At 37.8% G+C, this 59,312-nt stretch overlaps 2 protein-coding genes, 1 non-coding gene and 1 pseudogene across 3 annotated transcripts; 3 read left to right on the forward strand and 1 right to left on the reverse strand.

Moving 5' to 3' along the window:
• The first annotated feature begins 1,650 nt into the window (after positions 1-1,650).
• Positions 1,651-3,081, forward strand: LOC139191380 (disease resistance protein RPM1-like; annotated as a pseudogene).
• A 732-nt stretch (positions 3,082-3,813) lies between these two features.
• Positions 3,814-4,423, forward strand: LOC103407222 (blue copper protein-like). Its single transcript, XM_008346168.2, has 2 exons — positions 3,814-3,973; positions 4,224-4,423. The coding sequence occupies exons 1-2, from the start codon at positions 3,814-3,816 to the stop codon at positions 4,421-4,423; spliced, it is 360 nt and encodes a 119-aa protein (XP_008344390.2).
• Positions 4,424-22,437: 18,014 nt separating this feature from the next.
• On the reverse strand, positions 22,438-22,521 carry LOC114823819 (small nucleolar RNA R11/Z151). Its single transcript, XR_003771766.1, has one exon. It is a non-coding gene; the product is annotated as a small nucleolar RNA R11/Z151 (small nucleolar RNA).
• Positions 22,522-35,933: 13,412 nt separating this feature from the next.
• On the forward strand, positions 35,934-58,803 carry LOC103405802 (BEACH domain-containing protein C2). Its single transcript, XM_008344815.4, has 32 exons — positions 35,934-36,164; positions 37,103-39,184; positions 39,919-40,712; positions 41,542-42,246; positions 44,818-44,952; positions 45,211-45,315; positions 45,676-45,789; positions 46,728-46,804; positions 47,128-47,209; positions 47,488-47,814; positions 48,269-48,834; positions 49,331-49,415; positions 49,636-49,830; positions 50,098-50,643; positions 50,725-50,868; positions 51,082-51,558; positions 51,743-51,885; positions 51,985-52,054; positions 52,207-52,290; positions 52,831-52,887; positions 53,021-53,089; positions 53,174-53,260; positions 53,342-53,458; positions 54,432-54,581; positions 54,715-54,799; positions 54,891-55,011; positions 55,199-55,295; positions 55,389-55,502; positions 55,719-56,088; positions 56,861-57,621; positions 58,058-58,180; positions 58,296-58,803. Exons 2-32 carry the CDS (start codon positions 37,153-37,155, stop codon positions 58,371-58,373), a joined length of 8,910 nt encoding a protein of 2,969 aa, XP_008343037.3. The 5' UTR covers positions 35,934-36,164; positions 37,103-37,152; the 3' UTR covers positions 58,374-58,803.
• Positions 58,804-59,312: the final 509 nt, after the last annotated feature.

A 59,312-nucleotide genomic window follows, 5' to 3' on the forward strand; every position in this document is an offset into this window, starting at 1 on the left:
ATGTGGAAAAACGTTGAATATTATTTTGTTCTGATTTTGGATATAATTATAAAAGTTCCCGTATCCATCCCCAAATTTGACCGAGTAATATATATAATGCATAATATATTATATACATATATGTGTATTTATTATTCACTAAACCCATTGTGTGAGTTGCATTTTGTGAGAAGTAAAGTTTTGAATCAAAATCAATGAAAATTCAATGGTGCTTATGGGAGATATAAAAAAATTAGCCAACATCATCAATGTTTTAAATTCAATGTTTAATTTTTTATCTCCACAAGATCCATTCATTTTATCATTTTATACATCAAATATTTAATACCGAAATTAATATCTACTAAGTTATAATGCGTCAACTAAAGAAATATATTTTTTGTATTGACGAAGATGGATATAACTATTAATCGACGGGAATCTGTTACCCGGTGGGTATGGTTCTAAATAATTTATGATGGTTAATTTGAGGTATGAATATGGTTAATTAATGTGGTTATGTGGATGAATATAGGATTTCGGTCCCCAAACAGAATCGTTGCCACTTAATTGTTAAATTTCATCTCTTGATTCTTCCGTTGAATTATTCAGTCTAAATGCCAAAAATAGAGAAGAGCGTGTAGTAGAAAAAAATGAAGTGTGAAAGTCATTTCCGTTGAGTCCTTGACCTTTTGTGCCAGTTACACGCTGCATTGACACAAAATTTTTCTTCCAAGCTCTTTTTGGTAACCTTGTTGTTTTTAGTTTTGAGTTTTCATTTTTCGTTATAGATAGAGAGAAAATATGTGAGAGTATAAGAAGGGTATAAGAAGAAAGTGGAGATAAAACAAAACTCATCGAACAAAAATAACTCAAAATTGCTATTAGTTTTCATTTGGGAAGTAATTCCGCTCTTTTTTTTTTGGCATTCTACACTTGCTTACCTGCTTAATTATGCCTACTGTTTATTTTTTTTATTTGTTCAATCCAATGGTTAATAAAATGGGCGTTTTGTAATAATCGCCTCTTTCGATTCCAAGACAGCCACTTTCGAGCCGTTTTCCGGCCAAACCACGGCGAGTTAGCGGTCGAAAAAGGTACCATTCTCTTAGTCTCGTCGAGAAGTATGATTTTTGTTTTTGAATCACTGATTTCGTTGAGTATTGAAGAAGTTATGAACGTTTAAAGTTTACCCAGTTTCCGGTGAGTTTTCAAGTTTTCACTCGAACCAGTCAACTTTGATGCTATTTTTCGGAAATCGCCGGCAACCATTGGGCTTATAAATAGGTATAATCTTATTCTACTCTTTTCTATCTTCATTTTGATATATTATGGGTCGAATTTGGTTAAGAAACGATTGAGTTACGAAGTTTTAAAAATTGCCCAAACTTCCGGCCAAGAGCTCCGGGACACTTAACGGAGTTTTTAACAGAAGAACCAAAATGATGGATGGTGGACAATCTCAGGGACCACTTTTATCGATTTGGAATCTGAGGGACAAAAGTGATGAGTTATACAAATCTCAGGAACCATTTTGGCGATTTACCCAGGATTTTTTGAGGATGATGATAATGCAAAAGAGGTATGTGGATGTTTTGGATGATGTATGGAAAGTAGACGTTAGGGGGGCTATAGAACATGCTTTACCAGAAAAAAAAAGGTGGAAGAATAATGATCACTAGTAGGATTAAAGATGTTGCTGATTTTTACAAAGGTCTTGTTTTGTTCATGTTCATTGCTTGCAACTTCTGCCTCCAAACAAGGCATGCATCGGTTGTGGACTATTCGATTAGTTGCATAAGATTGATTTGGTTGTGGATCGCTGAAGGGTTGTAAAATCAAAGAAGGGCAACACATTAATGGAAGAGGTTGGAGAAGAATACTTGGCTGACCTAATCCATAGAAACCTGGTTCAAGTGTCGAAAGTTTACATTGATGGAAAAGCTAGAAGCTGTCGTGTTCATGATCTTTTGCATGAAGTCCTCCAAAGAAAGAGTGCCGGTTCAAGCTTCTATCAAGTGTTATCAGAAGATGAGTCAACTTTTGAACCTGTAACTCGATGTCTCTCGATAGACAGCAGTCCCTCTGAAGCCTTGAGAAGCATTACACAGTCTCATATCCGTTTCGTATTTACTTTCAACCAAGCAGAATGGCCCAAGTCTTTTCTCAACACATGGAGTGGAAACTTAAAACTTGTGAAAGTGTTGGATTTCACAGATGCTCCACTCAGTCATCTTCCGAAATACGTGGTGCATTTGTATCTCTTGAAGTACTTAAGCCTAAGGAATACGAAAGTGAAGTTGCTTCCGGAGTCCATTGGCAATCTGCAAAACTTAGAAAACCTGGATCTAAAACAGTCTCTGGTGTACGAAATACCAGCCGAGATTAAAAGGCTCGTTAAGTTGAGACATCTTTTTGGGATACTGCTATGACTACAACATAGAGTTTAGCCTTAAATCCGAACAAGGAGTGAAGATAGATGATGTTATTGGATGCGTTAAAGCTTTGCAGAAAGTTAAGGCAAATCATGGAGGGATCAACCTAATCAAAGCGCTTGGCAAGCTAAGGCAGCTGAGTAAGGCCTAAAAACTTGAAAAGTGAAGATGGAAGGGCCCTATGTGCTTCGATTGAAAAGACGAGCCACCTCGAATCTCTAGAATTAAGTACAATAAGTGAAGATGAAGTCCTGGATCTGCAATCCATTTCAAGTCCACCAGAATTTATTCAAATTCTCTACCTGAAAGGTGTCTACAGAAGTTGCCAAGTTGAATTCCAAAGCTTCAACACCTAGTCAAGCCAAATATTTTCTGGTCAAGGTTGAGAGACTCCCCACTAAAAGCCCTTCAAAACCTACCTAATGTGTTAGAGCTTGGACTCTCGTACAAGGCATATGGCGGCGTGGAGCTGCATTTCGAGTGAGGCTTTACGAAACTGGAGGTGCTACAACTCAGGGACTTGGAGGGGCTAAATTTATTGGTTATAGACAATGGGGCTATGCCTCTTCTCAGAGAGCTACAAATAGGACCTTCCCCACAACCCAAGGAGATGCCCTCTAGCATCCACCATCTCCCAAATCTAACAACTCTTCGCTTTGTTAATTGAAATTTTATAGTACAGTTTACTGCTTAAAGAGCATCTCATGTGGGGTAGGGAGGCTTGCCAAAATTTGGTTATAATGACATAAAATTAGTTACAGTTTACTGCTTTAATAAATGATTTTCACACCCACACTATTTTTCTCCCCCAACACACCCATGTTTATTTTTGCCAATTGAATTGAATGAATCAAAGAAATAAAAATGAACTTAAGTGCAGTGAACGAGAGAAATAATGGTGTGTGAAAATCATTTCCTTAATAATGATAGTGCAACAATACTCAAAGTCTATTTACGAGTATGTCTTGGGGAAATTTATATTAAATATGAGTTAAAAGTTAAAAATTTAGCTAGTGAGTTGGACATGCCTGAAGGAGGTGGAATGTATATATTTGAGCAAAATGAATTTAAGGTTTCCCATTTCCTCGGAACGGTTGTGATTCCTTAGTCCAAGATTGGACGTGGACATCTGATACTTACCAAGCTAAAAACATGAGTTGTATGTTTTAAAAAACATGAAAATGTTGCAGGCGACGTCGACAAACACGATGTCAATAAACTCCAACTGTATATGTATTTTCATATTATCATGTTGTTACCCAAGTATTATTTAATTTATAGTATATGTATCATGTGTGTATAGACATACGCTTGTGCCAAGTAGCCACATCCAGCCCTATATATACAAGTGATCGTTCAGTTCTTCGACCGGACAGACACGAATTCGAAGTAGCATAACATGGCACGAGTCACTTATCTTCTCGTGATCGCGCTTCTCGTTCTTCCTAGCGTGGTGTTCGCGACACGGTATGTCGTCGGAGATGACGAAGGCTGGAATTCAGGAGTTGATTACTATGCTTGGGTTGAGGGAAAAACATTCTATGTTGGAGATTCATTAGGTGATCACTTAGCACTTTCACATTGCTTCTCTATACTTTGATTAAAATCTCACTTTTTCCTCTGAACTTGTAATGCATGACTTTGCCCCCCATGCTTTTATTTTGTTTCTTAAGTTTCCATTAAATTGGTCAGAAAAATCGTTAACTTCATTGTTGTAGAACAACGAAAAGAAAATGCCAAGTATCGAAAAATACATTAGTTTCCTAACCGTTGCATTTATTCGTTGAATGTTGATTTTTTGTTTTCCAGCTTTCAATTACAATGCAGGTGCCCACAATGTGGTTGTAGTTGATACTAACGGGTATGATCAATGTCTTGCGTCTCCAAACAACGGTGCCTATAACAGCGGCCACGACGTACTGACGTTTAACGTTGCCGGGGACTACTATTTCATATGTGAATGGCACTGCAATCACACCGACCAGAAGCTTAAGGTCACCGTAAACTAGATTGATTCACTCAAATATGCCGGCATCTTCTTCACCAGCTTTAGCTTATTAACGGAGACCACTTGTACTTTGTTTTTCTCTTCCTTTTTTTCTTTTCAATAAACTTAAAGATGTTGGTAAATTGATGTATAACATGACCACCCAATGACCTGACCAAAAGAACAGAAGGATTACCGACGAGCGAGAAAAACTTCCTTATCACTGGTTGTATAGATGATGCAATTCATAAACTAAAACTGCGGGATTCATAATGGATTTGAATCCAAACGTATAGATCAAAATGTGTGGCAAGGGCATGTATACAGCTTTACTCAAATAATTATTGGTAATATAGCAATGGTGTGACCAAACCACTACTAAACCTATGAAACATACCCACCATGCTTATATTTCAGGTGGTGCTATCTACATTTTTTTTTTTATCTCTCACACATCCCTCTTAATTTTTGTCATTTGATATTTTTCAATTCATTTGATCCAATGGCTGAAAATTGAGAAGGATGTGTAAAAAAGATAAAAAGATGTGGGCGGATAGCACTGCTCTATAATTAAGATGATATCATGATTAAAGCTGACAATATAGGCAAGTGATTTCTTCCAAGGAACAAACATATATTATGGCAAGAGAGATCGTTCCTCTTTTTGTGACTGCGTTTATCATTGTTTTCCATGGCACTATATTGGGTGATATATTAGGTGATCATTACTTATAACTTATGTGTTGGTTTTCAAATTTTTGTAGATTGTTTTTCTTTCAATTTTTTTTAATAGTATACTACTGGTTTTATTTTGATGATTTTGACAGTGGGAAAAGATTTTCACACACGTTTTTTTTACCTTGTGCACATAATTGTTCACTTTTATCTCTTGATTCTCTATTGAATTATTCACTCCAAATGCCAAAAATAAAGAAAAATATTTCATGAAGAAATGAAGTGTGGAAATCGTTTTTTGTTCTAGATGGAGAGAAAATAAGCGAGAGTATAAGGAGAGACGAAGAAGGGTATAAAAAGAAAGTGAAGATAAAAGAAAACTCATGGAACAATTAACTCAAAATTGCTATTAGTTTTCATTTGGGAAGTAATTTTCGCACTTCTTTGGACATTCTACACTTATTTGCTGAATTATGCTTATTGATTATTATTTTTTATTTGTTTAATCTAATGGTTAATAAAAAGGGAGTGCTAGAGGTGACAAGGAGAGTGAAAAATTCACTCATCTTTTCATTTTGAAAAGAGCTATTCAAACACCCATTTTTACTTTTAATTTTTTGCCGTTGAATTTTTTTAATTCATTTAATCCGATAGCCGAAAATTGAGAAGGGTATATGAAAAATAAAAATGGATGTGTAGATATCCTTCCCCCCACTCCTCTCATCAGCCTTCATTCTCCCTTGATATATTTCTCCACAGCTGATTTTACACTTATTTTAGCTTTTTACACCACACTTTAATTTAGCCATCAACTTAAATAAATCAAACGGAAACAACAAATATGATTAAATATGAGTATTTAAGAGGCTAAAAAAGACATGTGATTATCATTTCTCGTTACCCCTCTATATCTAACAAAACGTAGTAATTAAACTAAAAATTAAAAACAAATACGTTACAAAACGAATTTTAAATTTTTTGTTTTCACATGTATGAATCTTTACTAAGTGAGTATACTGTGCTTTTTCTTTGCTGATTAGTTCATTACTTTGACTTAGTTGTGGGAGCATTCATAATTACTCCTTCATTTTGTTGTGTTCAATTACCACAATGTTATATAGTGATCTAGAAAAATGGCCCACCCACTGCTGCCTATTCTGATTTCATAATGCATTTTCAATTAGATTAATCTAAAAAATGTACATAGGTTCAACAACAACAACAACAAAGCCTTTTCCCACTAAGTGGGGTCGGCTATATGAATCCTAGAACGCCATTGCGCTCGGTTTTGTGTCATGTCCTCCATTAAATCCAAGTACTCTAAGTCTTTTCTTAGGGTCTCTTCCAAAGTTTTCCTAGGTCTTCCTCTACCCCTTCGACCCTGAACCTCTATCCCGTAGTCACATCTTCGAACTGGAGCGTCAGTAGGCCTGCTTTGCACATGTCAAAACCCATTTTGTGTACGTGTTGATGCTTCACCGCCCAACATTCTGTGCCATACAGCATCACCGCCCAACATTCTGTGCCATACAACATTATGTGCCACACAACACGCCGAATGCACTATTCCACTTCATCCATCCAGCTTGTATTCTATGGTTGAGATCTCCATCTAATTCTCCGTTCTTTTGCAAGATAGATCCTAGGTAGCGAAAACGGTCGCTCTTTGGTATTTCTTGATCTCCAATCCTCACCCCTAACTCATTTTGGCCTCCATTTGCACTGAACTTGCACTCCATATATTCTGTCTTTGATCGGCTTAGGCAAAGACCTTTAGATTCCAACACTTCTCTCCAAAGGTTAAGCTTCGCATTTACCCCTCCTGAGTTTCATCTATCAACACTATATCGTTTGCGAAAAGCATACACCAAGGAATATCATCTTGAATATGTTCTGTTAACTCATCCATTACCAGCGCAAAAAGATAAGGACTTAAGGATTGTTGATGCACAAAATCAGTGAGGACTTTGGTACAACAGAAAGTATTACGTTTGTGATCTTCGCTAGATTGCTCCGATCATTAGTGTGGATAAATATGTAAATGGATAGAGACAGGAAAGCAAACACAAGATGTACGTGGTTCACCCAGATTGGCTACGTCCATGGAGTAGAGGAGTTCTCATTAATTGTGAAGGGTTTACACAAGTACTTAGGTTCAAGCTCTCCTTTAGTGAGTACAAGTGAATGATTTAGTACAAATGACATTAGGAAATATTGTGGGAGAATGATCTCGTAATCACAAAACTTCTAAGTACCGAAGTGTGGTATCGTCTTCACTTGCCTTATCTGTCTCATTGGTAGATGTGGCATCTTCTCTGGAAGTACTCTTCCTCCATCCAGGGGTGGTATCTTTAACTGGTGGAGATGCACAAGGTAATGTATCAATTTCACTTGAAGCTTACTTGTAGTTTCAAGCTTGGTCAAGCGCGATACAAACCCTGTAGTAGGAGTCGCCCAAGTCGCCGAGCTAGGGGATCTGCTGAAAGAGGTGACAGACAAGGTAAGCAATTAGAGCTCCAAGCAATCAGTCCCAGATCAAAAGTTTGATTTTGAGTTCCGGCTGATTGTTCTCATTCTCCCTATCTTGCAGGCAGCATGAAGGATAAAGAGAAGAAAAAGGAGAATGGATGATATGAGATACTTTTGCTTTTGAAGAAGTAACTTTCCACAGGCTTATTCTTGAACTGGGCTGGAGGGTTTTCTGATTTCCTCCAGAGTATAAGGCCGACTGAAGAATTTGAGGGTCAAAACAAGTCCATCAAATCTAGAGTACGTTCGACCCTGCTGATATGGGAAACTTTTGCTGTTAACAAAGTAGTGGATGTATCGGCACGTGTTTTGTTACGCTTGTCTCCACATGCTTCCTTGTATCCTTCTCACTTTCCCTATCTGTTCCTCAAGCAGATGTGGTATCTTCTTTGGAAGCATAAGATGTTGAAGATGAGTACTCGAGAGCAATGCCAGGTAAGTAATCAGGTAAAGGGTTCCAGGCAGTCAGTTCCTGACTGGAAGCTTGATTCCAAGTGCGGACTGATTGCTCTCTTTCTCCTTGTCTTGCAGGTAAAAACAAAGCCAAAGGAAAATACAGGGAAAAAGCATGATATGGGATACTCTTACTTTTAACCCCGATGATATGAGATATTCTTGCTCTGGTGTAGCTTGTTTGTAGATGTATTATCGGGGGGGGGAAGAAAGCTGAGTATTTCGAAAGGCTTCGTTGGGAGTGCCCTCTCAGATATGAAGAAGGGTTGAGCATTTTTGCAGGTCTGTCTGTCTGTTGAGGATGGAGGTCGACATATATAAGAGTTTCCCTAACAACAAGTAGTAATGTTATTCCTTTACCCTACTTGGTCATAGCACAATAGTGGGAGCTGCCAGCTTCACGTGTGTCACAGTACTTTGAAAAAGTGGTCTGTGGTATCTGGAAAGCTGATGTTGCGTGTGAAGATTACAGACAAGCTTTATCCAAGGAGATCTGGCTCTCGAAGTTGAGAAAGCGGTGCCTCTTCGGTTTTTGAACAAGCAATGATGTCGGGGATCTGGCTCTCGAGATTCGAAGAACGGTGCCTTTTCGATTTTTGAGAAAGCAATCCTGCTGAGAGTCTGGCTCTCGAGATTCGGAGAGCGGTGTCTCTTCGATTTTTGAGAAAGTAATCATGTTGGGAGTCTGGCTCTCGAGATTCGAAGGGCGGTGCCTTTTCGATTTTGGAGCAAGCAATCTTGTTGGGAGTGTTTTCTCGAATGTGAGTAAAGATTGGGCATGTTTGCTAGTCTACCTTGCCACGGAGCACAGAGGTTGACACACAGGGACTTTCCAATTATCCAGCAGTGGTGCTGTTCCTTTACCCTTGTGGATAATAATATGGTAGCTAGACCTTTAAAATCTGTGTGTTTAAACTTTGTTAGTGCTGTTTCTTTGCTATTCTTTTACCCTTCTTGGTCATAACGATGTAGTGGGAGCTGCAAGCTTCACGTGTCTAAACTTTGTCAGAGATCTTTGGCAAAGTTATTTGTGGTACCCATGAGCTGATGGTGCGTGTGGAAAGTGGATGATTGAACAGTAAGATTTACGTGCTTTCTACTTCACCAGAAATCTTCAACAGAATGCCCGTAATTTCAGCAAAGCTGAGTGTGCATGTGACAGGTGCTGACAAGGATGAAAAAGCAAGTGCCTCTTCGATTTCTGAGATCGGCCCTCGTGGTCTCTAAGCAGCCCAGCTTCTGAGAAAGCAAGCGCCTCTTCGATTTCTGAGATAGGCATTCGTGGTCTTTGAGCAGCCCCGCTTTTGAGAAAGTAAATGCCTCTTCGATTTCTGAGATCGGCCCTCGTGGTCTCTGAGCAGCCTAGCTTTTGAGAAAGCAAATGCCTCTTCGATTTCTGGGCAGGCGCCTCTTCGATTTCTGAAGCTCCGTCGAGTGCAGATTTTTATAGAGGCTGGCATTAAGTTCCAAAGCACACTTGGATCTCCACCAGTAGAAACTCCCTTCTTGCACTTCTAAGATCTTGATTTGTCCGACCTCTTCTCTCTTCAACACCTTTGAAAATGTCTGGCCCCTCCAACCGTCGTTTTGAATTGAACCTTGTTGAAGAGGCAGCCACGCCTTCTCTAGACAACATATGGCGCCCATTCTTCTTATCCCTTACTGGTCCTCTTACCGTTGGGGATTCCGTGATGAAGAATGATATGACCGCTGCGGTGCTGGCCAGGAACCTTCTCACTCCCAAAGATAACAGACTACTTTCCAAACGGTCTGATGAGTTGGCGGTTAAGGATTTTCTGGCTCTGAGTGTTCAATGTGCAAGTTCTGTGTCTAATATGGCCTAACGCCTATTTGCTTGAACCCACCAAGTTGAGTCATTGGCGGCTGAAGTGATGAGTCTCAAATAGGAAATTAGAGGGCTCAAGCATGAGAATAAACAGTTGCACCAACTCGCACATGACTATGCTACAAACATGAAGATGAAGCTTAACCAGATGAAGGAATCTGATGGTCAGGTTTTACTTGATCATCGGCGGTTTGTGGGTTTGTTCCAAAGGCATTTATTGCATTCGTCTTCTAGGGTTGTACCGCGTAATGAAGCTCCAAATGATCAACCTCTGATGCCTCATCCTTCTAAGGTTCTGTCCAGTACTGAGGCTCTGAATGATCCCCCTCCGGTGCCTTCTCTTTCTGGGGCTCTACCAACTGCTGAGACTTCTCCTAAGCAACCTTTGTGAAAGCTCCATCTTGTTTGTTTATTTTGACTCATGTATATGTACATATTTGTAACTTATCGGTGATATCAATAAATAAGCTTTGCTTCATTCCAACGTATTGTGTTAAATATATCAAAACCTTCTTCACTAAGTTCTTTGATTTTTTTCTTTTGTTGAAGCTTGTATGTTGAAGCTTTGTGAGTGGAGCATGTAGGTTGAGGTAGTGTTCCCTTAATTTCCCGAGTGAGGAAGACTTCTCGGTTGGAGACTTGAAAAATCCAAGTCACTGAGTAGGGTCGGCTATATGAATCTTATAACGCCATTATGCTCGATCCTGTGTCATGTCCTCCGTTAGATCCAAGTACTCTAAGTATTTTCTTAGAATCTCTTCCAAAGTTTTCCTAGGTCTTCCTCTACCCCTTCGGCCCTGAATCTCTATCCCATAGTCGCATCTTCTAACCGGAGCGTCAGTAGGCCTTCTTTGCACATGTCCAAACCACCGTAACCGATTTTCTCTCAGCTTTCCTACAATTTCGGCTACTTCTACTTTACCTCGGATATCCTCATTTCTAATCTTATCATTTCTCGTGTGCCCACACATCCAACGAAGCATCCTCATCTCCGCTACACCCATTTTATGTACGTGTTGATGCTTCACCGCCTAACATTTTGTGCCATACAGCATCGCCGGCCTTATTGTCGTCCTATAAAATTTTCCTTTGAGCTTCAGTGGCATACGGCGATCACACAACACGCCAGATGCGCTCTTCCACTTCATCCATCCAGCTTGTATTCTATGGTTGAGATCTCCATCTAATTCTCCGTTCTTTTGCAAGATAGATCCTAAGTAGCGAAAACGATCACTCTTTGGTATTTCCTGATCTCCGATCCTCACCCCTAACTCATTTTGGCCTCCATTTGCACTGAACTTGCACTCCATATATTCTGTCTTTGATCGGCTTAGGCGAAGACCTTTAGATTCCAACACTTCTCTCCAAAGGTTAAGCTTCGCATTTACCCCTTCCTGAGTTTCATCTATCAATACTATATCGTCTGCGAAAAGCATACACCAAGGAATATCATCTTGAATATGTTCTGTTAACTCATCCATTACCAATGCAAAAAGGCAAGGACTTAAGGATGAGCCTTGATGTAATCCTACAGTTATGGGGAAGCTTTCGGTTTGTCCTTCATGAGTTCTTACGGCAGTCTTTGCTCCTTCATACATATCCTTTATAGCTTGGATATATGCTACTCGTACTCTTTTCTTCTCTAAAATCCTCCAAAGAATGTCTCTTGAGACCCTATCATACGCTTTTTCCAAATCTATAAAGACCATGTGTAAATCCTTTTTCCCATATCTATATCTTTCCATCAATCTTTGTAAGAGATAAATTACCTTCATGGTTGAGCGCCCTGGCATGAACCCGAATTGGTTGTCCGAAACCCGTGTCTCTTGCCTCAATTTATGCTCAATGACTCTCTCCCAAAGCTTCATTGTATGACTCATTAGCTTAATACCCCTATAGTTCATGCAATTTTGTACGTCGCCCTTATTCTTGTAGATAGGCACCAAAGTGCTCTTTCGCCACTCATTTGGCATCTTCTTCGTTTTCAAAATCCTATTGAAAAGGTCAGTGAGCCATGCTATACTTGTCTCTCCCAAGACTTTTCATACTTCGATCGGTATATCGTCTGGGCCCACTGCTTTTCTATGTTTCCTCTTCTTCAAATCTACAACCACTTCTTCCTTCATGATTCAACGATAAAATGAGTAGTTTCTACACTCTTCTGAGTTACTCAACTACCCTAAAGAAGTACTCCTTTCATGTCCTTTATTGAAAAGATTATGAAAATAACCTCTCCATCTGTCTTTGACCGCGTTATCTGTAGCAAGAACCTTTCCATCCTCATCCTTGATGCACCTCACTTGGTTTAGGTCCCTTGTCTTCTTTTCCCTTGCTCTAGCTAGTTTATAGATATCCAACTCTCATTCTTTAGTATCTAGTTGCTTATACATATCGTCATAAGCCGCTAACTTAGCTTCTCTCATAGCTTTCTTCGCCTCTTGCTTCGCTCTTCTATACCTTTCACCATTTTCATTGGTCATATCCTTATATAAGGCTTTACAACATTCCTTCTTAGCCTTCACATTTATTTGTACCTCCTCATTCCACCATCAAGATTCCTTTTGGTGTGGAGCAAAGCCCTTGGACTCTCCTAATACCTCTTTTGCTACTTTTCGGATACAACTAGCCATGGAATCCCACCTTTGGCTAGCTTCCCCCTCTCTATCCCACACACACTGGGTGATTACTTTCTCTTTGAAAATGGCTTGTTTTTCTCCTTTTAGATTCCACCATCTAGTCATTGGGCGCTTCCAAGTCTTGTTCTTTTTTCTCACTCTTTTGATATGTACATCCATCACCAACAAGCGATGTTGATTAGCCAAGCTCTTTCCCGGTATAACTTTGCAATCCTTACAAGTTATACGATCCCCTTTCCTCATTAGAAGCAAATCTATTTGTGTTTTTGACGACCCACTCTTGTAGGTGATCACATGTTCTTCTCTCTTCTTAAAGAAGGTGTTGGCTAAGAAGAGATCATATGCCATTGCAAAATCCAAGATGGCTTCCCCATCCTCGTTTCTCTCCCCAAAACCATGGCCACCATGAAAACCTCCATAGTTGCCTGTCTTCCTGCCCATGTGTCCATTTAAATCTCCTCCTATAAATAACTTCTCCGTCTGGGTAATTCCTTGCACCAAGTCTCCAAGGTCTTCCCAAAATTTCTCCTTCGAACTCATATCCAACCCTACTTGAGGTGCATACGCACTAATCATATTGATGAGTTCTTGTCCTATTACAATTTTGATTGCCATGATTATATCTCCTACCCTCTTGACATCTACAACATCTTGTGTCAAGGTCTTGTTCACGATGATGCCAACACCGTTTCTCGTTCTATTTGTGCCCGAATACCAAAGTTTAAACCCTGAGTTTTCTAGATCATTTTCCATAAGACCAACCCACTTAGTTTCTTGTAGGCACGTAATATTTATCCTTCTCCTCACCATAACTTCCACTACTTCCATAGATTTTCCCGTTAAGGTTCCTATATTCCACGTTCCTAAACGCATTCTACTCTTTTGAACTCTACCCTTCTGTCCTAGCTTCTTCACCCTCCCCCGTCCAATAGGATCAAAGTACTTCTTTTGTGTGTCCTGTGTAAAGTTGATAGGAGCATATGCTCCCAAACAACTTTGAGTGAAGTCGTTCAAAAAGAAGTTTCTATGGCCTCCTTGCTCATTTAACACTACATCCGGGTGCCGATGGAGATACAGCGACCCTTACTCATTTATCACTGTGCTCGGACCACACAGCGCGCCACTTACGGGTAACGCCCTAGCTTTAGCACGATTTCGTTCTGGATTCATTTTCATAAGGATTCGACGTAATCGAGGAGTGCCGGCTGTCGACTACCTGACGCCCTCCCCCTCCTCCTTTACCAGGGCTTGTGACCAGCAATGTAAGATAAACTTACACAGGCGGAGTTGTACATAGGTTTAACCAATTCCAAAAAAAAAAAAAAAAAAAAAACACAGACGAACACAAATAATTCAACATAATTTGAAAACCGAAGACCAAGGTACTAATATAGCAGAATTGGTATTTTAGCTTGCATTTAGATTTACTTTACATCAACAACCATGCATAATCAAAGGGGCATATTTTTGAAGTATGAAGGCAAGTAGCATGCACTTCACAAATACCTTTTCTATGCATGCAATATGACAAAATATATGTCCTGCAAGCTATGTTATCGTCATAGCGATTGCATAAAGATTATAAAAACACATTCTTAAAGTGTCTACAGTACGTAAATTTGGAATGGAATGCTAAAAAACTATACACATATTATATATGCACCAAGCCATCATTAAATCCTTGAGAGCTCATTTCCTCTGAGAATCAACATCGCTAGCACTAATAGAAATAGGAGACCATATCTCAATAACAGGTAAAGACACATATAGTATTTCAGCAACCGGCTAAACAATAATGGGTTGAAGTCGCGTAATATAAAAGAAAAATTAACCTTTGAGCTTTTGCAGTTCTAATTTAGTGAACAATGCCCTTTTCACACCTTTGCTTGAGGAAAGTGATTGGATTTCTTCAGTGCATGGCTCCAAAGGTGTAAAAGATATGGGATTGCATCAACAACAACTTGCTTCCCAACATTCACAGCAGGCGTGCATGGTTTAGCCGAGCCAATAGTTGCGCTAGGTGATGGTTGGTTCTTAAGTAATCCATAAACTACAAAGACCGTCTTGCCAAATTCCTTGTTTTAATTACCAAATCAAAGTTGGAATGTTTTTGTGGTGCCAACCAATCTTTGAAGATGTTGCGGCAACACAAAAGAATCATCATGCTCTTCTTCTATGACGAGACAGTGGCAAGATATGCCCAAAAAAATTTCAGTGTGCCTTCCTATCATCATAAGATTGAACTAATTTGTGTTGTCTTCCACAATAAAATTGATCTTGAATCTAAGTAACAAATGATAACATTGTTTAAATTATAGATATTGTGTGAAGAAATATAAACAATGTAAAAAATTTGGTGTGAGTGTTACCATGGTTCATGCAATTTTTTTAGCAACCCACGTTCAAAGCATTCAAATGTTGCAAATGTCTTCTTCATATCCTTGTGGCAAGATGGTCATGATTTGTACCACCATCCCTAGCTTAGATCATAACTGACAATGGTCACCTGACACATGAATTATAAGCAAAAGAGATGAAGCACAAAAAAAAACACAAGAGATGAATTAATCACACTAGAACTTTAAGCAAAATAGATTAAGCACAAAAAAAGCTGAACAAGATTGCTGAAGTTTTCGTAACCAAAATGCAAAAATGAAAAACAAATCAAACATATTAGATTGGAACAAAATTTAAAAGAGAAAACATTCTCTAAAATGATAAACCACTTAAAAGACATCAATATCATCGGAACTCAAGTAGAGACAACGATATGCATTTACCATGTTTTTGTGTTTAGACAAAAGAGAAAAACTAAGAGTGGTTGCAAAATACAATTCGCTAAAGAAGAAACATTTTTTTTAACTGTGCAAGGATGGTGCACTAACCTTGTTTAGTGCAGGATTGAGAAGTAGCTCTTCAATAGTCATCAACTTAGAATCAGCAGTAATATGGGGTTTTGCATACATTTTAGCTGAGCTGGGTAGCATCTCAATGGGTGATTTTAGGTATTGAAACCTAGTTCCTACATTTTTGTAGCAACAAGATAGTTCGTAAAATAATAAACGGTAAAGAAGAGTTGTTACCTTTGTTTATACTATGTAAGTTGTGGGACGTCGGGGTTAAAAAAACACACTATTGAGTCCGTGCTTCCCAAAACAAGTTGACCCGTAAATGTAAAGATAGCGATTAGTAAAATGCAATTTACAATGTGTGCATTTAAAGTTTAAACTATGGCAAGGAACAACCTTGGTATTGCTTTACTTTAAGGCAATCAAAGCAATAAACACAGGCCATGCCAGCGATTTTAGTGTCATCCTGAAAACCCATTGCACTTTATGCCCACAGGGTGACCTTTATTTGCTCTCCTCTGGAATAAGAAAATGCAGTAAGTATTTTCAATATCAAGTTTATATGGTCATGCATGTATAAATTTATAACAATTTAATAGAAACATTGCTAACTCAATATTTTGTGTTTGTAAGTTTTGTTTTTTTCGCAACCCTAATATTCTGCACAGTCACCTCCTTAGTTGGTTGTAAGACCATTAAACAACCAAAAACATCTATAAAGAGTATAGTAAAAAGAATGACGGTAAAGTCAATTATATTAAAACTGCTAATAATGAATTTAAGGGTTTACCAACATTTTGAAAACGTTATGGTTTACTTGTGAGCTCCACATCTCTGTTCACCTTTTTGTGAAACTGATCAAATTCAACCAAATTAAATCATTGTATCGGGATGAGTTGGTTGGTTCTTCAACAGGGACTATGGCCATTCTCCTGTTCAACTTAATCATTGCAGCATAAGGGACAATTTTGCTTGAGGTTTTATTGTTGACAACATGAAACTTATTAATCTCATAAGTACACTTGACATTAAGCTCTTAGAAAAGAATTGGATGTCCAAGGGGTTCATAGTTGCGTGGATCAAATTTCCCTTGTAGTGTAAAAACTAAACAATATGAGTCATGAAAGATAGTTTATAGCGTTTAATAAGTTTGTATAAAGTTTCAATTTTGTAAGCTATTCATCGATAAACACAGAGTCCAAACTTGCGGCTTGGGGATTAGCCCCAATAGTCTTCATGACCCAAATCTTGCATACTCTAATTTTAAGTTTGCTTGTTAGCCAGTACAGCACCAAAAACCAAATCGGTTAAGCTTCCATTAGTCTACAGAGAATCAAAATTTATAAGCAAATAACAAATGAAAACCGCAATACTAAGTTCATGAAACATAAGATAGATTAACATTTAGAAAAATAAAGGGCGAAAGAAAGAACTAAAATTGCTAAAACAAACAAGCAGACCTTCATATAAATGACTTAAAACATCTTTATAAAATATGTATTTTGTGTATCCGTAAGGCACATCAGCATTGTGAGCAATCACAATTTGAGACCTTTTGTTTAGGTAACTAGACAACACAACATATGGCTATCCACAAGAAAAAGCTGGATGCGAGAGAAATAAACCCACAATTTTCAAGATTCTCCTTGACTTTTATTGATTGGCATTGCATAGCTAACCCTTAGAGGAAATTGTCGCCTTTGCAAAGTAAATGAATATTTATTTTGAGATGACTAGGTAATAGTTCTTAGGATGTAAATTGTCTTACCAATGTTGCTACCCGTAAAATGATCCTTGTTTATACAACTTTATCGGTTAGTTGCATCACAACCAAGCCTGTTTCGTTACAGAGGCCACAACTTTGGTTTAAATTTCTAAGCAGCATTAGTGGCATACCAACTTTCAAGTTGGTTCAAAAATTCAATCAAATAAAGAATATCAACATTCTTGACATTCTTCGTCGAATAAGACACATAACCAAAACTAAAATAGGTACAATTTTCGCTGGGCACCATACCCAATATAAAATTATTCATCTCAATCACGGTATTATTTCGCAGCATCACAATGGCTCTCTTTCAAATATGATACGTCATGGAAATTTTCTTTGAAATCTGTGTACATTGCTGAAACGATGGGGTCATCATCAAAATTAATGAGAAAGTCTTTTGGTATTTGTGTTGGAATATGATTATGATAACATGGTTTTCACAATATGTGTAATCATGTGTGAATGTACACCATAACATTGGTGTACTGATATACATACGATTGTAGTGAAATAAGTTAATTAATTATTAAAGGAAATAATATAATTATTTATTTAATTAATTAATTATAAAGGGATATGAACAGTTGTATTCCAACATGAAAAGTTATCTCTAAAAGAATACAACTCCTCCAAAAATGTTATTTCCATCTCTATATATTTGTCAAATCTTTTTCTATCAGATTCATTCAATTTCATACTCACTCTCAATTCATATCCTTCACACCATATTGTGATCGATAGTCTAACAACATCTGTTTCCGATCCTGTGAATACCCAATTTCTATCAATTTGAACCTAAGAACTTTCTTCATCACTTGAACAAATAAATTCAGCAATTTGACCTTCTTAAGTTGCAAAAATCCAACTTGCAAAATGAGCCAATTCGAATTTCTTCCGATTATTCAAACTTGTTTTTGAAAGCCTCATGTTTTCTTTAAAGAGAAAAAGAGTTAAATAAGGCCAAAGATAAGAACTTGTCAATGAAACTTTAACAATTTCTGCCTTGCTTCCGTTCGGAACAACATAGAGAATTTGCCTAAAATCACCTCCGAATAGAATTAGCTTTCCTCCGAATGGCAAATTATCTAAATTTTGTTTTGACCCTTTAAGAGTATCTCGAGAAGACCTATTCAGTGTTTCAAAACATTGTTTATTGGTCCCTCATTCCAAAATATAAGAGATGCATCACTAATTAATTTTGCAAGATTAGTTCTATTTTTTTTTTCCACAAACTGAACAATCAGTAACATTAATAGGAATTTTAAACCTAGAGTGTGCAGTATTTCCATCAAAAAGCAACATGGAAGCAATTTCAGACGAAGTGATTGCTAAAACAATACTGTTTTATGATCTAATTTTAGCCATGATGGTGGTCCAAAAAAAATTTCATCAAAACTGTGTACAAAAAACAAAGCAGCCTCTTTGTTTTTCATCGCTTGAATAACACTATCGTAAACAATTTTTTTGCTTACTATTCATCTGTGTGACCATGAGTGAATGTTGCTCCTTAAGCAATTCAATGTCATAATTTAACTTTTTTGTAAAGTTTTTGTTTTTAAGTCTGTCCATGAACTATCTGTTTAACTTGAGGGAGATGATGCTTAGACAAACAATTTTTCTAACTCATACAAAAAGAGAATTTCTAACTTCCTCTTCACACTTAAAGATGTCATGTAACCCAAAAGCATTAAGTGTTCTACTTGTAATGTCATCAAACATGGTTTTTCGATGGGTTTCAGATAAAGCGGGTAGGTCAGCGACACTGCAAAAAGGAACTAACATTACAAAAGACTGTCTTAATTAGAATGATGAGGTAGTGAGGACAGCTTCTAACATTGCATTGTTCCACTCCTTATCATCCCCTAACAAACCAAGCATGTTGCATGCAACCTAAAATGTGGGTCGAAGAACACCTTTAATTGTTTTTAAATGATCAAAGCCCAATGCGCCTTTTTGGTAATTGAGTAACATTTTCATAGTACAATTCACCTAGGCATCTGCCCATCTTCCTAAGCCTCCACCCTTTTTCATCGCTATTCCAAACATATTTGGAAGGGATTTCAACATAACACAATTCAGATGCATTAAAATCCTGAACATATATTTCAAACCATTTTGTTAACAATGTGTTTTCAAGATTAGGTTGGTTAAGGACATGACTTATATTATCATCCTCTTGAAAAACAACATTTTAGTTGGAAGGAAGGTGCACACACAATCTTTTCAATAGTGAGTTCTCTAAAATGAATATGAAATTGTAACATTCTTCAAACCGCTTCATACGTACACAACTATCTACAATTAAGATAAACAACAACTTCATCAAACTTTTGATCCTCAAAATAGCCTAGCCTTATCTATGCCTTTGGTTATGTATTTGAAAAGATATTTAACGAGCATTATTGATAGAGTGACTCAACATTTATATGAGCTTGATACTTCAATAACAACTCCTGATTTTAAAGATAACAAACACATTATCAAAATTAACTCCATTCTTTAGAACATTTTTTTCCCTATGTCTGTACGTAACAAAACCATCAAAGTCAAAAGTGATTTCATATGCAAAAACTTTAGAAAAATTCTTTCACACATTTTTTATCTTTCATGCAAGGTTATTCTTTATTTGCAAAACCGCACTGACCATGGATCATGAACTGTGTAACATCATATCTAGACTAGGTCGAATTCCTAATCAAGAATCTTAGCTGAAATGATTGAATCCACATCAAAAGGAGAATGAAACTTATACTTCTTACTGACCTAAAACCAAAATGTGACAATGAGGTAGGCCTTTTTTTTTTTACACTTCACTGTGTAAATTACTATTGTAAAATGAACAACACACAAACATCAAATGAGTGTTTCATCTTTATGTGTTGAAAACAAAACAAACTTAAGTAGAGAACTGGACAAAGTCAGCTCACTAACCAGATTCAATCTTGCCAAAAGGTTTTCTAGATTTTATATAGCTAACCATATGATCAAGTTTTGTTTTAAAAATTATTGAAATTATATTCAGTCTATACTCAGCCTTACATCTAGGTCGGTGACCTAGATCTTCAACAATTTTTAGGCTATTTGACATTGCAAGTAAAAGTGATGAACAGATCAGGTATATCTAACGCTACTCGTAAATGAAGTCGACAAGATAATCCACTTACTAACGTCTGATCCACTTGCACTTCCTTTTCTTAGCATCTCACGAATTCCCATAAGACACTCGATTGTTAAGGAACTTTGATTCGCTCTAATGAATTCATGTCTATGTTCTTCAAGTGTGGCATATGCATCGATTAAATAGGGTTGAAACAATCTACCACCTTTTAATAGGGTGTTATCATGACCCACCTTATCTTGGATTTAATAACCTAGAAATGCTATCATAGATACCCCTTCAATTTTTTATTTTTTGCTTCTAATATTTAGATTCCAATGCAGACCCTTCCTATAGTCGTTTTCACCAAATAGGGAAAAGATAAGATACTGGAAAGCCCATATTTAGAATGTAACCTTGTTAACCTTTGCAGCGCAACCATCCTATACTCTACAACAATCTCTCTCAGTGTGAAATTGGCCCATGTCCCCCACTATTAACCCTCTAATCCTGTACACGTTGGCAGATTATACTGCGTGTCACAATTGTTTTAGGCACTGAGCAAACGTAGCCGCAAAGAATCTACCAACCCTTCATTAACCCTATCCCTTGCCACCCTAAATAATTGAACTAACTCGTTACACTCATCCAACATTTTAATAAGGCCATCAACTATTTGCTCGTCAGGTTTTGGAGAAGTTTTTTAATGAGAAAAAAAACTCAACCGATTGTTCATCTCATTCTGACAATCTGAGTGTCATAAGTGTACAATTGGGCAAATTTAGGACTCTCATCTTCAAGAGACAAAACAAAACCCATCAAATGATTCACTTCACCACTGACAATTTCAATTTAACATGCATTAGAAATGAATCATTTAACGGTCATATCGTTTAACCCTAACCCTTAACAAAGAAAATCAAGTTTCTTGGAAGTTTGACTTGTTTGGCATTTTGTGAAATTACAAAAAAAAAAAAAAAAAAAAAAGCGCAGAAAAACAAATGCTCTTCAATCAATCCCTCAAATTACTCAGTTGAAGAAGTTGGGTATGTTGCATTTTTCTCAAAAATTGTTTACTTTTTGGTATGAATGCAGGAAATCTTAATTTGCTGGAAAAAAAAAGATCAATTGATTTGCTAATCCAAGCACGTACATGAAATGAAACACACATTATATACAAATAGTTAAACGTGTAATGTTTTTCATTACGTTTCTGAAAGGCTCCTAATGAAAAACTCTTAATCAAATAAGTGCAAGTGTACAACAATAAAAATGTAGGGTAAGTCAACAAAACCTATAATGCTAATTCCCAAGTCGGCAACACGTTTCCTGCAAACCAAAAATAATGTTAAAATTTCACATAAGAAATTCAAAATTTTTGTTAATATAATTATTTTCTTTGTAGTAATGTTTTGAAGTTGTCTTTCCTACATAAGACAACTTCAAAACATTACTGTAAAGAAAATAATTATATTAACAAAAAAATTTGAACTTCTTATGGGAAGTAATAAATTATGAAATATTAGCACTATGATTAACTTCTTATGTGAAGTATTAATAACTAAGTATATATTCAGTTTACAAAAAAAAAGTTTTATAATTAAGTGGAATTTGTAATATCAAAACCAAAAAGCACATAGGAAGACCAAAACCAAATAACACTAAGTACCACTGCACACCACAGATTGGCCAAAAAACACATAAGATCAGGGAAATTTGCAACTTCAAAACCAAATAGCAAAAAATTGTCAAAAATTTGAGTCACTCCCTCACACTAAATAGCGTAGTAAGTTCAAACTTGAAAAAAAATTGAAGGCCAAATGCCAAAATTTGACAAAAACAAAGAAAAATGTCTAATTCCATTTAAAGAATCATAGAAACACAAACAAAATTTTGAAGAACTGACTCCACTCTTAAATCAACCAAAAATATAAAACCAATGCAAAATGACAAAAAAAATAGATCATTGATTGTTCATGATCCCAAAACCTTAAACCCAATATAATCCAACTCTAAAAATCTAATACACAATACAAAATGACAAAGAAAATAGGTCACTAATTTGTTCATGATCCCTAAACCCTAAGTAGAAAAAAAAACAGTATGAATGTGTGTAACAACCAGATCATTTTCAACCTGAAGTAGAAAAAAAAAAGACAGTATGAAAAATAATTGAATTTGAGCCTAAGTGTGTGTAACAATCAAATCATTGATCATCATGGCTCATTGAAATCGCAAAGATAATTATATGTCATCATAAGCCTCAATTTCACCAAAAAACCCTAGCTTTGCAAGATAGGATAAAACAAATCCTACCAAAAACCCTAAAATTTGAAGAATATGATAAAACAAATTTATGGGTTGTTGATAAAAAAAAACCTAAAAGATGAGATGGGTATTATTTGAAAAGCAATTTTTTTTTCTTTTTTTTTTTGGAAATTGATTGGGAAAAGAAAAACATAAGAGATGGAGAAGGTGTGACAACAACAAAACCTGTATTGATGTTTAGAAAAGAACAACAACAACAAAATATGTTACATGTAATTGAGTTGCAAAAGAACAAAAACAAAACAATGTACCATCATTCCAAAAATTTAAATGTAGAAGAAAAATAGAAGGAGAACCTCATATTCAAAAAAATTATCCACATATCTTCCTCTAACATTCGTACCTAATGAACAAATTATGAAAGCATCGATTGATTTAGATCAATTAATTTCACTAACTTTGGAAGAATGAACATAGGGAAACTCGAATTAAGGAAAATGAAAATGATAGAGCAAACAAATTTATAGACCTTGTGAACCCCTTAATTCACTAAAAAGGACAACCATGCTCTCCGACAGTAGATAGGAGATTTGAAAATTGACAGAAAGAATTTAAAAATAACCTGCCATAGAAAACCCAATTGAAGATTGGTACTTATCTTCTAAATGAGGACATGCAGAGCCATGATAGACAAAGAAGAGGAAATCTCATAAAGGCAGACCTTACTTGCTCCTGTTCACCACCCTCACCCCTTCCTCTGTGTTTTAAACCCTAAAATCCTGATTGCCCTTATCTTTTTCTCTCACTATCACAATCCAACCCACCAAATTAAAGATCCGCATGAACTGGCCTCACTCCTCCCTCTAAAGGTGTGCAAACAGGTAGAGGAATCGCGGATCGGGGTGGGTACACGTCGGTTTCATTTTTTTTAGAGAATAAACGGGGCGGGGCGATGTCATTTAAGAGGTGGGCCGGGTCCATATACTTAGAAAAAGGGAGCTCTGGACCGATCTGTTTCTTATTGTAATGAACACATGAGATTGAATGATGAACTATCATCCAATCTCAACCAGAATCCCAGTACACTCCATCCGTCCCTCCCACCCACACTCACTCGCCTTATCCTCCTCGACGACATCAAAATCATTGCACATCCCATAGAAATCACCCAAAACAACGACACTTGACATGCCCCAACCTAGATATCCAAATAACACCTGGATGGCACGTGCTGGCCAACACTCGAGAGTAACGAAAGCCATGAATATATAAATATGCAAGAACATAAGGAAACATGTAATCCAAAAGTCATATAACAAACAACAATCATAAGGAATATGCCAACGCTAAGAGACAATAATAATATTCTGAATTAAACATGAGTGAAACAAAATGTCCAACGGTCACAAATCCGGAAAAAAGAAAAAAAAAAGAAAAAAAAAGGGTGCATGGATATGTCTAGAGCATACCACTAAACGGAAGTACTAGTGAAAGGTAAGCATCAAGTTACAATTATTCATAAAGAAGCCATAGGCAAGTAGAATAATGTAAGTTCACTGGTAGGGAAATGCCTCAAAGCTCGGGTCATATTCCTTGTCACTAGGCCCTAAAGGGGGTGCAAAAACAAAAGGTGAGTGGACCATACTATGAAAACCTATTTCTTTCTGAACATACTAACCTCCTGTTTTGAAAACACATATAATACTACGTAATAGATTTTTCTAAAAACTCTACATGTTATAAAACGTTTGTACGATAAAATCATCTATAAAAGTGATAACGAACGCCAGAGGGCAAATCCCAAGAATCTCATAAATCAAATCAATGATGTACTCAACTAGGAGTATCATAATCGCTCGAAGGCATAACCATCACCCGAAGATGAAGCTGTACGACACTGGATTACGCCATGGAAGAACTATGGTAGGTCCTATCACATGAAGGTGAAGCTTTACGACTTTGGGTAACACTAGAGAAGAAAAATATATACATACACTGACACTAGCCATGGCTAGTAAAGCTATCCAACATTGGTTTCGCCAATCAAGCTGGGAGTATGTAATAAATATCTAACTGCCCCTTAACTGTGTCATATGGCCATAGATGTATACATACGCAGGTTGTGTGTATGTGTTGTATGATTACCCACTAGATAAGACTATAAAACGTATCTCAAACACTCATACCAATCTTAGAATTCAAAACCTCATCATCCGAAATCATAAGAATTTCCATAAATGTGATTTCTATAAATAAACCATAAATATTTCATGAAAGAAATTTAAATAAATCATAAATTCTCTATAAACCATAAATAGAAATCTGTAAAACATAATATACAACATTCTCAATTCATGAAATATGAAATGCATGCAAGCCTAATGTTTTATAAAAACATGCAATTTGAGAAGGGGTCCACTCATAAATATTCCGCTACCGGGGAGCCGTTCAAACTAGGGCGGACGAGATCACTTCCAACCGACGCATCTAAACACAAATAGAGACCATTTGATAAAACTTCATTAAAACGATCGAATTTGGGAAAATGGACAGTGGATTCGAATTCAACACGTTGAAAAACCTACGAAGGGACCTCAGGTTCCCCCACGCGCCGCCATGGTGTGGCAGCCTGGTCACCATGCACCGCCACGCTCCAAGATGGGTCGTGGAAAAATTCACCTCTGCCGCCGTGGATGGCGGCAGAGCTCAATGCCTTCGGCGGTGGCGCGTGCACCCCACGCTATTTTGAATGTCTCAGATTTAATGTAATCTCCTTCAGTGGTGCATGAGCTTTTTTCTCCAAAGTTGCTTCCTTAAACATCCCTATTTCCTAAAAAAAACCCAAAACATATCATATTAAGCATCAACACTATTAATACTTACTAAAGAAATTGGTCACAACAGGTTTCACATACATCAGTTCTAAACCTAAAAGGCTTCAGATTTGTAGGCTTTGGTTTCCTATACTTCTCCCCATGAGCATTGCTAGCAACAGATGTGGAGTTTTCTTTATGAATCTTATCTGCTTGATTGACCTGCATCATTGTTCAAGCGTTAACAGGCATAAAAAACCGTAAGGGAGAAATGAACAAACATAAACACTATATAGATACATTATTCTCATATACTTTGTAGCCTTTTCCAAGGCCTAGAATTATACAACTATTTTTTTTCCACTAATAGCTCTTATTTACATCTTTATTGGATTTGCATCACTTCTTTTATATTAATAAAATTAGAGGATTGCACATGCTTCTTTTTGGATGCCAAAACATTTTTTTTTTCAATTATTCTAGTTCCTTGTGGTTGAATGGGATTCTAAGCTTCAGATTTCAAAAAACGGAGAGTTTCGAAAAACCTCAGGGCTAGCACTAATGAGCTTAAACAGAACATATGAGAGCTAATGAGATAGAGCTAAGCTACTTCACCACTTCCATAAGTCCACGTCTCCACCTAAGCCTAGACATCCCAACATTGCCCAAATAAGTGCCCATCTTGACCTGCAAGATTTACATAGAATTGCAAAATTGGAAGAGATTTAAGCATGAACAGATTGTAAAACGCAAAACTTTATAGCTACAAATTGGGTTGCAAGCGAGCACTAACCATCATGAATAAAAAGTGGGTACACAAAATTGCCAAGAGATAAACTTGTTTCTTGAAACGCAGCTATGAGTGACGATGATCAATCTCTCCATTTTTTACACAATTAAACTTGAGCCTATGCATAACCAAGGTTTGGAATCCTACTGAAATCAGGAATAGGCCCTTGTAAGTTGCAGTTCCTCAACCTCCTGAAAGAAACAACAAAAACATAAAGATATTCAATCTTGACATGATTCGTCGTGTTAAATATTAAGAGCTACTTCTCGATTGTCATTCCAAACAACCAACACCATCATTGAATATGATATAACATCAGATAGAAACGGGAGATGTTCCCTGCACAATGGTTGGAAATATGTGTTTCCCAACAAAAACTATGATTCTCTCTATTGTTGCTATGATTAATCACAAATCTTTTGGATTTACACCTCCGTAATTGGAGCTTTAAATCTGATGTATGAATAAATAGAGATTCTAGTCCTTAGATCACACAATTTTACCTTTAAACTTACTAAAAGACATAGAATCAAAAGTAGCACTTACAACTTGAACAGTTTAGACATGTTGCTATATGAATCTGGAATTGTAGTCCCACCAAAGTTGTTGTTGTCAACTTGACTGCAAAACAAGTAAGATTATAGATAAGAAACTTGATACGGGATTGCATCCGTAGAAAAGGAAAGTCTAGAGAATTGTTCCCATTCAAGAAAGGAAAGGATGAAAAAATAATTAAGGCACAAATTTATGTTCCAAAGTAAGAAAACATACAACATTAATAAGCTTGGCAACTCTGAGAACTCTGGCAGAAGATACCCAGATAAGTTGTTGTTGTTGTCAAGAAGACTGTAAAAAGGTATTGGTCTGTAATGTGATTTGTTTTCTTTTTCAGTGGACATCTGATTAGAGTTAGAGTTTTTCTTCTTTTTTTACTTCACGTTATAATATAGGGGTTGATCTATGACATCTACCAACTGATAATATATGCATGCTCTAACCCAACAATAAAATAAGAACATACAGTGTAGTGAGCTACAGAGCCACCATACTGTTGCGCAAGAGCATCTCCCATGCTCTGGTACATATCTATTCGAGCTACAACAACAATGCTATCAAGATTGCACAACAATAATTATTTGAATATTACAAAGAAAACAAACAAACAAAAGAGGAGAAATATTTGACGACCAAACAATCGTCAATTTCTTCAGCCATTAAATAAACCTTTTTCGACTGTTTAAGTTCACAATCAAAAAAGTAAACACTTCATAGAGTTTTAGGCAACAATAATTCTCTAAACACACCAGAAAAAAAACCGACATAAACCCAGACTTCTCTCCCCACAGGCAGCAACTCCTCTCAGAGTTTGAAACGTTAAAATCCATAGGAACCCATCACCCAATCTCTCAAAACACAACAGAAAAAAACCCATTTCACAAACTAACACAAAAATCTACAAAGGAAGATAAAAATGGAAAGAAAATCACGTACCACAGAGTTGTCCAGAGAAGGAAGCGGCTATGAAGTGAGAAAAGCGGGGCTGAGAAGACCAAAACATAAAAGTGAGCAAAAGGGAAGCAAACAGTGGAGAACAAAAGGAAAAACAAACCGAGAGTGACAAAGAAGAGGGAACGAGAATAAGAAAGGAAAGAAAAAGGAAACGAAGCAAAATAAACCCCAAAAAGAACACAACACGTGGCACAGTCAATTCCCACCTTGTCCCTGCAGGAACCACCAAAACCAATCGTAAACCACCACCTTGTCCCTGCAGGAACCACTGAAACCAATCATAAACCATAAAAAAAGCCAAGGGGCAAATCCATCAACCAGAAAAATGGCCAATGGGTAAGACAAACGGTAAGAAAAACCAGGGGCATTTCCGTTAGCAGAAGAGTCAGTCGACTGTACAAAGAAGGCAACAGCAGGCAAAACAAAGGAAAAATCGAAGGGCAAATTCGTCCGCCCATTGGTCATCCACAGTACCACCCGGATTGGGTTTTAGTATATATATATATATATATATTTATGAGAGATGACTACTTTTTTGATATTACACTCACATTATTAAAGTTTAAATTCCCGTTGTATATGACAAGATTAAAGTTAAGTCTATTCGATGTCTTATGTTTGAATCTCTCAACACAATACCAATAGAGCAATAAAAAAAGGCTAATTATATTAGCACCCCACAAGTTGTTGAATAAACCCCACATACTTAATACACCCCACATTTACTTTTTCAATTAAAAATTATCTTAATACACCCCACTTCCTTCCCCATAATACCCTCACACCCCACATTCTTAATATACATCTTAGATTTTCTACATACACCCCCACATTTCTCAAAACTTGTAACACTCATTTTTAATTTTGCCGAATGATTTCAAACCATATGAACGTTAGTTTGCCGAATGATTTCAAATTGAATTATTTGAAAAAAAATGTTTAGGTTCATTTGAACGTTTTTCAATAACAATAATAATGATTTCAAAGCTATCATGTTGTTTCCATTTTCTTATGCATATTTTGGTCGAACCAAGTCGACCTGCAAGAAAGCACCTTATGAATGCCATTGACTCAATCTGCAATTAGTTCGCATGCCATGGTTTTTGAATTATGAGATTCATAAGTGCTAATTCTTGAATTATTAGATGAGTGAGATTAAATAATTATCGATGTCATAGAAATCACTAAAACAAAGAAAAATATGAAGTCTTATCTCATGTAAAGCTTTCGAAACACCGATTTCATATTCTGGTCAAAAATAATTTTTCTCAATCAACATGTTTGTAGTTTCATTACTTAGGGTTTTATTCAACAATGGAGGGTGGGAGGGGTTTTGATAGTTGAAGTAGATAAATAATACATTAAAAGTGATTTGGGGTGTATTTAGAAATTTTTTATTTTTTTGAAGTAGATAAATAAGTTATTAATATTAAATTTTAATGTGGGGTACATTCAACATTTTGTGGGGTACTAATATAAAATGCCTAAAAAAATACAAAGTAAAACTACGTGTGACAACATTTCACATATTTCTTACGCAACACAAATTAAAAAATTGTGAAAGAAAAATAATGGCATTTAGGATAAATTACACAAAACTACTTCAACTATTAGTCAAACTACAATCATATACCTTGTTTATATCATATTTAGGGCCTCGTATTTAGATCTCGTACAAATACTCGAGGGACTTAAATGTAATTATATGATAAAGGAAGGGGCAAATATGTAATAAGTGAGGAGTCCTTATTCTATAAAAGGACCCTCACCCTCACAATTAGGAGGGCCATTTCAGAGGCCAATTCCTAAGGCTCCTCACCCCTCTCGAAGCTCTCACTCTCAGAGCTCTCTCTCCCTCAGATAAATACATATTCAGTGTGGACATAGCTCAAACCTTGGGGTGAACCACGATACATCTTGTGTCATTTACATTACTTACAGATTCACGGTCAAATTTACGTTGTTTCAAGACCTCCGGTTTTGTGCATCAACATTTGGCGCCGTCTGTGGGAATCGATACGAAAAGTTGTGTCGGTTCTCTTTCATTTTTTTCACCTCCGCCGTGAATCTGTAAACCAAAGCTTTCCTAGATCCCACACGAGAGAAAGATATGATCACCTGCAACAACACCAAATCCCAGATCCCACATAACCCTCTAAAGTTGCTCCGCTCGTTATTAGATTGGATTTGTCGATTGGTTCTTTTCATAACTCCCCTTCGTTTCCATTCCACTTTATCAGATTTACCTTCTTCTCCCTTTTCAAGCTTTCAATCCTTCTGAAAAATATGGGCTCATTTTCTCTGTCAGAAAACAATAAGCAGCAAGGGAATAATGGTGGGAAATTTGTACCCAATGAACATGACGTTCTGCAGATATGTGTAGCCTTCTTTTACAGGAACCACGTTGGTGTCTGCTCTCGCGGCAAAGAATAAAAGGTTTGATGTGGTGGTGTTTAAGAAGGATTTGAGCGCTGTGAGAGGAGAGGAGGCGGTACAGAGGTCTTATTCACTACAGATCTGGCTCTCCACCGTCACCCTCGCCAACCCCAACCATCGCATCGTCGACCTTGACATCGAGTGGCACCCTAACTTCAGCCGCAACTCTGACAACCTGCAACTTTGAGATTGGCGCCGACGGAGTGATTTTCGCACCGCCGAGCATTAACGACACTGATTATACAATGAGGATTTACAATTCTGATAGGAGTAAGTCCAAGTACTTACAGAACGACCCACCTGACATCATCCCTCAAGATGACCGAGCCGTCAAGCACGTGCTCGATTCCCTGCTGCCCCTTAGCACCACCACAGAAGGTGGTCCCTTGGTGATCAACCATGAGCCTACTTCCTCGGCGGAGGCAACGTCATTGTGGAGTACCCAAGAACTGTTCCAGGGAAGATCTTGTCATTTGTTGGCTGTCACATGGACGTTTGTCATTGCTAATCCCAAAAGACTAGGAATTTGATCCATCCTCAGTGAGCATCGAATGAGATATACTTCGTGGCTGTGGAACCACTGATTGCTTAGGTCATGTTGCACTTCTAACTGAGCTCATGAGAAGGCTGGCTGAGACAAAGCCAAAATAAAAATCAACTGTGGTCGCAGTCTTTATAGCAAATGAAAAGAATTCTTCCATTTCAGGAGTTGGTGTGGATGCGCTCGTGAAGGATGGGCTAGTCAGTATGCTAAGGGATGGTCCTTTGTTTTGGATTGACATGGCAGATAAACAGCCTTGCATCGGTACTGGTGGAATGATACCTTGGAAGCTTCATGTGATTGGGAAGCTTTTTCATAGTGGTTTAGCACACAAGTTGCTGAACAACAATGGCCTCTGTGACCATACTGCCGGTGCTTACATCCCCTGCAGACGGGATCTAGTCAAGGTTGAATCGGATCCAGGGTCTCGGGTTGCGACGTTTTGCTTTGCTGTGATTCTGTGAAGTTGCAAGAAATCAACACAGAAGGCGCTGCTTTGCAAGGTTCTGGATGGGTATGGCTTGTTTTAGACAAAAAGCTGAAGGAACTCGTGGTTGAAATCACTACAAATCATATAAAAGGAATCGCATGTTCCCACCATGCTCATTGTTTGAGAAGGCCACGACAAAAGCAAAAGATAAAGTTACTGTCTGCCAGGAAAATAAAGAGAAAAGGAAAAGATGAGCTCTCAAGTAGGCGCAGTGAGCACCAACAACACGCAACTGTCAACCACTCCCCTAACGACTGCTTTATTTATTTATTTTAATGATGTGATTTACTTTTCTTATCTGTTGGAGATATCTGTATAACCCCATCAGAGGGTAAATAAAGAAAGAATGCAGCATGTAAAAAAAAAAAAAAAAGCAAAGCCCAAAATAAATGGGCTAGCATGTTGTGGAGAGCGAAGGCCCATAAGCCTAAAATAGCACCAACCGAGTCATCAAAAGTACGCCCAGTACTCCACAATTATTCGGCAACCCGCCGCTATTACCACAAACCAGGTGACCAAAAGTACGCCCAGTACTCCAAAATTATTCGGCAACCCGCCCTATTACCACCAACCAGGTGATGAAATGTACAACCCGTATTGTAATATCATTTGGCAACTAGCCATTCATGCCACCAACCAGGTGATAAGATGTACAACCCGTATTCTAATTTGGCAACTAGCCATTCATGCCACCAACCATATGATGAAATGTACAACCTGTACTCCCCTTCATGTACATAAACATTCATGAGCATCACTCATGACAATCATACATAAACATTCATGGCCATCATTCATGTCAACATTCATGAGCATCACTCATGTTAATATTCATGAGCATCACTCATGACAACATCCATGAGCATCATTCATGTCAATCAACATAAACATTCATGAGCATCGCTCATGTCAATCAGCTTCAAAAGCTTCATTTCCAGAGCTCTAGCTTCAAAAGCTTCATTTACAAAAGTTCCAGCTTCGAAAGCTTCATTTACAGAGCTCTAGCTTCAAAACTTCACTTGCAAAACTTCACCTACAAAGCTTCAGTGCAGGGTATACAAATACCGCATCCGAACAACAACCACTTCGGCCCATACATGGATTCAATTTGAAGTCTCCAGCCAATAGACTCTATTAACCGAAGACTTGGGGGACTACATTATGTACCATATCTATGTACTGAGAAGCGAGCCCTTATTCTATAAAAGTGACTCTCTCACTATCATTAGAGCAGCATCAACTCTAACCCATTATTCATGTATTGAGAAGCGAGCCCTTATTCTATAAAAGGGACTCCCTTAACATCATTAGAGAGCATCGCCACCTACTGAGCAACCGCTTCGTCGCAAGCATCAACTCTAGCCCATCATTTATGTATTGAGGAGCGAGCCCTTATTCTATAAAAGGGACTCTCTCACCTTCAATGCCACAAACTGAGCCAACCAATGCAACATAAGCCACGAGTCGAGCAGCCTCGTAGCATGTGCTACTCCTAGTTGAACATCATTTCAGATTCAGCACCGCCTCATATCGAACATCAATTCAAGACAACATCTAGTTACTTCGGCCCACACATGGACTGAATTTCAAGTCTCCAACCAAAAGACTCTCTTGACTGAAGACTTGGGGGACTACTATTTATACCATATTTAGGGCCTCGTATTTAGACTTCGTACCAATACTAGAGGGACTTAAATGCAATTATGTGATAAATGAAGGGGAAAATATGTAATAAGTGAGGAGTCCTTATTCTATAAAAAGACCCCTCACCCTCATAATTAGGGGAGGCCATTTCAGAGGCCAATTCCTAAAGCTCCTCACCCCTCTCCAAGCTCTCACTCTCAGAGCTCTCTCTCCCTCAGATAAATTCATATTCAGTATGAACGTAGCCCAAACCTTGGGGTGAACCATGATACATCTTGTGTCATTTACATTACTTGTAGTTTTACGGTCGGATTTACGTTGTTCCAAGACCTCCGGTTTTGTGCATCAACATACCTCATATTTTAAACATTACAATGTCATACCTCAACTTATAAATTCGTTGCAATGTCAGATCTTTGTTAAATTTTTTGTCAATTTGGCTGTTAACCGGTGAAGTGGCAGACAACTAACCCACTCACTTATCCAACTGGATTGATAAATTAATAAAATATTAAAAAATTAAGAATTTTATTTTTATTTTGTAACAACAAAACTAAAATAATAAAGAGGTCCCACCACTAAGCTTAGCAATTCATCCCCATCACCACCGTGCATTATCCTCTCCCACACCAGACGCCACCCTCACTTTCATAACTCCGGCGAAGTCCTTTTTTTTCTCCGGCCATTGGATTTTCCCCGTTGGCGATTATTTATGAAATTTCTTCCATCTTTGGCTTGTCCAATTATGAAGTTTGAAGGTTATGGAGGAGAGAGAGGGAGGTGCTGGGCGAGTTGACCAGGCATGGAGGAGAGATAGGTGCTGGGGTCGAGTCTGCAGTGGTAGTGGGCGTGTGGTGACTGAAGATATTGAAGGTTTTGAGCTTCTTGATTTGCGTGGGTTGTTGCATGAATTTGGTCTCGATCTACAAGTGGAGATCTGCAACTGTTGCTGCTGTTGAGAGGTGAGGTGTTATAGGTCAGGACACGGGTTGCAGAAGCCGGTCGTGAAGAAGACCGACGTTCATCAAAATTCGGGCCTTGCTAAAGCCCAGGGCTTTGTGGTGGCTGCTGTTGCGAAACGAGATATTGAAGAAGACATTTTCAGGAACACTTCGTGGTGGCTGCTGTTGCAAACCTGCAGATATTGAAAAAGACGACATTTTTTTAGGGGAATAGCGAAGAGAGTGACATCGTGAGTGGCTAGTTTCGTGGTTGAGTGGTAAAGGTTGATTTGAAGCTCTGGCGGCGGGAGGGATCAGACGACAAAGATTTTGAATCCAAGGTTGCAGAGGACTTTGACTCTTTTTTTTTCTAGGCTCTAAGGTTGCTGCGAGTTGCAGCTGTGGGTAGTGTGATAGATTTTTTGTAGTTCAATGTGTGGGTTTCTGAGTTAACCCCCAATCAGGTGGTTGGAGAAGAAGAGGACTTCACCGGAGTTATGAAGGTGAGGGTGGTGTCTGGTGGCGTGGGAGAAGAAATTGCATGGTGGTGATGGGAAGGAATTGCTAAGCTTAGTGTGAGACCCTTTTTATTATTTTATTTTTGTTGTTACTAAATTATTAATTTCTCAATCTAGTTGGATGAGTCCGGGACCCAATTGCGTCACGTCAGCAGTTAATAGCCAAATTGACAGAAAATTTAACCGAGGTCTGACATTGCAACAAATTCATAAATTGAAATATAACATTTTAATGTTTAAAATATGATGTATGTGATTGTAGTTCGACTAATAATTGAGGTAATTTTGTGTAATTTACCCTAACATTTAAATAAGCCTATTTTTTAATAACCTTTAATTAATAAATTAATTCAAGTAACCCTACTTTGGTATTTCTATCACTATTCAATTTTTAGGATTAATCTCAGTTTCCTATCCTAAAATTTCGTGGTTTTCAATATTTGGTACATAAATTTTTTTTCATTCCAGAATCATACCTCAAGTCTTAATTTTGGGACAGTTTTATACATCCGTTAAGCTGGTTATTAAGTCAGTCGTTAACTGGTGATGTGACGCTCACGTGAACAATGACTAGGCACCACATGTCAATATGGGCCCACGTGAATATTAAAAATTAAAAAAATTAAAAACTAAAAATAAAAAACTATAAAACTAAACCTAAATCTAAACCGTTCCCCATCGCCTAGACCCATTCTTCCTCATTCGTCCTCGTCAACTTGGTCTCCTTCCTTCGTCCTTCTCCCCACTCGCATTCATCCTTCTCCCAACCCGACCAATCCCTCCCCTAATCCTTCCATACCCAACCCAACTCGACTTGGTCTCCCTGCAACGTGTTCGAAATCGAGAAGACCCTGACCTCGCTAAGGAAGATCACGTAGACCAGAGAGGATGCCCGAGCCCAACTTTGCACCTTGCAGTGCGTGGTCCTTGGAGTTTGCCCATTAAATTTTTTCCAATTCCAATTTCTAGTGTTTTCCCTATTCTTGCCCTTAAAAAAAATTGCAGAAATTTGGGGACGAAGGTGAAGGCCAGAGAAATCTCGCTCATCTCTTCACTCCACGGCCAAATCCCACTCATTGGGTTTTCATCTCTTATTCCTTCATCCGTGCCACGGCGAAACTGGGCAAAGCCAAAGGCACGACAGACTCACCAACTCAGATACCAACCATTTATTTTCTGCCTGAACCACCCAATCAACCCCGATTCCACCATGACCCGCACCTGTTGCTGCTCAATTGTGGCAAGCTCACGCATGCCTGACTACCCGTTGCAACCCTCCAGAACCACCAAAGTTGCATCTCCATCGCACCCAAATCCGCAAAAGAGAGAAAAAGGGACGTGGAGAGAGGAAGCAATTATCCCCACCTTTTTTTTTTTAATTTATTAATTTTTTTAGTTTTTTTATTTTTTATTTCCATGTGGACCTTAACGACATGTGGCGCCTTGTTATTCTCTACATGGACATCACGTCATCAGTTAACGGCTGACTTAACAATCAGCTTAATGGATGTATGAGATTGTCCAAAAATTGAAACTTGAGGTATGAGTTTGGGATGAAAACAATTTCATGTACCAAATATTAAAAACCCCTAAACTTTACGGTAATAAACTAAGATTAACCCCAATTTTTATGTCCATTCCTCATCTTTTGCAATTTAAAAATATTTTCCTTGTCGGAAAATTAAATAGAAAAATAAAAATAAAAAAACATGCCATTGCTTAAAAAAGGAGTTGAATTTTATTTTTATTTTTGACTGGGCAACCAGACCGCACACATAAACACCATTTACCTCCGAAATCCACCATTTCTCTCGCGCCCAATTAGCCCCCTCTTCCCGCAACATCTCTCTCCTTTTCTCTGTAATTTTTTCCGTTTTCGCATTTCTTTCCCATTTTCTGGATTCAATAAATCGCTGCAAAATTCGTCGCCGTTTTCCCCGATCCTATTTTCCCCCAGGTATTTAATTTGGTTGACGATTTTTTTTTTAAATTTCAATTTTAATTCAAATTTTAATCAATGAATCTGTTTTGGTTGAATATCAATGGCGATTTCACTCTGATCCGTGCTTTTTCTGTAGCTACGAGAAGCTTTATAGTTGCTGTATACATTGGTATATTAGTTGGTAGTGTGGGGAGAGTATGATCGATCCGCGGCATTGTTGTAAAACCCCAATGCGCGGTGAGATCGATCTACAATTCTTCGGTACTACGAATTCGAATCCAGTAAATGTGTATGAATTGTGTATGGATTTGCGTATGTTCTGTATATGCATGTTCATGTTTTGGGTGGTTAGGTAGATCCGTAAAAATGAAATCTTGCTAGCTTGCTTTCTTCTTTGATTCGAACCTTCAATAGGGTTGTCTTTGCGAACCGCTATATCCGGCTGCAGGAAAATGTGGACATAGATATTGGAGTAGATGGTGGAGGCTGTATTAAATGGAAGAAGTCACGTGGGGGCTGTATTAAATGGGAGAAGTCACTTTAATTAAGCTAAGTAATTATTGATCTAATGGACTATGGTGAAATCGGGATTACTTAAAATGAACCCGACTTGGCACAATAAGCAATAGACTGCTAGAAGAGTTGCAACTCGATATGTAGAATAAAGTTCCAACTGGAGACGACTATGTGGTGTGGGATGAGAGCTGCTTTAGGGTTATGTCTGCAAGAATTTTAAAAAGCTAACAGAGGGATCTTACGTATTTAGTGGTTTTATCTGTTGGAGTTTTTTCAATTTATTATGATATCCACTACTTTTATCCTTGAAACTTGAAAGTACTGTCAGTTAGTAGCTTTATTTTCCCCTAGTCAGATAGGTGATTCGTTGATTATTTGAATTGGTTGTGTTTTTACAAGGTTGACTAAATGATATGATTATTTTCGTAATTTTGTAGGTAACTCAGTGTATATGCTATATATGAATTATTCATAGAGCTATATTATAATGGAAGAAGAAGAGGAGAGGAAGAAGGAGGTTGAAACGATTTCCAGCAAGGATTCAGATAATCATGAGGTGGTGAATGGTGTACAGGAAAAAATTGATCCATCACATCAGGAAACTATTAATAATGCTGATAGTGATGTAGCTGATGTGAAACAAAATAGCATAACCTCGCAAGTGGTCGATTCTGTCACTACAGTAGTGGATGAAGATCATTTTGAGCAGGTTTCTTTGAAAGATCAGGATAAGATTGGTGCATCTCAAGGTGTTCACGTGGACTCTAATCAATCATCAGTTTCAGATATTGCTAGACTATCATCTGGTCAGTTTGAAGATGCCTCACAGTCATTTACAGCAGAATTGAATTCTTCTGTAGGTGATGAAATGCGATCTGATCAGTCTTCCTGGAGCCCAGTGAAGGACAGAAAATTTAGTCACAAGCCATCTATGTCATCTTCTAGTTTTGATTCTGCTTTTTATGGGGATGCAGGTTATTCTCCTGCTGGTTCACCTCCAAAACCAAGGCCAAAACCTGCTATGCCAAATGTATCTCCGGAGTTATTGCATTTAGTGGATTCTGCCATCATGGGGAAGCCTGAAAGTTTGGATAAACTGAAAAATATTGTTAGTGGTGTAGAGAGTTTTGGAAGTGGGGAGGAAATGGATGGCATTGCATACTTGGTGGTTGATTCACTTATTGCGACAATGGGCGGCGTTGAAAGTTTTGAAGAAGATGAGGATAACAATCCTCCTAGCGTGATGCTGAACTCTCGGGCTGCCATTGTCTCAGGTGAGCTTATTCCTTCGCTTCCTTGGGTTGGTGATAGTGATGTTATTATGTCCCCTCGGACACGGATGGTCAGGGGGTTACTTGCAATTTTAAGGGCTTGTACAAGAAACAGAGCCATGTGTTCAATGGCTGGTTTATTAGGAGTTCTCTTGAGGTCAGCAGAGAAGATATTTGTTCACGATGTTGATTCTCCGCTGCAAATGAGATGGGATGGAACTCCCTTATGTTATTGCATTCAGTACTTAGCAGGACATTCACTCAGTGTTATTGATTTGCACAAATGGTTTCAAGTCATTACCAGAACACTTACCACTGTATGGGCAACCCGTTTAATGATTGCACTGGAGAAGGCAATGGGTGGAAAGGAGTCGAGAGGCCCAGCATGTACTTTTGAGTTTGATGGTGAAAGTTCGGGTTTGCTTGGTCCGGGGGAGAGCCGTTGGCCTTTTACCAATGGGTATGCGTTTTCAACGTGGATTTACATTGAATCATTTGCAGATACATTAAATGCAGCAACCGCTGCTGCAGCAATTGCTGCTGCTGCCGCTGCCAAGTCGGGAAAATCGTCTGCCATGTCAGCTGCTGCTGCTGCCAGTGCCCTTGCGGGTGAAGGCACGGCACACATGCCACGACTGTTCAGTTTCTTATCTGCTGACAATCAGGGGTTTGAGGCATATTTCCATGCACAGTTTTTGGTGGTTGAAAGTGCGAGTGGAAAGGGTAAGAAGACTTCTTTACACTTTACGCATGCATTCAAGCCGCAGTGCTGGTACTTTATTGGTTTAGAGCATACTTGCAAGCAGGGGATGCTTGGTAAAGCAGAGAGTGAATTAAGATTATATATTGATGGATCGTTGTACGAAACTCGACCTTTTGAGTTCCCTCGGATCTCTAAGCCGCTTGCGTTTTGCTGCATTGGGACAAACCCTCCTCCTACAATGGCTGGTTTACAACGTCGACGCCGGCAATGCCCTTTGTTTGCTGAGATGGGGCCTGTTTATATTTTTAAGGAACCAATTGGCCCAGAAAAGATGTCACGTTTGGCTTCTAGGGGAGGAGATGTGCTTCCTTCTTTTGGTCATGGGGCAGGGCTGCCATGGCTAGCAACAAATGTGCATGTGCAAAATATGACAGAAGAAAGTACATTATTGGATGCAGAGATAGGAGGATGCATTCACCTTCTCTATCACCCCAGTTTGCTGAGCGGGCGATTTTGTCCAGATGCTTCCCCTAGTGGTGCAGCAGGTCAAATTATTTATATTTTTATCAATATCTTACAATGAATAATAACCAGACCAAAACTACAATAGTGTTGGGTTGGTCTTTTGCAGTAACAGTAAAAACTATGCTTGAATGCAGAATGAAGGAAAGAAAACAGGGAGAAATAAAATATGACATAAATTTTAACTTTCTTCTTTTGTTTGGATGGGGAGAAATTGGAAAAATAGAAATTTAAAGAAATTTTTTTTCCCTTATTTGAATGAGAAGAAAAGAGGAAGGAAAGGAAAGCGAAGAAGATAAATTTGCTATTTTTCCGTAAAAGTTCAATATAGTTATGGTCCTTCTTTTTTACTCTTGAGGACAATAATTAGACAATTAAATCTCGTCTCGAATTTCTCTCAACTTCTGGAGAGTTTTAAAATGTGATTGGCCCATGGGAAAATCTTCTCCCCCCTTTTCTTTCTTTTTCTCTATCTTTCTTGCTTCCATTCAAAGGAAAACATTTTTCACTCTAATTTTAATTCCTCTTTCCCTCCCTTTTTCTGTCTTTCTAAGCATCTTTTTTTCAAAAGTGGGGGTGTGGCCAGGAATTTTTAATATAAGGCCCGATATGCTGATGATTATTGCATTGACGCCTCCTATTTATTCTATCTTAGTACGTTTGGTAGTGTGCTCGACCTCATGCTTCATGGTTTGGGTACCCTGGTGGTGTGTACTTGTCTTTTTCTTATTTAGTTACCTATCACTGTTATTTTCAGGCATGCTTCGACGACCAGCTGAGGTTCTTGGGCAGGTACATATTGCTACTCGAATGCGACCAATGGCAGCTTTGTGGGCCTTTGCCTATGGGGGTCCTATGTCCTTACTTCCACTGACAGTTAGTAATGTGGATAAAGATAGCCTGGAGCCACAACAAGGAAATCCTCATTTGTCTTTGGCTACCACAGCTCTCGCTGCTCCAATATTCCGAACTATTTGCTTGGCTATCCAACACCCTAGTAACAATGAAGAGTTCTGTCGTACCAGAGGGCCAGAGGTTCTATCAAGAATCTTAAACTATCTATTACAAACTTTGTCTTCACTTCATGCTGGAGAGGAAAATGGTGTGGGAAATGAGGAACTTGTTGCTGCCATATTATCCTTGTGTCAATCCCAGGAGAAGAATTATGCACTTAAGGTGCAGCTTTTCAGTACATTGCTTTTGGACCTAAAAATTTGGAGCTTATGCAACTATGGGCTACAAAAGAAGCTTCTTTCATCACTTGCAGACATGGTTTTCACAGAGTCATCAGTAATGCGAGATGCTAATGCCATTCAGATGCTTCTAGACAGTTGCAGAAGATGTTACTGGACAATTCGTGAAAAGGATTCAGTGAATACCTTTTCTCTTTCACATAATGAGACCAGACGTCCTGTGGGTGAAGTGAATGCTTTGGTTGATGAACTCTTGGTCATTATTGAACTCCTAGTAGGAGCAGCACCCCCTTCATTGGCTTCAGAGGACGTTCGTTGTTTACTGGGGTTCATGGTTGACTGCCCACAGCCTAATCAGGTATAATTACTCTGCTAAAGGTTGATTTATAGGTCGAATGTATTTATGGTGTTGCTACTTGCTCCGAATGGTTTACTTCTCCTACAACCCCCTCCCACCTCCCAAATTAATTGCATTTTTACTTGGAAATTGTAATGTTGGATCATCATATGCAGGATATATTGTAGTATGGCATACAATACTTGCTTACTCTGATGATTTGCTACTCTAGTATGACCTAATGAAGCTCTTGTGAGACATATTTGCTCCATTCTTTTATCCTCTATAGTTTTGCCGGGCACCTCAAGTCGTCCATATGGAGGAAATAGTGCTCATGGTCCAAATTGTCCAAACACCTGGCCATTTTCTTGTGCCATTGGATGTGCACAATAGGGTCCACACCTTAACCAAAATTGGCATTATTATTTTTTTTTGGAGAGGAGAGAGGGGAAAGGAGGGGGTGGGGGGTGGTATTGGCTTGATGAACACTATATTATTCTTACAGGTTTATGAGACTTGAAGACAGCCTTTTAAAAATATGACGAGAAAGCTCGCTCAACCAAAATGTGTAGTAGATAACCAAATCCTTTCATTTACCTCATTCAGCTTTTCCTAAATTGTATACCACATTAGTACGTTACTAACAAGTTTCTCTGTTATTGATTATTTTCGAGTAGCTTAAAGCATCCTGCAACTCTGTTTAAGGAAATATTTCTGCATGAATTTGAATTCTCTTTGATCCCGGCTTCTCACTTTAAAATTAGAATAATCAAGGAAGAAAAGGTGTTTGGATATATTATGCTTGATAGTTCATGTTGATATATGACTCTAAAAGGCGTTTGTCTTCCAGGTTGCAAGGGTATTGCATCTGATTTACAGGTTAGTGGTACAGCCAAATAAATCAAGAGCACAAACGTTTGCAGAGGCGTTCATAGATTCTGGTGGTATAGAGACTCTTCTAGTTTTGCTGCAACGAGAAGCCAAAGCTGGTGACTATACTATTCCAGAATCCATGACCAAGGATGACGAGATTTTGTTTGTACAGGGACCCGAGCCAGTTAGTAACACTGATGCTTATGAACAAGTTCAGGATGATGAATCATCAGAGGGAAATGACCTCAATTTGCATGAGAAAATTGGTGAATCTACCCCTAACAGAGGTAGCAGTCCTCTTGCAGTTTCCCCTGATTTGAAAATTGGAAGAACGACTTCTGCTGCAGAAAGTACTTTTACAAAGAATCTGGGTGGTATAGCTCTATCCATCAGTGCTGACAATGCAAGGAATAATGTTTACAATATCGACAAAAGTGATGGGGTGCTTGTGGGCATCATTGGGCTCTTAGGTGCTTTAGTTGCATCAGGGTATTTGAAATTTGGTTCACGAGCATCGTCGGATATGGCAAACACTCTTCTAGGTAGTGCACTGAATGATGGAGGTGGTACCATGTTTGAAGATAAAGTGTCTTTGTTACTTTTTGCTTTACAGAAGGCTTTCCAAGCAGCGCCAAACAGGCTTTTGACCAGCAATGTATATACAACATTGTTGGGGGCGTCGGTAAGACATTCTTTTATTTCAGTGCTCATATGTTGCCATGGGTTTGTTTACTAAGAACAATTTTGTGACTTAAAATAATCTCTACATGCCTTTCATATGATTTCTTGGCTAAAACTTTTGGCCAGAAATGGGAGTAGTAATAATTGAGTTCATTATTAATGATATACGGATATATATATATATATATATATATATATATCCTAGTTCTTTCTTTCTTTTAAAAGTCTGTTATTTTTGTTTTGTGGCTAAGGATTGTACGAAGTCCCTTTCCAATTATATGGTTCATGCTCTGTTTACCTCTTCATAGGTGTTTCTTGGGCATATAGTTTAAGCTGAAAAATCAGGGCTTATGAACAAGTCAAACATTGTAGTTTGCATTTCTGCTGCACCTGTTCTCTGTGTTGGTTTTTCCAGCCCATGATGAGTTCTCCAAAGTCTATTAGGAATTGTAGTCTTAGGATTAAATTGTTTACCCAATTGGTGTTGTTTTCCCAATTCAAGTTGTTTACCCGATTTAAGTTATTTACCCAATTTAAATTGTTTACCCCATTGAACTTGTTTTCCCAATTGGAGTTGGTTTCTTATTTGGAGAAGGATTCACAATTAGATTCCAATTAGGATTACTAATGCTTATTGAAGAAGACCTTTATTATGTCTATATAATGGGGTTATTGCACTAGGTTTGATTTGGAGCAAAACAGGTATACCACTCAAGGCATGAGAGTGAGAGAATACTGTAAGGGCAAAGTGTATGCGAGAGAAAAGAAAAGAGATAAAGAGTGTATTTCTTGTTCTTGTTCTTTGAGGTTTTTCGTCAAGTCTTAATCCTAGAAGCTTGGCAAGATTATTCGTTGTACTCATTATTGATATAGTGAAAGATTGTTGTTGCTGCCCTATGGACGTAGGGTTATATAGCCGAACCATGTAAATTCTTGGTGTTATTATCTTGATTGTTTTGTTTTCGATTTCCAAGTTTGTTATGTTTTTCCATTCTTAAACGCGATATTCACAAGTGGTATTAGAGCTGGGTTTGGCTGATATCCGTTTAGAATGGAGGTAGCACCATGATGAAACTCACCCGCTCCAACATGGTTACTTGGAAAGCAAGAATGGGGGACATGCTTTATGTAAAGATCTCCATGAGCCTATTGAAGGTGTTAAGAGCAAGGAGAAACGCAAGAATGGGGGACATGTTAGCATGTTCAGTGAAGAAACAAGGAGAAAAGCTTCAGGTGCAGATGCTAGGCACCTCTTTGTCACATAGAAAAGAGGCAGAAATTCTGGTGAGACGAGATTCAGTGGTGACTGCCACTATTGTGGGAAAAAGGGTCACATGAAGAAGCATTGTCGTAAATGGAAAAAGGAACAAAAGGATGGGAACAATACTGTAGGTATTGTGAGTTGTGACTTACGATGTAGAGCTTCTTTAATGCAGATAAGCGATGATTACTGGCAAAGAAGTCTATAATTGCTTTTGCCAATGAAGATGAGAGTTAGTCTCTTAGGAATTAGTCTTAGAGGATTAAATTGTTTACTCAATTGGAGTTGTTTCCCAATTGAAGGTTAACCAATTTAAGTTGTTTACCCAATTTAAATTGTTTACCCAATTGAAGTTGTTTTCCCAATTAGTGTTGGTTTCTCAATTGGAAAAGAATTCATAACTAGATTCCAATTAAGATTAAAAATCCTTAGTGAAGAAGACCTTTATTATGTGTATATAAAGGGGCTATTGCACTAGTTTTGATTTGGAACAAAACAATAAATTGTATACCACTAAGGAGTCAGAGTGAGAGAACACTGTAAGAGCGAAGTGTGTGCGAGAGAAAAGAAAAGAGATAAAGAGTGTATTTCTTGTTCTTGTTCTTTCAGGTTTTTTGTCAAGTCTTAATCCTAGAGGATTGGCAAGATTGTTCGTTATACTCATTATTGATATAGTGAAAGATTCTTGTTGCTGCTCCGTGGACGTAGGCACATATAGCCGAACCACGTTAATTCTTGGTGTTATTTATCTTGGTTATTTTGTTTTTGATTTCCGATTTTGTTCTGTTTTTCCCATTCTTAAACATGATATTCACAACACTATGGTGCAGCTTCACTTCAGATAATTACTTTTATTCTTGCATCATTGGAACTTTAGTCTTGTGTGGTATTGATTGACATTTTGGTCTTATGATCATGTTATGGTATACTTATGCTTTAGTCTGTTGTCATTGTCATGGTTAAACTTCCCTCTAATTTGTAATTTCTCTTTATTTTTGCGTGATGAGTTGATACATTACATAGTTCAACTGAATCTTTGTGATAATTTTTCTATACTTTTGTTGTTAAACCCGATCAACGACGTTGTGTCCAAGACTTGAGGTTTTATAAGGTCACAATGTCATTCAGCTCATTGTATTATTGAGTACACTTTTCGTGTTCCTTTTAAACTAGAAGCGCATTCTTTTTATTTTTGGTGTGGAAATCCTCTTAAAAGTAAATTCCAAGGGGGAAGATTGGTTTCATTTTATAATTTTTTGCTCATTGAAAAAGCCATACATTTATGTAAAGTTGTTCTCTTTTTCTCTTTAGATCAATGCCTCTTCAAGTGATGACGGAATGAACTTCTACGATTCTGGTCATCAATTTGAACATATGCAACTTCTTTTGGTTCTCCTGCGTTCACTTCCATATGCATCCAAGGCTTTGCAAAGCCGAGCGCTACAGGTATCACTTTTTAACTTTCCCACGATGCTCTGTCTATCTACTATATGTGAATTTGTTGAATCAAAAATATATGTGGTAATTGGAATGAACAAAACTTTATGCAATTTTCATAAATAAGAATTTTTAGGCTCTTAGATTTAATGTAGTAGGAGGCTAGAATTGTTTACACGCTGTATTTCTTGCTTCCATGGGTTTCTTTGTTGAATCCTCGTCGATATTCTTTCATATTCTGAGATTCTTCTTTCTATATGATTTCAGGATCTTCTGTTTTTGGCTTGCAGTCATTCAGAAAATAGAAGTAGTCTGACACAAATGGAGGAATGGCCTGAATGGATTCTTGAGATTCTTATCTCTAACTATGAGGTAACATCTTCTACCATTATCTTAATATAATCACTTATCATTTACATCAGGCATTGCAATTATAGTGTGATATATACCACAAGCCTTTTCGGTCAGTGGTTCATCTCTTCTTTTGTTAAAGCGGGGTTTTGGCTCAAGCCATGGTGGAATATAATATAGGAAGGGGGAGCACTATCCCTCACTTTGTAAGCCAGCCCCAAACTACCTTCCGACTCTAATTAAATCTTTGTAATATGACATTTAGTTCAGGTTAGAAAGTTTTAAGTTTCAGTGAAATGTGATCTTACCTATTTTAATCGATTGAAACTTTGAAGATAACCTAACTCCATGTTACCGCTATTGTATTACCTGATTTTACAGATGGGTGCAAGCAAACATTCTGATTCTGCCAGCTCAGGAGATATAGAGGACCTTATACACAATTTCCTGAGTATCATGTTAGAGCATTCAATGCGCCAGAAGGATGGCTGGAAGGTTAGGTTCATGTGTGTATATATATTATTCTCATCATTTTACTTGGTTGACCTTGTATGTTATTGGCTTCTGTGTAGGTGATTTTTAGGTCCTGCATATAAATTTTAGATTTTTGCCCGCTCATATCAGTCCTCTGTTTCATATAGTTTCTACTACATGTCTTATCATTGTCAGCATTTGACGTAATGTTTACTGGGAGTGGGATTCTCAACCGTGTATATTGAAATGAATTCCTGATTTGTACGATAGAGATTCTGTGATTTCGAGCAAAGAGAAGCTGATCTTTCGAAATGCTAGATTTTCAAGCACACTGATGATCTGGTTAATCAACATACTTTTCTTCATGTGTGAAAGTAATTGACTGTGACTTGGGCCAAAAAAGTAATACTGCAAAAAGGAAGTAATAGATGAAGTTAGATACCTGAAATGGAAATTTACTCAAATAAACTCAACTAAAGAGGACTACATGTCTATTTTCCTGGATAACTTCGGGTCTATCTTTTCTGCTTAACCTTGTTTAAAATGTTTGGTCTACTATCACCCTTTTAAGTTCATATTTTCATTTTTCAGCCTCTCCATGCTTTGCTCTTCAGCAGCTCACTCTAGTTCAGTGGTCCATTAATCCCCGGTCTTAGGTCTTTATTGCTTGCTGTTGCACTTCTCCCCATTCTAACTAGAATCCTTACTTAAAAAATTGAACTCACCAAATTATTTGTCGAACGCGACCCAAGTTTGTGATTGACAAATGGGATTGATTTGGCTGTATTGATGCCTTGCCATATTGGAAATGTTGTTATTTAGCCTTTTTTAGGAATTCTGTTCATTCTCCATATCCTTACTGTGCTTTTAGCAATGTAGGTTAAGTGTGGTGAGGTTTAGAATCAGTTATTTTCTAATTGATCAGTCCCATTCATGTTGTTATCACTTCCCCTCTACAGGATATTGAAGCTACAATTCATTGTGCAGAGTGGCTTTCCATTGTGGGTGGCTCGAGCACTGGAGACCAACGAGTTAGGTATTATGTTATCTCTGGCTAAACCAATGTGAAGTTTTCCTGTAATATAAATGATTTGTCAAGTTTCATGAAAAAGTCTTTCAGTTGCTGTTGAACATTTGTACTTTGGCTCCAAATGTGACAGCATGCTTTTCTGTTTACACAGGACAACATGCTTATTCAGCCCTTCAAAAAAAAAAAAAAAATCTTTTTTTTTTCATGAAAAAGAAAACTTGCGTCTGAATTGAAAACAAAGAATAATAACATTTAGTGGTTTTTGCTCTCGTTGGAATCCTAATGGTTTATTGATTGCCTAAACTGGTTGTTATTTTTATTTTTGAAAGACGTGAAGAATCGTTGCCCATATTTAAAAGGAGGCTTTTAAGTGGTTTGTTGGACTTTGCAGCTAGAGAGCTCCAGCTTCAGGTATCCTTCGTATATTATTCTTTTACCTTTTGCATCCTCTTTGGCCTCCAATTTCCAATTTTTTTTTAATGAAATTCATTGGAACCTCGCACTCACTCTCTCTCTCTCTCTGTTATCCTTGTTTACTTCCCATGTACTAGGGTTGTATCCCATTTTGCAGTTTTAGTTTATGCTTTACTAGTAAGAAAAGAACTATATGCTACGTTTTATTCTAAAAGTTAACCAGTTGAAAAAATAAAACCAATAATATCTATATTGAGCTTTTCTTTTTACCACAGACTCAAGTTATTGCTGCAGCATCTGCTAATGTGGCAGCGGAGGGTTTATCACCAAGCGATGCTAAGGCAGAAGCAGAGAATGCTGCTCAGCTTTCTGTTGCTTTGGTAGAGAATGCAATTGTGATACTAATGCTTGTCGAGGATCATTTACGGTTGCAGAGCAAACTATCCTGTGCTTCACGTGCACCAGATAGTTCTCCATCTCCCCTTTCCCTTGTCTCTCCAATGAATAACCACTCAAATTCGCTGAGTACAGTTGTGGAAGATTCCATTGGAGCTTCGGGTGAACGCAAGTCATTATCTAATGATTCTGGACTTCCTCTTGATGTACGTTGACAGCATTTGCACAAAACACATGAGCAAATGTTCACTCTTACTCTTACTCGTATATAATATTTCTCCATACATTATATTTTCCATTTAGTTCTCCATTTATAGTGTTTATTTTCTCGCCCACCCTCATAAATAAATGAAAAAAAAAAAAAAAAAAAACGCATCAAAATGTTGGTGCCTTTAACTGGGTTCTCATAATCATACTCTTAGCAACTGCTCCTCTTATACCTTTTGGTTTAATTGTGAATTTTTTTTCCACTTCTTTTCTTTCTGCTGCGTATTCATAGTTAATATCTTATAGTCGTAAGTTTATAAACTTTATATTCCATCTTCTTAGCTAATTTACCATTTTAAATTGACTTTTGTATTTCTTCTCGTTTTTGTCCTTTTGTTTTTCTCGTTCAATAATCTTTATTCATGGGGCTTACGCTTGTAAGATTTTGATCAGCTTCTTGCGTCGATGGCTGATGCGAATGGTCAAATATCTGCAGCAGTGATGGAACGTCTTACTGCTGCAGCAGCAGCTGAGCCTTATGGATCTGTTTCCTGTGCTTTTGTATCATATGGAAGCTGTGTTATGGATTTAGCTGTGGGGTGGAAGTATAGGAGCAGATTGTGGTATGGTGTTGGTCATCCATCAAATACAGAAGCCTTTGGTGGTGGTGGCAGTGGTCGGGAATCTTGGATGTCTGCACTGGAGAAGGATGCAAATGGAAACTGGATTGAGCTTCCTTTGGTAAAAAAGTCTGTGGCAATGCTCCAAGCATTATTATTAGATGATTCGGGACTTGGTGGAGGACTTGGCATAGGAGGTGGATCTGGTACTGGAATGGGAGGGATGGCAGCACTCTACCAGTTATTGGACAGTGACCAACCATTCTTATGCATGCTCCGAATGGCTCTTCTTTCAATGAGGGAAGAAGATGATGGTGAAGACAATCTGCTTATGAGGAATGTAAGTATAGATGATGTGAAATCAGAAGGGAGGCAACCACGCTCAGCATTGTTGTGGAGGTGATTTAACCAAAACTTATTTTCATTCTTTATTGTTTAGAACTAGATTGTAAACCCCCTCCCTGTTTCCTTTAAGTTTGATAGGAATCAAGAGTGGAATCCATGGTTTCTCAATTTGCTGGTTGCTGGCCTTAAAATTGACTATGAAAATTTATTCTTGGATAACGATTACATTCATTACATGCTACTTTGAATGGAGAAGCATTCTTCAAAATAAAAGATTCCAGAGATAATGGGTAGTAACCAGTCAGAGTTAAGCATTGCTCTGAATGAATTGATCCTCCAATGGCCCGTTGTGAAACTGCAAGGACCCTGTATATTGTGGATTCTAGCTTCATGTTTGGAACTCTGAATCATATGAGTTGTGAAAAGAAAACTCTAAGGAGGCTGTTTAATTCACTATTACATATATGGCTACATCCTATTGTTCGTTTCCTCATGTTACACATATGAGACTCTTGAATCATTACTGCTAATTCTTGTTACTAATTTGCAGTGTGCTTTCACCTGTTCTGAACATGGCGATTTCTGATTCCAAGAGACAGAGAGTGTTGGTTGCTTCCTGTGTTCTTTATTCTGAGGTTAGTTTTCTTTCAGTTTTGCGATGTTATAGTGAATTGGTAATACATGTTACCAATTAGCTTATGCTCTTATCAAATTTTAACTTTAATCGACTTTCATACTATCATAGTCTTGATATTGCTTTCCATCCACATACTCTTTGAAAGCTGGTTTTATGGTTGTCTTGTTTACCAATTATTGTTTGTTTCTGTTACCTTGTTTGTTTCCTCGTTCTTGCAGTTGTATCATGCTGTTGGCAGGGATAGAAAACCTCTCCGTAAAAAGTACCTTGAAGCCATTGTACCACCATTTGTTGCTGTTTTGAGGAGGTGGCGGCCACTTTTGGCTGGCATTCACGAACTAGCAACTGCTGATGGTTTCAACCCTCTTACAGTTGAAGATCGTGCATTGGCTGCTGATGCCCTGCCAATAGAGGTTTGTCTATTTAATATCAATTTGTGTTCTCTGTAGACTTGATTAATTTTTCAGGCACTTAGAATTTGGTGGTTGAAATTTAATGTTGGGGGAGGGGTGCACTTTCTAGGTTTTCTTCTTGCAACTTTCATTTGTGCACCTCATCATTGGCTTATTATGACCCTTTTGATGTCTCTTCAGAACTGAAGCTATTCGCTTTTTCGTGGAGTCCATTGTCTTGAATCTATTGCTTCACTATTTGATACATTTTGACCATATTTCTTTCAGGCTGCTCTCGCTCTGATATCTCCAGCTTGGGCTGCTGCTTTTGCATCACCGCCTGCTGCAATGGCACTGGCGATGATAGCTGCTGGTGCCTCTGGTGGAGAAACTCCAGCTCCTACAACAACTTCTCATCTTAGGCGTGACTCCTCATTGCTCGAGCGGAAAACTACTAAGCTTCACACATTTTCAAGTTTTCAAAAACCTTTGGAGCTGCCTAACAAATTACCAGCTCTACCCAAGGACAAAGCTGCTGCAAAAGCTGCTGCCTTGGCTGCAGCTCGTGATCTTGAACGTAATGCCAAAATTGGTTCTGGGAGGGGTCTCAGTGCTGTAGCAATGGCCACATCTGCACAGCGGAGAAGTGCTAGTGACATGGAGCGGGTGAAGAGATGGAATGTTTCTGAAGCAATGGGAGTTGCCTGGATGGAATGTTTGCAGCCAGTTGATACGAAATCTGTCTACGGAAAAGATTTTAATGCTTTATCGTATACGTTTATTGCTGTACTTGTTGCAAGTTTTGCTTTAGCAAGAAACATCCAACGATCTGAGGTTTCACCTGTTCTTGTCCTCATAGATTCTTTTACATATTGAGGTAGGATATCTGATTTGTTTTCTTTTCTTGCTCTCCAGGTTGACAGACGCTCTCAAGTTGATCTTATTAGTCGTCATCGTTTGGGCAATGGAGTTCGTGCATGGCGCAAACTCATACATTGCTTGATTGAGATGAAGTGTCTTTTCGGGCCATCTGGAGATCAGTTATGCAAGCCTGCACCTGTATGTTTTGCAATAACTGCTTTTGTTTTACTGGATTTTTAAATTTTGTTACATTCGGATTAGTTTCTCGTGTTCCGTTTGGAACAGTGGTTTTCTGACTGATTATATATTTTATGAATTTTTTTGTTTGTATTTATGGCTCTTGCAACCTACACTATCTTTTGGGGTTTATCTAAAACTATATTTTCTGAAGATATTATAACTGTTTTGTAGGTTTTTTGGAAGCTAGATTTTATGGAAAGTTCAACTAGGATGAGACGATGTGTAAGGAGGAATTACAAAGGTTCTGATCATTTTGGTGCTGCTGCCAATTTCGAGGATCATAATAAGATGAAAGAACGAGAAAATGGCATACATTCCTCAAATGCTCCTATTCTGGCAGCAGAAGCAATAGCTGTGGAAGCTGTCAATGAAGATGATGAACAGGGGGAAATTGATAATTTGGATGGCAGAACCCCTAGTGAAGAACAAAGTGGGGAGAATCAGCCACATCTGTCTGAAACAGCCGAGCAAAGCCTGCAGTCAACTATGGAATTTGGCGATGCACAAGTTTCTTGTGAACCAGACTTGGGAGAAAGTTCATCAGCAGTGGCGCCTGGATATGTTCCAAGTGAGCTTGATGAAAGAATTGTTCTTGAGCTTCCTTCATCGATGGTTCGACCATTGAGGGTCATACGCGGAACTTTCCAGGCAAGTCTAAATGTGTGATGCTGGACAATTGTTTTTCCAAAGGATCGAAATAAATGATGACATTTTTGTTGTTTTCGTTCTAATGTATCATAATTAGTTACTGAAACTTTATTCTTCAGTGCTTTAGCTTAATCTTGTATATTGATATTTGCTAATTAGTTTTGGCTTATGTGTCTTCTTTCAGGTGACAAGTAGGAGAATAAATTTTATAGTTGATAACAGTGAGGCCAATGGTGCAGTGGATGGATCAGATTGCACCGAAATGAAAGACCAAGAAAAGGATCGCAGTTGGACAATGTCTTCCCTTCATCAAATATATAGCCGAAGGTGATGTCGAACTTGATTTGCATGAGTATCAGTGTAGTTTAAATTAACGTAAATGATGAGTATTTCCTATCTTATATCTTCCTTCTTTTTTTGTTACAGATATCTTCTTAGACGAAGTGCTCTGGAGCTGTTTATGGTTGATCGTTCGAATTTCTTCTTTGATTTTGGGGTAACTCTATGACAATATGTCAATTAAGATTATATCTTTGTTATTACTATCATAATTGGAGGCATTTTGGTTGTTTTTAACCCTAATGAATCTCCTGTTGACCAACCCTTTTTGTTGGTGATTTAATTTGCGTCCCACTATTATTTCCTCAGAGTACTGATGGACGAAGAAATGCATATCGAGCCATTGTTCAAGCACGACCTCCTCATTTGAATAACATTTATCTGGCAACTCAGGTTTTCACCATGCTATTCCTATAAGACTGGAATTTACTAGCAGTTTGCGTTAGTGTTTGTAGCCTCAGTAACCAGAATACCACTGTTTAGGAATCCATTGATTGTTGTGTGCATGTATGTGTACACCTGCACGAATAGTTTGATTGGTCACCTATTATCGTTATATGTTGGTCATGCTTTCTCATCCTAGAGTTAATCATGCTTTCTCATCCTACAGTTAATCATGAATAGAATTCTCCTATCCATCTCACATCAAGTGATGTGTTATCAAACTTATTATTGAGATGTGTGCCTAACAAATTCAAAGAGCTACTGTGCATTCATCTGTATTATTTCTCTTTAGAACATACATTAAATTAGTTACTGTGGAGACCTGAACAACTTTCTGTCTTAATTTTTTCTATACATCCTAGAGCATAGGAATTGAAGTTTTATGCTTGGTAGATGTGGACGTTTCTATCCTGGATGGTATTTAATACAAGAGTTCATATCTTAATTTGTGTTCATTTAGAACTTATATGAGTTGATATTTTATTATAGAGACCCGAGCAACTTCTAAAGAGAACACAACTTATGGAGCGTTGGGCGAGGTGGGAGGTATGACTTCTGATTGAAATTCTACTTATCATTAACAATGTGTTTTTTTACCTATGCTTCTTGTTTTTCTTGTTTTTATAACATATACTCTCTGAAATAAACGATAACTAGTAGAATTACAACCTTTGTGCAGATCAGCAATTTCGAATATCTAATGCAGCTCAATACACTGGCTGGGCGTAGTTATAATGACATCACGCAGGTGGGATATTCTGGATAATTTTGTATTATATGTGTGTTTTATACTGTTTATCTGCCCTTCACATTTCTTTTTTATTTCTTTCAGTATCCTGTTTTCCCTTGGATCCTTTCTGATTACAGTTCAAAGAGATTGGATCTTGCTGACCCTTCTTCCTATCGAGATCTTTCAAAGGTGGGATCTTTAGAATTCTGCATCCATTTGTTTTAGATTTGTACACCCTGATGTTAATGACCCTTTTATGTATCCCCACAGCCGGTTGGTGCATTAAATGCTGATCGTCTGGAAAAGTTTCATGAGAGGTATTCCAGCTTTGAGGATCCAGTCATACCGAAGTTCCATTATGGTTCTCATTATTCCAGTGCTGGAACAGTAGGTTCTTTTCATTTTGTCTTTCAATATTTGTCATGTTTCGTCTTTATAGTGGTTGTTGGCAGACTTATCAGATGATTCTTTAAAAGATGCTGATAAGTGTTTTATGCATATTTATTATTTTGTTTACTACATCCTCTTGATACGCGGCCCTTGTTTGAACTATTGGTTGTTCTTTTATTTTCACTTCCTGGTGGTTGTCTAATTTAAATGCAACTATGCCACTACAACATTATTGGTTGCTGGTGGCACTTGCCAAAAAGTAACTGCTTTCTTCCTATCAAAGCGAAAAGGGATAAAGGGGCAACTGATTTGTCTTCATGATAGATGCTAGAGAAGTCGGCCTTTGTGAAACCCAGTTAACAGTGCTTATGCATCATGAATATCAAGTCAGGAACCTCTTCTAAATGCTAACATACTCGAATTCCCTTTATAGGGCTCCACTTAAGCTGTGGCTAGTCAATAGAATGGGTGCTAGTATATAGAGGGGATTTTGTGGAAGAGCTGCAGGATAAAGTTTAGGTTTTACACCTTACTTGGGCCTCTGTACCGGTTGAATTTAGGAATGTAACTCTTGAAGCGATTTTATAGATTCGTAGGCTCTTTCGCAAAATGTTTATAGCACAGAGATTGTAAGGATTAGGGATGTTTAGCTGTGGTATTTTGTTGCTGTGGTAGACTCCTTGTATTTGGAGGTGTACTTTTCAATTTCTTGTTTGTGGATAAAAAGTTCTCTTATTCCCGGAGAAAAAGCAGTTGTTAATTTGACTTTTTCTAACCTGGCATACATGACTGTCTACTCTACTCAGGAAAGGACTTCAGTGCAATTTTGACTTCGTTATTATATTATGACTTTTTGTTTTTACATTGAAGCCAATATCCAATACTCTTTTGGCTAGATAAATTAGATTTTTGAAAATTATTCTCTAGTTTTCTGGTGTTTTTATTTATACTGGTAATTATTTTATTACAGGTTCTATATTACCTTGTTAGAGTTGAACCTTTTACAACTCTTTCAATTCAACTGCAAGGCGGAAAATTCGATCATGCAGATCGAATGTTTTCAGATATTGCAGCTACTTGGAATGGAGTCACTGAGGACATGAGCGATGTGAAGGAATTGGTATGGTGTCACCAATTTCATAAAAGTTTAATTTTACCAAATTAGATGCAATGATTATTTATTTCATTTACAGAGTGATTGCTTGTAGCAGTCAATAAGACTTTGATTTGGTTCATTCATTTTTGTATCTTAGGTTCCTGAGTTATTCTACCTCCCGGAGATGTTAACCAATGAAAATTCAATCGATTTTGGTATAACACAAACAGGTGGACTACTCGGTAGGTCCAAAAGTACACTGTGTGTGTGAAATTGATAGATTGTTGTCAATTATACTGGTTTGATTGTTTTGCTTTTCATTTTACATGTCAGATTCTGTAAAAATTCCACCTTGGGCTGAAAACCCAATTGATTTCATCCATAAGCATCGGAAGGCTCTAGAAAGTGAGCATGTATCTGCGCATTTGCATGAATGGATTGATCTCATATTCGGGTAGTTTTTTTCAATCTTATTTTGTTTTTTGTTTGTTTCACACATATATTTTGTATCTACCACTTTTTTGTTTCATTTGGTTTTTTACTTTTATAAGTTGATCACAGCTCTAGAGTGTCTTTATATATCAACTTTGAGTGTTTCATTTTTGAAACTGTTATATTCATTAATAGATTTGAATATACAGGTATAAGCAGCGGGGCAAAGAAGCTATAATAGCAAATAATGTTTTCTTTTACATTACCTATGAAGGGACGGTGGATATTGATAAGATCTTAGACCCAGTAAGTCTGGTTTCCTATAGCATCTGTATGTTTTTATCCATTATTGTTTGATAATTTCTTTCAATAATTTTTTTCCCCCTGTGCCAAAATCAGGTACAACAGCGTGCAACACAGGACCAGATTGCATACTTTGGGCAAACACCATCCCAGCTGCTTACCATCCCTCACTTGAAGAGGTTGCCATTAGCAGATGTTCTTCATTTACAGGTACCATTCTTTCGGGAAACAAGAAACATAGCGGAACCTTTCAGATTGTTTATTTTATTTGTGGAAATTATCCAATCTCACATTATATTACATTTTGGGTAACCAATGAGGATTTGATTTCTTATGAAAATATCATGTGTGTGTATATATATATATTTTTTATTTTTTTTTCTTTCTTTTGATGAAAGATCATTATGATTTATTTTTGAATGTCAGACCATCTTCCGGAACCCAAAAGAAGTCAAACCATATGCTGTTTCTGCTCCTGAGCGCTGCAATCTTCCTGCAGCCGCCATTCATGCTTCTTCAGATGCCATCATTATTGCTAATGTAAATGCACCAGCAGCAAATGTTGCAGAACATAAGTGGCAGCCAAACACTCCAGATGGCCAGGGTATGCCTTTCCTCTTTCAACATGGAAAGGCTACAGCAGGCTCAACTGGTGGAACATTTATCCGTATGTTCAAAGGACCAGCTGGATCTAGTTCTGATGAATGGCAATTTCCACAGGCGCTAGCATTTGCTGCATCTGGAATTACAAGCTCAGCTATAGTTGCCATAACATGTGATAAAGAAATAATCACTGGTATGTGTTCATTTTCTTGCCTTAGTTTTCACTGCTTTGTTCTATCATGTAAAATTTGACAATGTTTATGTTTTGGTTTAAAGGTTTTTTCTTCTTCATAATTTAAAGAGTGAAAATATGTGAGAGATGTGAGGAACAATGAAAGAGTACGACTGAAGCAACAAAATAAAGAGAAATTAATAGGAAAGCTCATCATGAATTAGGGTTTTTAATGCATTCATAGAAACTAATAGGAAAGTTTTGACAGGATTTATTCTTCTTTTGGGCATTTTTATTTGCTATGTATTATTCCTCCGGTTATGTTTTGTTTTAAATTGTATTGTGACTGCACGTGGATGAGTGTTTACCATTCAATACATGTGTGTCTGTCTAAAACGTTTTGTTTTTTCTTTCAAACAAATTAATTTAGTCGACGAGTCTTTTTTAGAGATGGGGGAACTCACTAAGGACATGAAGGAAAACTAGACTTTGCCCTTCCCATTTGTGATTTGTGTGTGCGTTTGAATTGAAACTTATTTTCACATGTGCAGACTGTATAGAGTTGTCAGTTTACAGACAAAGTTTCTTCTTCCTTTCTTAAGATTAAAAGTAATAAACTAGTGTCAAGTCTTTGCCCCATTTTTTTATTCTAAAAATGGCATGTGATACTAGTGCCCGTGCCTAGCCGGGCTTGTGGATTTCTTTTGCTTAACTGTATCATAACTTGTAACTAAGTTTCATCTCCGTTTGAAATAAGTTTGAATCTAAGCGATAGCTTTTGGCTTGTGACTAGGTGGGCATGTGGATAATAGTATTAAGCTAATATCATCAGATGGAGCAAAAACCTTAGAGACAGCTTTTGGGCATTGTGCTCCAGTCACTTACCTTGGGCTCTCACCTGATAGCAACTACCTTGTGACGGGATCCCGAGACACCACTGTATTACTTTGGAGAATACATAGGGCATCTACTTCTCGCTCTAGTAGTATATCAGAGCCTTCTGGTGGGACAGGTACACCGGGCACAGTCAACGGTAATAATTTATCACACATATTGGCAGACAAAAGCAGGAGGCGTCGTATTGAAGGTCCCATACACGTTCTTCGCGGCCACCAGAGGGAAATACTTTGTTGTTGTGTGAGCTCAGATCTTGGGATTGTTGTTTCATGCTCACAATCATCAGATGTTCTCTTGCATTCGACAAGAAGAGGTCGGTTGATTAGAAGGCTGCCTGGTGGGGAGGCCCATGCTGTCTGCCTATCATCTGAGGGAATCGTATTGACTTGGAATAAGACGCTCAATACTCTTAATACCTTTACTCTTAATGGGGTTCCAATTGGCAGAGCTCAACTACCTTTCTCTGGTAGCATCAGTTGTATGGAAATTTCTGTTGATGGATGGAGTGCTTTGATTGGAATAAACACGTCTTTGGAAAACAACGGCTGGGATTTGAAACTGAAGAACACAGAGTTTGAGGATCAGAATTCAGATAAAGCTGAGGAATTGGACGTCCCGTCGCCTTCAATTTGTTTCCTGGATCTTCATACACTAAAGGTATGAGAAATGCAAAAATAGAGTCATTTGCCTTCTGCGTTTGACTTTTTGGTTGGTAGTCTTCTTGTTAATATCTTATGTGTAAACAAACTGACTTGTTTCAATTGTCAATTCCCTTGGAATTTGGGAATGTTTCATATGCTTACATGACCAAAGATCATAGGAGTTTCAGCAATTGGGGATCTTACCATTTCAACGTGATAAAACTTTCTGCAAAACAGGGGTCTTCGCTGGTTTTCTTTTCATTTATTCCTGTCCAATTCAGTTGTTTACTTCTCCGATGTCTTCCCGGGGTTGGATTGTACTTGTTTTTTGTAATGGAAAAATTGAGTAGTCTGTATTTGTGATGTGGCTTTTTCTCTTTATATGTATGTTTGGTTTCGTAAGTGAATTGGTTCCTATTCAGCTCACAAGCCCGTGGTCCTTTACACTGCAGGTTTTTCATGTATTAAAGTTGGGACTCGGACAGGATATCACATCTCTAGCGCTGAACACGGATAATACCAACCTTTTGGTGTCAACTGTCGATAAACAGTTGATAATTTTCACTGATCCGGCTGTAAGTCAAAAACTTGTTTGTCTCGTGTAGTTTTTTATAAGAGTTTCCAGTCTCCTTGGACTTTTATTAAACTCACTTTCATAAAATTGTTAAATCTGGTGCTTATTGCTTGCAGTTGAGCTTGAAAGTAGTGGATCACATGCTCAAGCTCGGTTGGGAAGGCGGTGGACTGAGCCCCCTCATCAAATCATAGTTTTAGGAAAAGGACTACAGAAGATACCCAACACTAGTTACGACGAAGGCATGAACTGCATTGGCATGCTAGTTGCCCCTGTTTTGTAAATCGAGCCAATTCATTCGTCTGCAATTTCGAGCTGTGTTTTGAGTGTAAGATGTGTATTAGGTAACCATCAGAACCCCAGAGTTGCAGGTTATTAGAGTTTGTTGCAGGTTTTGTTTTTTTGACTCGATTGAGTTGTAAGTATGTAGGTTGAGATGACGGGCTCATGTCGATGGAGGCCTCTGGCTGTTCATTTTTGTTCATTGATTTGTTTTGATATTTTAGTGAAAGAAAATATAGAAGTCGTTTTGGAATAGGGCACGAGGACTCTTCATCAAGAGCTATGGAAACATGAATTTTTCTGCGTGTGATCTAATATTTTAGTGGATGTAGTGTTGGTTTATACTCATGCGTCTGGTTTTGAAACTCGTCTCTTAATTTACTGTAATAGTTTTGAACCCTTTTCTCTTCTCCTTAATAATAATAAATTCACAAAAAAAAAAAGACGGAAGAATATTTCTTCATATTTATTCCCTTTCTAATCCCTTCCAAATAAAAAATTATTCTCCACTACCACCTCAATATGAAAGTATAACTCTACATACTTTTTGTGGAAATTTGGTTTAGGCCACAAAAATAATTTTCAATTTCAGTACAAGTTGATGGACATTTCATTTTCTGATATAGGTCAATACAAAAAAAAATATTCCTCAACTTAGGTCAATAAAAAGTAATTTTTCTTCAACCTACTTTACCTCTTCTTTTGATACACAAAAATCAAGGTTTAAAAGGCATTAGGCACTAGTTAGACCGTATGGAAAGATCTAGCGCCGGGGAATTAGGTGAGGCGTACTAAAAAAAATGTATAATAATATGCAAAAACTTAAATTGAAAACTAGAGTGATATATAAA

The sequence above is a fragment of the Malus domestica genome, chromosome 02, assembly GCF_042453785.1.
Source record: "Malus domestica chromosome 02, GDT2T_hap1".
NCBI classification, from domain to species: Eukaryota; Viridiplantae; Streptophyta; class Magnoliopsida; order Rosales; family Rosaceae; genus Malus; species Malus domestica.

Coding starts and splice junctions, on each gene's coding strand:
- LOC103407222 (XM_008346168.2), top strand. CDS start 3,814: ATGGCACGAGTCACTTATCTTCTCGTGATCGCGCTTCTCGTTCTTCCT. Junction 3,974..4,223: donor CTATGTTGGAGATTCATTAG/GTGATCACTTAG, acceptor TTTGTTTTCCAG/CTTTCAATTACAATGCAGGT.
- LOC103405802 (XM_008344815.4), top strand. CDS start 37,153: ATGGAAGAAGAAGAGGAGAGGAAGAAGGAGGTTGAAACGATTTCCAGC. Junction 42,247..44,817: donor CAACATTGTTGGGGGCGTCG/GTAAGACATTCT, acceptor TTTTCTCTTTAG/ATCAATGCCTCTTCAAGTGA. Junction 55,503..55,718: donor CAGATGTTCTTCATTTACAG/GTACCATTCTTT, acceptor TTTGAATGTCAG/ACCATCTTCCGGAACCCAAA.